The following is a 72,089-nucleotide window of genomic DNA, read 5'->3' as shown; positions in this document are numbered from 1 at the left end:
CGTCGAGCAATTCAACCAATAGAATGCGTTCTCTTTGCGTTGTGATCAATATCGTTTTCGTTAACGCTGCAGTGTGACTCAGCCATTATGTCGCCACATATTAGTTTAATTGTATCTATTAATTTTTTTCTTAAGAGATTAACCTTGGGGGAAATAAATGTTGAATTGAATTGAATTGAATTGAAACATAGCTTGATGTTAAAAAAAAATAAGTTATGTTAAACAAAATCGAAGCGCTGCTTCTTAGCTTGTTATGTGACCATGCCTGACATTATTTTTAACGGCATTGACGTAAAAGGCATGATACGTTTTTGGTAGTTGTCAAAGACCAGTTTGTTCACTTGGTGTATCATCACAACACATGCATTCCAAAGAAACTTTGACAATGTTGGTCATTGAAGTTGCAGATATTTAGGGAAGAAAAACACCTTGTTGCTAAAGAACCCTGTGATGTGTGATTTAAGACACTGAGAAAGGCTTCATGCCTGATGATGACTTTTTGTATACATTTATTGGCATAACAAAATTGTGCAAATAGGTTCAATTGTTATGACCTGATGTTTGTACTAAGCTTTCAAAATAAATTTGTTCAACAGAAAGAGGGAAGAAAATACCGAAGTCTTTTAGACACAGCCGCTCCAACTGAAAAGTCGCCGTCTAAGGCTAAGAGACGATTCAACAATGGTAAGTATATTTTCTGGTGAACATATTCTTCATTCATTAACTTTGCGCAAAAATAAGAAGAAGCAAAATATTGTGGTTGAGCATTTCTGAATTATCCAGTAAGAGAGGTTTTCATTGTAAGTTGTGCAGCAGTTGCTGCAATACTGCATTTGTCATTGTTTGCAGTGACTTAAAACGAACAGGTCATCACAAGCAAAGTATTTTGTGAAGAGTTGTTTTTAAGGGAAGAAATTACCAGTGTCTTTATTTCATGGCTCTCCTTACTACAAAATAATGCACCTCAATGGCATGGAAAAAACTATTACACTAAGTATTCTTTTGAATTTATGAATGGTTTACTTTAAATGGTGTCTGCATTGTTTTGGTTAACTTATAATTAAGCAACGCTTTGATTATCTTTACATAGATCCATTATGGGCTGCGTTCAAAAAGCACCTAACAGGAATCCAAGGGACATCCCACAAAAATGCAAACCAAGTGATTAAGGAAATACAAACATGGATTGATACGAGTGGGATGTCCCTTAGATCGGCTCTAAGGCCACCAAACCTGAATGAGTAAGTAACCTCCATTCACCATACACTTAAATAATAATAATAATAATAATAATAATAATAATAATAATGGACACTTAACAAAGCGCCGGTATGCGCCGCAAGCGGCGTCATTGCGCTACTCCACAAAAGAACAACTATAAGCAATGAGAGTAGCATTAACAAAATAAGAAAATAAACTTGACAAAAAGCTTCTCTATGAAAATGAGTTTTTAAACGATTTTTAAACTGTTCTTAAATATGTTGTGTGACTTAACAAGCATTAACTTTCGTGGTCAGTAGTTTGTCAATTCACCAGTCCACTCTTTCAGTAAGTCCATATTTCAGATGCTTCTTAATAATTTTAGCAAGCAGCATTTCGTTTAGCCCACCTTGTTGGGCTATTAATGGCGCCCTTTTATGACAGTCTCATCTCAGTAGATACTCCCACCTTCTGTATAAGTCTAAAATGCAAAGTTTTCAAAGGTCGCAAAATGTATAGTACATGTACTTTGATTGAAAATTGATCTTACTTATATAAATCCATACATACATTATACATGTTTATATTTACCATGTACACGCACACAAGATCATTGTTTTATACAGCGTAACATGGCGTCCCCTTATGAATATTCATGACTTGATGTCGGGTGCACAATAATCAATGTTTTCTCACTTCACCAAGAACTATTTTGTAGACACATTTCTTGATCATAAGAGTATTAATATTTATTGTTTTCTTCTCCTATAGGACCATGGATAGGCTACGCGCCTCATCCCTGCAGCCGGGGACAATCAAACACTATGGGTCAAGCTTGCTTAAACTCACAGTGTACCTTGACTTAAACCCGGCTGCGAGGAGGGCTCTGGCCATCTCAGAAAAGTATTTAAGCAATGCAAAGAGATGCATTGAATACCTGCTCAAGCATTTGAAAAAACTTGTAAAACGCAGGCAATCAACTGTGAGATCCAAAATAACAGGTAATTTGATTCGATTTGTACTAATGTTATCATCATAGTATTGATAAAAATTGTCTTTTTTTTTAATCATCTGATTACATCAATGCATTGTTTGTGTAACAATTTTACAGTTCTATGCTTCTTTTGTGGATTTTAAATGTATATTGGAGGAGTTAACGGCGAGTTGATGGCTTAATTGAGTTGACGGCGAGTTGACGGCAAGTAGTAGGACCTGGTAAGTATACTGAAAATACAACATTATATTGAAGTGACACAAACAACCGTATTTTTAACTTTCTTTTGTAGAAGAAATTCTCAGCCAAGAAGACCTGGATTTGTATCATGAAGCTTGCAAAGGCAATTTGGAGAACATTCTAGGTAAGGTTAATATATTAACAAACGGAGCAAAACTCCTTTGTGGAAATTTGTATTTCTTTGATAGTTAGTTGAAGTTCGAGGTGACACAATAATTATAACAAAATCTATGTGTTTCCGATTTCTTGTTGTCAAACCAGCCTCCTCAATTCAATTAAATTTGTTTTAGTTTATTATGCCACAGGTCCTTTTGGTTGCTGATCTTCTTTTTCAATAAGATATTAAGTTTCAGTTGGCTTACTCTGTTTCTTTTCAAAACACTGTCATAGAAAACTTAAAAACATTGTTCAAAAGTTAAGTGTGATGCGCCATTTTCGATTTTTTTTTTTAAATTAGAAAGTTGCAAGTGGTTCAATGTTTTGGTTGAATGAAGGTACTGATTACTTTTCTTACAGACCAAGTAAATGCTGGGAAGGTGCTTTCTGAAAAAGATTCAACGTACTTCAGAACGTACTTAATGTTGGCACTACTCCTGTCCAACGCAGGTAGGGCAGGAGTAGTTGCCAACATGGAGTTTCAGGAGTTCGAAGCAGCCAAGGCCGTAAATAATCGGTGGGTGATCATTGTAAGTACATCTCTCTTATTATTATGTAGCTGAACATTGCCTTTCTACATGTGAACAGTTTGATATGTTATCTGTACGATCATATGGTTTAAATGTGTTGAGTTCTTTAATTTTTGTTCTTGGTTTATTTGGTGTAAGCTAATATAATAGCCGTTTGTTTTTGTTATTTTATTTTATTTTTGTTAATTTTGTTCTTTTGTTTTCTTCTGCTTCAGTCTTCTCTTGTCATTGTTAAAGGCAGTGGACAATATTGGTAGTTACTCAAAATAATTATTCGCATGAAACCTTTCTTGGTGACAAGAAATGGGGAGAGGTTGATGGTATAAAATATTGTGAGAAACGGCTCCCTCTGAAGTGACATAGTTTTGGAGAAAGAGGTAACTTTCCACGAATTTGATTTCGAGACCTCAAGTTTAGAACTTGAGGTCTCAAAATCAACTATCTAAACGCACACAACTTTGGTGACAAGGGTATTTTTTCTTTTATTATTATCTCGCAAGTTCGATGACCGATTGAGCTAAAATTTTCACAGGTTTGTTATTTTATGCATATGGTGAGATACACCAACTGTGAAGGCTAGTTTTTGACAATTACCAATAGTGTCCACTGCCTTTAACATGACATGAAGTTTTTGATGTAATGTTGTTCAAATCAATGTTACTTTAAAATACAAGTGTCTGTCTGTTAAGATGTTTTAAGTTTATAATTCGGCAGGACATCAGATTTTTTTACACACGTGTAAGCATAGACAAAATGAGTCAGATGTCACCCAATGCATCATAAAGTTATGGAATGTGGTAAATATAAAAATAAAAAAAATATAAAAAAAATAAAAAAAAAAAAACGTTTATTTTTTAAGATCTTGCATGTTTGCGAATCTTTTAGTTATTGTTTGTTTACTTTACACATTACAATAGGTCAAACAACACAAGACGGCGGACGTGGCTGGCCCAGCACCGGTTGTGGTGAACGCAGAAATGCTGGGCCACCTCCAACTTTATTCAGATAAAATCCGACCGTCTACTCCTGACTCCATCAAGCCAGCCTGCCCGTTCTTCGTCACCAGTAAGGTTAAACCTGTTCGGGTGGCGCAAGATCTGGGCAGGCATTGGTTTCTTGTCACTGGGGTCAGGAGGAAAGTGACGCCCACTGTGATTAGAAAGACAATTGCGACAAAGGTAATATATCTATACAAGAAAGTGTTATACTTATCAATCTTCAATAATTAATTACACTCTACCACTATCGATTTTGAAAAATTCCATCAAACCCAGCCAGCACAATAAAAACGTGAGACTAACAATCATTATTGAAGTCTTATTTTATATAGCACATGTGTCTACCAACAAGGTACTCGTAGGAGATGAGTACATAAAACTTTCAGAAAGATTGTTATTCAAAAAGTGATTTCTGAGACCTAAAGAGCCTTACTCAGAAATACCGAGACTATGATGATAAAATGTAAAAACAAGGCCTGCCCATTACTTGATTATGCAGATGCTATATATGTTCTATTGTTGCCTGTAACACACAGTTAACAATTAAATTAAAAAATCCACTGTACAAGCTCACAATATTTCATTTATACTTTCAGTCATGGGCATCGTTAGGAGATCGCGACAAGGCGATTCTTGCAGGTCATATGCAGCATGAGATGTCAACGAGAGCCACTACTATAAGGCGGCTTCATCTGCGTCGTCATCAGTTGCTGCATATGATCTCATACAGGGAATGGACTTACAGGGTCAAAGTGTGAGTAGATACAAAAAACTGTCAATGCTATTAGTGTTGTGATGCTATACTTTTTAACCCTCCCCCGAGACAGTGCCACTTTATTTCACTGCCCTTACTTGCATTTTGATGCCTAACTTAATTAATAATAATAATTGAAAAATATCAGGCTTCCGTGTAATCCAACTTCATCCCTTGTGAAACAAACTGCCCAAGTTAAATGGCCATGCTAAACCGGTGGTCATGTAGTGATGGATTCCACACATGGTGGCCAGGGCTGTGCCATTGCTTTGTGTACAAAAAGAAGCTATAAACTGCAGTGGACCAAGATTAAACTTTATGCTGGTGTGTTTTTGAAGGAAATTGTTTCAATGCTTCTTTTAGCCTCGCCTGGCTGATCCAAGCAGTCGTTTCCACCCAACCCCTATTTGATTGTAGGTTTTGGGTTTTTATTAGCGTGCGTAAATCAATCATCAAAAGGCAGACTTTTTGGTGCAAAAGAGGTTAAGTCCGAGATTATTAGCAAATAATGTTTTTTTTCTGATTGTTTTTTCCCAACTTATACATAGACCCTTCAAAAGATATTGGGCTCGGTGCAATAAGCTTTATTTACAAAGGCTAATTCAGATTTTCCTGAGCCCAGTAAACTATAGTCTCATGCAAAAAAAGGAATTTTTTGGTCAAACTCATGGTAGGGTTATCTAATAAAATAAACATTGCAATTGCCTTTTTTGTCTGTTAAGATAAATGCTGGTGCCTCGACCTCTGGAGGATCACACAGAGCTGTAAGTTTTCTTGATTGTACCTAAATTAAATATATATCTTTCACCCAGTCTACTCTAAGCTACATGCAATCGGCATTAGGTTAGGGTCAAAACAAGATTTAATTTTATGAATGTATGTGTTGAACTCACTATGTTAAAATTCACTTTCCCTCCAGGCGCAGAGGAGGCTTTTCCCCCAAAGAGTAAGTAAGAGAAAAACGATTAATACTTCTGCACTTCTATCTGTTTATCATCATCATTTTCTGGTTACAATGGAAATGGTGGGAAGGTATAATATAAAAGATGCACAGTACATTGTAGGAAAAGTTAAACGTCATGTCACTGTGAATTATTATTGTCATTATTGATAAATGTTAATCTTCATGGAGTAAATTTTGTTTATCTCTTGAAACTAATGAAAAGAGACAGGACTTCCACCCTACAAATTGTAGGCCCTCTGCATCGGTCCATGGAAACAACATTTCAAAATAGAAGACAAAATAACATGCATGTTACCATTTTTATTACATCTTTGATTACAGGAACAAGGCACCACGACAATGAAATCACCCATGTCCACCAGTCACCCCCCCCCCCCCCCCGAAGCCAGATTGAGTCAATCCAAAGTAAGAGACTTAAGAGCATTGTATTCGAGGAGAGACTGTGCTACTTTGTTTAACAGATGATCTGTGCTATTTTGGGGTGATAATCCTGAAGAAAAACTTTGCAATCCAATTGGACTAACTATTTATTTATAGTTTCTTCTGATTTCTCCACACCATGCAAAGCTTCAAATAATACTTATCATGTGCAAGCTTCCGGGGCATCAACAAACTTTAACAAACGAATTGTTTAGGGTAAAACAGTAACCTATTGTATGTATGCTCTCTTTCTGCGTTAAGTCTTTCTGTAAACAAGTAAAAATTGAATACAAAATAAAATTAAATTTTTTGTGTACTTTTTTTTTTTTCAGGACCGCGCCAGATCAAAACCAAGCGGTGCTCAAAGAATAAAGGGGCAGTCAAAAGTAAGTGAATTTGAAGCAAACTGTTTTTGTGCTAGATAGTGTTTGAAGCTTTGCATGGTGTGGAACTATAAATATAAATACGAATAATAAACTTGCGGTTGTAGCCGAAAGTTCACCATTCATAGTTACATTTATTGTTACTCTTTTCTTTGTGCTGTTTGTGTGGTAATCCTGACAATCTAAATTTTGATCCAGTGAGAAATGTCAGACAAGGAGAGCAAAATGTGTCTAACAGACGAACAAACCGAGCTGTACATGTAAAGAAAGTTTCTAGCCTGTATATATACTCCCAGGGAGCTGAGGTCTAGTTAATGGAACGAATTGATGCCCAATGACCAGGGGTAATTATATTGGAAGTGCTTCGAGACGCTCTTCGGGTGTGAAAAGTGCTATACAAAGACTGTTTATTAATTTTCTAAGTACAAACGCATTTCTTAAAATTTATCTTTCACTTTGCATTTTTCAGAGGAGAGCAACACACAGCAAGTTGGGAAAGGTATCATTATTTTTAATTTCATCACAATATAAAAAGCCTTAATAAGTTCATGGAGTCAATTTCGTTTATCTCTTGAAACTTATGAAAAGAGACAGGAATTCCACCCTAAAAGCTGTAGGCCCTCTGCATCGGTCCATGGAAACAACATTTCAAAATAGAAGACAAAATAACACGCATGTTACCATTTTGATTACATTCTTTTGGCATCTTTAATTACAGGAACAAGGCACCACTACATCATCACCATCCAAATCACCCATGTCCACCAGTCACCGTCCCGAAGCCAGAACGAGTCAATCCGAAGTAAGAGACTTAAGAGCAGTGTATTATAGGAGAGACTGTGCTACTTTGTTTAACGGATGATCTGTGCTATTTTGGGGTGATAATCCTGAAGAACAAGTTTTTGATCAAATGATGTTTGTTTTTTTTTAACACAAAACACAATGTCCACAGATTTACAATAGACTTACACAGCTTTAAGTTAATAATAGTAGAAAGCTTCCCTGAAAATATTACTTACTGAGAAATGCTTTTCAAAGACCAACTCCCCCGATCCAAGGCAACATGTGCCTTTAAAGCCATTGGACACTTGAAATATTATTCAATGAAATGCTTTACTTTTTGAGAAAACATTCAAACATTACTATCAATTCTCAATATCAAGAATAACGGATTTATTTTAAACACATGTCAAGAAACGGCGAACGTGCGGAAACAAGGGTGGATTTTCAATTATTTTATATCGCTCCGATGACCGATTGACCGAATAAATTCTCATGTTTGTTATTTTATATGCGGAGTGGGGGCCTTTGGACAATACTGTTGACCGAAGTTGTGCGATTGCTTTAAACAGCCATTAATAACCGGCAGGGTTGTGGCTTCGCGAGAAAGGCCCGAGCAAAAAAAAAAGGTTGGTGCATATTGAGTTGTGTTTACGTGCATTTACTGTCCGGTATATTTATTTGAATTTATTTTAATGATTTGTATAAATAGGGTGACCTTGAAGTCGAAGACTTAGTAGCAATCTATCTTGAGCAGAAGAAAGGGAGACCGTTCATTGCTATCGTTCGGAGGATGGACACACCTATAGAAGTCCAGTGGATGGAGGGAAGCTACAATAGTGCATGGCGGTTATCTGTTTCTGATACCAACGAACCCTACTTAGACTATTATCACCTCCAACATATGGTTCTTCTTCGTTTTAATCTTGACAATATGAGAAGATTGCATAAAGAAACAATAAAATTACTAAAGGAGGCATATCATGAAACAGATGCATTCATGCACTTTTAGACTTCAATATTTCAATATAGTGTACATGAAAGCTGAATTCAAAGAATTTTAATTTGTGGCCAAGAAAACTCGGAAAATGTACATTCTTCTCACATGTTTATATTAAACTACTTGGGGTCATTAATTATCATGGCCGAACAGTTAATCTGACATTTTACTTTTAACAGTTTTACAGAAGGCGTTCACCACAAATAGCTGCAAAAGAAACCAGCAGAAGGCGCCCTCCCATCAGGAAGGCTGTCCTGCCGAAGCGTCTTGCATGCGGTAGCAAGGCCAAGAGGTCAACTCTGTCGAAGCGCAAACGGACAGTTTTCAAAAAAGCCCACGAACTTTGGCAAACAACGGGGGCTGAAGTCTTGCTTGTTGTGAAAACAAAGAGAAAGAACTTAGCTGTTAAAACCTACTATGGTGGCTCGAAAGAGCTGATGGAGAAATTTGAGACGGATGGAGTCAAGAGATGTAAGAAGTCTTGTGAGCTTTTTCAAAAGTTTGAGGAAGGTTCAAGCAATGATGAGGAGGAAGATGATGACCTGGGTGTTGGACCTCTTGAGTCCGATAAAGCATCACTTTTCCCAAGTTTTATGCAGAGTTCTTTGCCAATAAGAGCTCTAACGTCTACCGAGACTGAAGCCTTAGACAAGGGAACACCTGGTGCTTCCTCAAGCACCAATACTGTTACAATTGAAGTTGCATCCACTTCTAAAGTTCTTCCACCACACCAACCAAATAATGAGCTGAAGAAAAAACAGTTGGTACAAAAGACTGTCCCAAAACCCTGAAATGCGCCAAACAACCCCCCCCCCCCCCAAAAAAAAAAAACCTCTCAGTCATGCCAGTAGTAACAGACAAAACAACTAACGGGACAGAAAAACCTGCTGAGAAAATGGCAGATATCTCCAAGGTAGTATCCGTACCCAACTTGTCTAAAGGTATGTGGATTGCATTTGCATATCACAAATCATTCCACTTGGGCCAAATACTGGTGATCAATTCTGATAATAAAATCAGAGTAAATTTTGTACGGGAAAAGTCTGGAAGGTTTATTTGGCCTGCTAGAGAGGAAGTTGAAGAAGTCCCTTCAATCTATATTTTTGATTGTGATTTTACAATGTTGTTAAACAAGGGTAGAACTTTGAGGTACACATGTATAAATTTGGTAAACCTCAAAAAGAAGTATGTGGAGTTCACTAAAACTCACAGGGATATCCTGTAACTGTTTCTCTCCTTGTCTGGTTCCGCCTAAGCTTGATTGCGTTTATTTAAACTACGCATATCTCCTTTTTCAACTTACATGATCTATAATAAATGTATCTACTTGAATTTATAAGAGCAAAATGTTGAATTCAAAGGAATGCTGTTACTTAAGCTTCTTATCTAACAAAAATGTTAAGAAAAAAAATATTTCTTTTTATAGTATAATATCGGTAAATCGCGATATCGACTAAGTATCGCTATGTATTTCCTAGCCGAGACGTCTTGTCGACAATAAATCTCATAGTGGAGATAATCTTTGTTTAAAAAAAAAAAAATTAACGGAGGTGCCTTGTTCCTTTCCTTCCATTTTGTTTATTCTTGATGTTATCTTCTTGTTGTCACTAATGCTGTTGGATGGTGATGCCACCACAGAGGAGACCGAGGATGATCTGGCAACGCCACTGGAGAGAGCAACCTAGTGTAAATCCCCATGTGGAAGTAAACATATAGAAAGACCAAGCAGATGTGGGACGGGCCTTCCCCTTAAAAATACCAAATCAAACTGCTTTGCCAGTACATGTATTGAATTGACCATCCATCGAAGACTGTTTGAAGGAGCGTCTTAAACAAGGATCGCCTCATAAAGGAGAGCACTCAAGGGTACCATAATACCGAGCAACACACAAGATTATTAGCAGATCATCGCTAAGAAACACTAACCATAGAAACCAATGCCTAGGCCTATGCTTGATTCGCTTGATTCTTATAGACTGTCATTATAGAATGTTGGTTGGTGATGCCACCACAGAAGAGACCGAGGATGATCTGGCAACGCCACTGGAGAGAGCAACCTAGTGATAATTCCCCCTTGTGGAAGAAAATATAAAGAAAGACCAAGCAGATGTGGGACAGGCCTTCTCCTTAAAAGACTTAATCAAGCTGATTTGCCAGTATGGAATTGACCATCCATCAAAGATTGTTTGAAGGAGCGTCCTAAACAAAGATCACCTCATGAAGGAGAGTGTGCAAGGGTACTTGAATAGTGACACCACACACAGCACTATTAGCCGATCTGCCCTTCGAAGTACTAACCCCCGAAACTGAGCCCTATGCCTGGTTTCGTACTGACGTTTTACCACAAGAGAGGAACAACAGATTGGAAAGGTATTCAGCCTTCCTTGATACCGTGACCACATACAAGACTTATAGCCGATTTGCGCTTCAAAGTACTAACCCCCGAAACCGGGCCTTATGCCTGGTCTCGTACTGACGTTTTAGCACTAGAGAGCTAAAACAGATTTAAAATAAGGTATCAAAATTCATGCATGTCCCACTCACTTGTTACAAAATGATGTGTGCAGCAGCATTCTGTTAGTACAATTATAATCTCAACACTGGGAAATTTAATTAATTATGCTGAATACAATTAGTACATTAAAGATTTGTAACAAAAGTTTTATAGCTGGGCAACTTCCACGTTTTGCTTTATGTGCTGTTGTCATAGTGAAAAGTGTGCTGGTAAGTTTTTATTCGTTGAGTTAAATTTATTTTAGATTCTTGGAACTAAATATTAGGCCTAAATAGGCCTTAATATTTTGCTGTACTATATTTTTCTTGTGAATTTTATTTTAATTTTGAATGTAGTGAATTATGTTGAATACTTGAATATGTTGAACATGTATTTTTTTCTGAACAAGATGCCCCGTGGGACTTTCTACAGAAGACAAGTTGACCAACTCACTGCTGTTGCCTGGAAGGACTCCAGAGTGATGACGATGCTCAGCTCTGCTCAACAGGGGTACAGAAAAAGGATTACTGACAAGCTCGCACGGAAAGTCAAGGATGAGAGTGGCGGAGGGTGTCATCCTCTGTTGCAGCCCCAAGCCAGGCAGTAGACTACACCAGGAATATGGGCGGTGTCCACAGGGGAGACCAGCTGAGAGCTTACTACACCTGCTCCAGGAAGCCTCAGTACTGGTGGAGAAAGCTGCTTTACTTCCTTGTGGACATCGCTCAAACCAATGCATGGGTAGCCTACAAGAGCCACCACGCCGCTACAGAGGGTACCACGACAACCACCACATCCGAGGATGATTTAGGCAGAAAGACAGGGAGAATGAGCCATTCTGCATTCGTCATGGAGGTGGGAACTGGGCTAATCAAAGGCTACTCAAAGGGGAGCACTCCTCGTCAGTCCTCCACAAGGCCACTGTCATCTGCCACCATGCCTCTCCATCACAGACAGAAGATGCCGGGGAAATACGCCAAGCAGTGTAGATGGTGCCTGCGAGGCAAGAAGAAGGCGGGGGAGCGAGTAGCTATGAGTAGGCACGGCTGCCTGACTTGCAATGTTCACTTGTGCGAGGGCACCTGCTTCCTCCAGTTTCATGGCGGCCAGCAGTCAAATTGAACAAACATCCGGTACACCAAAGAGGAAAAGAAAAAGAGAGAGAAAAAAAGCCAAACAAAACAAGCCCAAGTGTGAATAATACTCTCCCAAAAAATAAGGGAAAACAAACAAAACAAAACAAGTGTACAGTGTAAATAAAAGTTCCCAAAAAGAAGAAAAAACAAGGCCAAAAAAGCCAAAGTGTACAGTGTAAATAAAAGTTCCCAAAAGAAGAAGAAACAGGGCAAAAAACATAAGTGTATATAGTGTAAATAAAAGTTGGCAAAAAAAAAAAAAAAAAAAAAACATAGGGCAATGATGATTATTTCTTTTGCAGTCAGACACAAATCAGTGCATAAAATGTGTTGAAAACACTATGTTCTGTGATGTTGTATAAAAATATCGGAATATGTAGGAAGAAAAACACAAGACCGTAATCACAAGTCCTCTTTGGGCTCTAAGTCCTGAGAGGAGCTTGGCATCATAGCAAGTGCAGTTTCAGAGTCACGAGATGATGAATCTACAGGTAGACCATAAATTCCAAAAAAGAACCTGGTACGGTATTGGCCAATGAGTGCCTATATATTGATCCACAACTGTTCCTTTCTGGCAGAACGGCAAGAGCTAAAGGGTCACAGTGGAAATTTGTCAGACAAGGTGTCTGCATTGATCAAAGAAGAAAGTGCGCGCATACCTCCAATGACATCTGCCTTCCTAGAGAAAACAATGGAGGACTGCAATGACGAAATTACGGATGCTCTCCCAAGTGGTTCAGCATCCAGGCTCCTGTGGGAACAGCAGAAAGTTGCCTTAAAGAAGGGGAAACAGATGCGATGGCAATCTATACAATCTATACATCATATGAAAGGGCTGGACATACATCACAAAAATGGATATGTCGGTGACCTTCTGTTGACCTTTGACCTGTTAAACTGAAAGTACCTGTAAAATACTTTGGAAAGGTGTTATTTAATGGCTTTTTGGTTTGATTTACACCTTTTGATGCTGTACTATTGAAGAATACAAGTTTTGCAAAGATCGGGAAAAGCTCTCGTTTTAATAAAAATTATGTCACCAAATGTAAGAGCGCCTTGTAGCGGCAGATTAAAAACAATTCAAAATACACTTTTACTTGATGTCTGCGGCAGAGTTTTTGTTTGTGTTTGGTTTTATTAATTGTGGTTTTTTTTATTTGCAGCTCTGAATCACCTTCTCAAGTTTTTCTGATCCTCCTTGCATGGCTCAGAATACATTTGACCGCACTGCCTCCAAGTGAATGGTGTTCACTGTCTATCGTATACGACAACATGTGTCATGTTGATAACATGTGTGTTGCAAGAAAGCGCCTTCCTTTACTTCCCCATGGTGCGACATGTGGTTATCCGTAGACAAGTGCATCGACAGACTGCATATTCGCAACCATGTTGATCCAAATTGTAAGCTTCTGTATAACCCAAATGATCATCTAAAAGAATCCGATAACACCTTGAGTTGTGAGCAGACATTTGTTTGGCTCTCTAGGTTTAAAAAGATAGTATGTGCTATGCCCAAAAACCATCACTTGTTCTACCTACACAGAATGGTTGTAAGAAGAAACTGCTACACAGAACAATGTTATATGCAAGGCTACAACCCAGTGCTCCCAGTCGTGAAAAGTACCAAAACCCCTTGAGGAATTTGCGGTTTGTGAAACTGTTTATTGCTTATTCTATGCTTTGAATCATGGCCAAAGATATTGTTACCTGTAACATTGAATGGTATAGATTACTGTGTAGGGGGAAGGATAAGGTACCCTGCACCTCCCTCCACGCCTACTAATTTAAATTTTTCTTTTTTGGCGCTACCCTTATTACCATTCCATTGTTTGGAGATGTAACTCATGAGTTTTTCAAGAGCCATTTTTGCCATTCCCATTGTGTTACAATTTGACTTCCTATTACATTGATTGTGTTGATATATTTAATATTATAAGTTAACATGTCAGTTAAAGGATTAATGAGATGCAGCAAATGTGACACACATGGCCTGGTTTAACTTTCAGTTCATGGTTTTGTGCTCCGGGAAAATCTTCGGATTTACAGATGTGGGGAGCCTTGCCAACGAAATCAGTTCTTTTGAGAGGAGGTGCAAGGTTGAAGAAGAACCTCCTGTGGCGACGCATGTCCTTGTACTGATGATCAGGGGTATATTCAGTAACCTCCATTCCCCCATTGGGTATTACCCTACCACTGGAGCTTCGAGTAATGATTTGTTCTCATGCATACATGTATGGGAGGCAATTGAGTTTGTGGAAACTGCAGGCTTTAGAGTTCGTGCTCTTGTTTCAGATGATGCATCACACACATCACCCAATAGAAAGTTCTATAGAATGCATTCCCCCATAGCAAGCACAGCAACATCCGTCACATACTGCACCCCTCACAAGTTGGACCCAACAAGGAATTTGTACTTCATCTGTGATGTGCCTCATCTGTTGAAGACTGCACGAAACAACTTTGAGAACAGCCACTACCACAACAAGACTCGCACACTCCACGTAAGTTTTTAAAAGTTGAAAGGGATCTACACCTTTTTAAGAAATTCAAACATGTTTTTAATGATGTACTACTGACGGATGAATTGATGGAAAACAAAAATGCGTTTCAAAATTTGGATGTTTTGTGTATTGTAAAATCCAAACTGTCCTGAACCATTGAAATATTCGTACAAATTTAAATGTTGGTCAAGGGTTTAATTTTTTTTTTCATGCCAAAAAGGGCTTTATACGTAGAACTGGAAAACAAATTTTTGTTGCAAACTGAAAGTGTTAAGTTTGATGTAACCCATAGGCCTATATTAAATGTTATTATTGTTTTGCAATTTACCAACAGTACAACAAACAGGACATCAAATGGACACACTTGTTAGAGTTATACGAGTGGGATGTGGGACTAGACATACGCTCTCCAGGACTCCGACGTCTACATAAGATTTCTTAGAATGCGAGTGTACATGGCGTTACAGGTACGTCTGAAACTTAGGCTAAGTGGTATTTAGGGACTGGATAATAGTAATGACCTTAATGTAAATTCTGGGTTCCCACCTACCAGGTTGCTCATTGTGCGATTAAAACCAAGACAAATTTAAATATTTTTAAAGGACACACAAACGTGTGTTTTGAGGAATGATTTTAATGTACATGTAACTTGTGTTAAGCACAAGCGATTGGCACAAGCTATTGTTACCTCGATAACAAATTGTGCTGTTTTATTAGTCAAGAAAAAATCATGTGAGTATACAAACCGAATGGACCCTTTTTATCTATTTATTTATTTATTTTTTTTTCGGGGGGGGGGGGGGGGTGTGAAAACCCAAAGGTGTCACAGTTTGGGCACAATATGCATGCGCTTTATGTCGCATCAAGTTGTGCCAAGGCCTCAAAGAGGGGCAACTGTAGAGGTAAAGCAGGAGAGAATGTCCCTCTAGATGACACCCCCCTTCCAAAAAAGGAAGAAATAAATCTTAATTGTACATGGTTATTGCCACAGGATCAAAGTTTGAACAGATTGTTTATTTAATTTTTGTATGTGCTTTTATTTATTTATTTTGTGGGGGGAGCCTAATGGTCTTAGAATGCTTATAAAATAGGGTGGATGCCTTGTAAAACCACAGAAGGTATACTGTAATGTGGTTGAACTTTGAACACCATAACATTGTCCTCCATGAGCAAAAATTGAATTGCAAACGACAAACATCCCAAAAGTAGTATCCGCAAAACAAATCTGATTCTCTCTAATGATCAATATTTATTCCAACTTCTTTGCTACATATGTAAAGGAATAAACCACAAAGCAGAGTTCTTTATAAAACCTACGTCAGTTTAGAGAGCAACACACAGCAAGTTGGGAAAGGTATGATTATTTTTAATTTCATCACAATGTAAAAAGCCTTAATAAGTTCATGGAGTCAATTTCGTTTATCTCTTGAAACTTATGAAAAGAGACAGGAATTCTACCCTACAAATTGTAGGCCCTCTGCATCAATCCATGGAAACAACAAAATAAAATGAAATTTTTGGTGTACTTTTTTTTTTCAGGACCGCGTCAGATCAATCCCAAGCGAAGCTCAAAGAATGCAGAGGCAGTCAAAAGTAAGTGATTTTGAAGCAAACCTTTATTTGCTGAATGGTGTTTGAAGCTTTTCATTGTGTGGAACTATAAATATAAATACGAATAGTAAACTTGCAGTTGTAGCCACAAGTTTACCATTCATAGTTAGATTTATTGTTACTTTTTTTCTTTGTGCTATTTGTGTGGTAATCCTGACAATCTAAATTTTGATCCAGTGAGATGATCAAAATGGTATTCAATCTTGTACAACCTTAACCCTATCGGCACCAAATCCATCAAAATCAATCGGTGGAATATGGTTGATTTTGTAAGATTTGGCACACCACAATGTTGTACCATTTGGTTGATTGTGATGGATTTGGTATGCGAGGACACAACATCCTGGTTGATTTTGGCAGAATTGGTCTTTTAGCTATTTCAAACCACTGGTTGATTTTGTTTGACTTGGTCCTTTAGATAGCTCCATGGGAGTGTCAACCCACTGGTTGATTTTGACATAGTTGTACTCCTACTACAGTACACACATTTAATTAGGAGTCTGTAAATAAACAATGCATATTAGCTGAATACAATGACCTGGGCACTGCATGTACATACACTTGCATTGTGTTCTATTGTTTATTTAGTTTGTCTATACCACCTCATGAATATGAATGGAACTGGTGACCCAAGAATGTGTAAGGGTCGCCAGTTCCATTCATATTTACAGGTGGTATAACAAAAACTTCATAAATCAATATTCATATATGTCATGCTGTATTACATAACCTTTTTTATTGAAGAAACATGAATGAGTAGTTTTGTACAATAGGTAAGTGTCATGGTAATATTTCTATAGAAATTTCAACATCATGCCCAGCTATAAATAAGGGTGAAAATGCGAACCCACCACACTTCAATGTGCGTGCTTGTGTCAATATGACTTCAAGAGAAACAAGAGTGCTACAGGAGAGTTTGACTTGCGAAGAGAGCTTAGTGTTCCAAGAAGCTGCAATGGGGAAGAGAGCTGGTAGAGATCGTGAGAGAGGAAAGGAAGAAGAAGGCTGCCGAAAAGCGAAGAAGAAAGACCAGAAGAGCAGTGGTGCGAAAGGGAGTAAGGGAGTTGATTCCAGCTCACTGGGCCATGGAAAGAAACGTCCCCTGCAGCAAAGTTCGGGCTTACAGAAGAAAAGGAGACTTGAGGAGCAGAGAAATTTACGGCAGACGATCCGCAGAAGTGCGGCCGATGCAGGGGTCAGGATGGGTAAGCATTACAGGGCGCTTGCTATGACCGACACAGAGAGTGAGGAAGAATTTTTGGACGAAGCTGCGGGGTGTGACGATGACGATGTAGATGAGCCATCTTCCATCAGTGATGTGCCTGAGCCACCCATGCAGGCTAGAAAAGCCCCCCCTAGAAGGAAGGTAAAACGCAAGAAGACAACAGAGGTGGACTTGGACAACGACCCCGACCCTCCATCATGCTACCAGCCTGACTTCACCCCGGACAGTGAAGGATGGACGAGAACTCTACACAACATCAGAGTTAGAAGCTTCAAGCCGAAGGGTACACTGGGACCTTCATTCAACCGACGCTCTTCGGCTTTGAAGTACTTCCTCAAGTTCTTTCCCATCAGTCTCCTTCTCACCATCGTCAAGTGGACCAATGTAAAACTTGCGGAGAAACAAGTTCGGCTAACGTCACTCGCAGAGATAAGAGCCTGGTTCGGCATACACCTGGTGATGGGTCTGGTCAAGGTGGCCAATTACAAAAATTACTGGTCAACACATCCCGGTTATCGTAACTCCCTCATCTCGTCCACAATGACCCGCAACCGTTTTGACTCCATCAGCCAGTTTCTTGTGTGTAACGATGCCAGCAAGGACCCCTCCCTCATCCAAGACAAGGCTCACCGATACAACGCCAAGCTCAAGCACCCCTTGTTCCATGTGCAGCCGGTATGGGACAAGGTCCGCAAACAGTGCCTGAGCAAGTACGTACCGGATCGGGAGCTGACCATAGACGAGGCGATGATCCGGTACAGGGGATTCAAGGCTAGCGTTCGCAAGTTTTTTATGCCCCTGAAGCCCATTCGTGCCGGCTTCAAAGTTTACGCCATCGCAGAATCGGCTACAGGGTTCATCCTGAACTTCATAATCCACCCTCACGGTCAGAAGCCTGCTAAGATGTTGGACATCGCAATGGACACTGCAAAATTCCATCTCAACTCATACCACCACCTGTACACCGACAAGCTGTACACATCTATCCCCTTGGCGCGACACCTTCTGAGCCAAAAGATGTACTTGACCGGGGCCATCAAAGGCAACAGCAGAGGCCTGCCCAAGGACTTTAACAGCGAGAGGGTCAAGAGGATGAGTAGCAACCCTCGGGGCTCTTTCTCCACACGGCAGAACGGTCAACTGACTGTTGCTGCTTGGAAAGACAGCAGAGTGATGCTTCTTCTTTCCTCAGCGCATCAAGGGTGGAGAGACCCTCACGAGCACTCCGTGCACCGAAAGATTGCAGATGATGGCACTGGACGCCTGGAGAAAAAGACCATATCTGCACCTCCACAGGCAATCTCCTACACCCGCTACATGGGAGGGGTTGATCGTGGGGATCAGCTACGATCATACTATTCTTGCTCGAGGAAGTCCCAGCTGTGGTGGAGAAAAATCCTGTATTTCCTCGTTGACATAGCTCGAGTGAATGCATGGATATGCTACCGGAAACATCACAGCACCGTAGCAACCAACAGTCCAGAAAGCTCAGAGGAAGATGAAGGTGCCCCCACCCACTCCAAGTTCATCATGGATGTAGCAACACAGCTCATCGATGGGTACGCCCAAGGCAGAGCTGAGGTGCAGTTTTATGGATCCAAGAGGGTGAAAGCGAAGAACGCCCTTGGGCACACATCAACTAGGATGCCAGGTCGCTATGCACGTTGGTGTCGGTGGTGCAGACTGCACAACGGAGTAACAAAGTCCGGAAGAACAAAGACAACAAGACGAGGCTGTCAAGCGTGTGGAGTCTACCTGTGTGCTGGACAGTGTTTCATCAACTACCACTCTCTTGTTAGCAGCGAAGAGGCAGGACACACCACCAGCACCACCGAGTAGACGAGAGTAGACATCTTAGGACTCCCCACACAGCAAGATTTTTTTGGTACTCATTTTGTCCCCCTTATTTTGTGTCAAAAGAACAAAACCAAAAAATATCAGTGGATATTCATGCAATGGCAGTGCATTTCGGGAAAAACCCAACAAAAAAAACCCCACAAAAGCATTAAAAAAAAAAAAAAAAAAAAAAAAAAAAGGCAGTGATGCAACAATGATATTCCTGTAACGGCAGTGCGAACAGAATAATTTCATTGAGACTGAGCCACCCAAAAAAAAACAAGTAAATGTACATCGAGTTTGCTCAATCACAATTCTTTCAGTTGGTTGATTGTGATTGATTCAGCTATGTAACAACCAGTAGTGACACTAGAGTTGGATCCTAATAGACCAAGTCAATCAAAATACTCCAAGATGTTAGTGATTGGTTCTGATGGATTCAGTACTTATGTAAACAATGCTTTGGTTGATTATGGTGGATTCAGTACAGTTGCATATTTATTGTCTCTCATTTGATTGATTTTGGCGGATTAGGTATATTTTTAAGCAAAAACAGTCAGGGGGTTAGGGTTATTGATGCCCAATGACCAGGGGGTAATTATATTGGAAGTGCATAGAGATGCTCTTCGGGTGTGAAAAGCGCTATACAAAGACTGTTTATTAATTATCTAAGTACAAACGCATTTCTTTAAATTTATCTTTCACTTTGCATTTTTCAGAGGAGAGCAACAGACAGCAAGGTGGGAAAGGTATGATTATTTTTAATTTCATCACAATATAAAGAGCCTTAATAAGTTCATGGAGTAAATTTCGTTTATCTCTTGAAACTTATGAAAAGAGACAGGAATTCCACCCTACAAATTGTAGGCCCTCTGCATCGGTCCATGGAAACAACATTTCAAAATAGAAGACAAAATAACATGCATGTTACCATTTTTATTACATCTTTGATTACAGGAACAAGGCACCACCACAACTAAATCAAGAATGTCCACCAGTCACCCCCCCGTAGCCCAATTGAGTCAATCCAAAGTAAGAGACTTAAGAGCATTGTATTAGAGGAGAGACTGTGCTACTTTGTTTAACAGATGATCTGAGCTATTTTGGGGTGATAATCCTGAAGAAAAACTTTGCAATCCAATTGGACTAACTATTTATTTATAGTTTCTTCTGATTTCTCCACACCATGCAAAGCTTCAAATAATACTTATCATGTGCAAGCTTCGGGGGCATCAACAAACTTTAACAAACGAATTGTTTAGGATAAAACAGTAACCTATTGTATGTATGCTCTCTTTCTGCGTTAAGTCTTTCTGTAAACAAGTAAAAATTAAATACAAAATAAAATTTAATTTTTTGTGTACTTTTTTTTTTTCAGGACCGCGCCAGATCAAAACCAAGCGGAGCTCAAATAAAGGGGCAGTCAAAAGTAAGTGAATTTGAAGCAAACTGTTTTTGTGCTAGATAGTGTTTGAAGCTTTGCATGGTGTGGAACTATAAATATAAATACGAATAGTAAACTTGCGGTTGTAGCCGAAAGTTCACCATTCATAGTTACATTTATTGTTACTCTTTTTCTTTGTGCTGTTTGTGTGGTAATCCTGACAATCTAAATTTTGATCCAGTGAGAAATGTCAGACAAGGAGAGCAAAATGTGTCTAACAGACGAACAAACCGAGCTGTACATGTAAACAAAGTTTCAAGCCTGTATATTTACTCCCAGGGAGCTGATGTCTAGTTAATGGAACGAAGTGATGCCCAATGACCAGGGGTAATAATATTGGAAGTGCTTCGAGACGCTCTTCGGGTGTGAAAAGCGCTATACAAAGACTGTTTATTAATTATCTAAGTACAAAAGTATTTCTTAAAATTTAGCTTTCACTTTGCATTTTTCAGAGGAGAGCAACAGACAGCAAGGTGGGAAAGGTATGATTATTTTTAATTTCATCACAATATAAAGAGCCTTAATAAGTTCATGGAGTAAATTTCGTTTATCTCTTGAAACTTATGAAAAGAGACAGGAATTCCACCCTACAAATTGTAGGCCCTCTGCATCGGTCCATGGAAACAACATTTCAAAATAGAAGACAAAATAACATGCATGTTACCATTTTTATTACATCTTTGATTACAGGAACAAGGCACCACGACAACTAAATCAACAATGTCCACCAGTCACTCCCCCGTAGCCAAATTGAGTCAATCCAAAGTAAGAGACTTAAGAGCATTGTATTATAGGAGAGACTGTGCTACTTTGTTTAACAGATGATCTGTGCTATTTTGGGGTGATAATCCTGAAGAACAAGTTTTTGATCAAATGATGTTTGTTCGTTTTAAACACAAAACACAATGTCCACAGATTTACAATAGACTTACACAGCTTGAAGTAAATGATAGTAGAAAGCGTCCCTGAAAATATTATTTACTGAGAAATGCTTTTCAAAGACCAAATCCCCCAATCCAAGGCAACATGTGCCTTTAAAGCCATTGGACACTTGAAATATTATTCAATGAAATGCTTTACTTTTTGAGAAAACATACAAACATTACTATCACTTCTCAATATTAAGAATAACAGCTTTATTTTAAACACATGTCAAGAAACTGCGAACGTGCGGAAACAAGGGTGGGTTTTTCAATTATTTTCTATCGCTCCGATGACCGATTGAGCTTAAATTCTCATGTTTGTTATTTTAAATGCGGAGTGGGGGCCTTTGAACAATACTGTTGACCGAAGTTGTGCGATTGCTTTAAACAGCCGTTAATAACCGGCAGGGTTGTGGCTGTGCGAGAAAGGCCCGAGCAAAAAAAAAGGTTGGTGCATATTGGGTTGTGTTTACGTGCATTTATTGTCTGGTATATTTATTTGTATTTATTTTTATGATTTGTATAAATAGGCTGAACTTCAAGTCGGGGACTTGGTTGCTATATATCTCCAGCAAAAGAAAGGGCGACAGGGAAGCTACACGAACGCACCCATTGGTTCAAAAGCAGGTATCAAAGATGGCGGCCGAAATCCAAGATGGCGGCATTTTGTTTGATTGCTAGAAATAAACCCACAATTGGCGCGTTCGTTTAGCTCCCCTGGGTCGACCCCGGTGTGTGGCGCGGTTTTTTTTCCAGGACAAACGTGTGCAGATAATTACCCACGTTCGTCCTGAAAAAAAAAACTCCACACACCGGGGTTGACCCATGGAAGCTAAACGAATGCACCCATTCATAAAGAATAATTGGTGCGTTCGAGATGGTTCGAGTATCTTCCCTGGGTCGACCCCGATGCGGCGTAATTTATTTTACGCCACATCGGGGTCGACCCAGAAAAAGGCTTTTGGAGCTGGGATTGGAGGTGAGGCACAGCAGTCTCTTCCAAGCAACAAGGTTACAGCAATAATAAGTATGAACATTTATTTGTGTGTTTTCCTTTTTGTGTATCATTTTACAGTTTATCATGCAATCTTGGATGAATAAAAAATATAGGAAAAAACATAGAAACATACCAGGACGATGTGCACAAAAATGAGGTTTAGGGTCGGCACCATAATATTTTATTTTATACGGTTTTTTTTAAATAAAAAGATACAGGGTCGGCGTGATTTTCTAGGGACGGTCGGGTAACCGGAAACACAACAATTATTTTGTTCAGCCTTATACATATTTATTAACCATTTGCTTAAATCTCTGTTTAATTTACAGATCAAGTCAGGAAACTCTTTTCTGCAATTGAAACAACTCGAGTTCGCCAACTAATGGCTTACAAACTGAAGGACGTCAGGAAAACATTCTCTACCCTAACACAGACTTCACACTTCAGAACACAGCTAAATCACAGCAACATCAGCCACAATTAAGCAGAGCATGAGGACCAAGTTGACTGGACTTAAGTTCAGAAATAAGTAGACTTTCAATTCTGTTACCAATTAACTAAATGGCTCATGCATTTTACTATCATTAATCACAGATAAGGGTAGGTAGAATAGCATAATTGTTTTGTTCTTAATCTGTATTATTTGTACTGTGCAGGTAAGAATGAGAGAATCCATTACTCAGATCACCTATATGTGATATTAGTCATGATACTACATGAAAAAATATAAAAAAATAAAAAATGTTTTGCAACCAAATATGCCTTTTCGTCCCCTTAATGTATATAAACTGCAATAAGATTGTATTTTAAAAGGGTTGTTGTCGGAATTACAGGTTTATCATTTAAAAAAAAAAAACGCTTTTTGATTCCAAAGTTTAAATTGTATTCACTGTACCTTGCAATGATATGTATTTTTTTTTATCTGTACTAGTCCAATGTATTTTAATTTAAAAGAAAAGTCTCAGGTATAATCTTAAGACTGTTTTTATTTTTGTTTTACACATGTACATATATCTTCTTCTTTTTATTTAAACAACTCCACCCATTATGCTGAATGCCTGACTTTGCCAGAGAAATTTACACATGACATGCATTACTTTTTAAAAACATTTTCGTATAATCATCCATACATTAACAGGGTATCTGCACACTATAAAAAGTCAAATTTAAGACTTTTTAAGACTGTATTTAGTGTTATGAAAACCGTGTATTCAACTGTAAGCCAGGAACCTATACTGGTAAGACATTTTATTTATTTTAAGTTCAAAGAAAAACTGCTTGAAAGAAAACAATTCTGGACTTCTGCAGTGAGTTTAAATAGAATATTCACAGTTTTCTTATTAATATATGTAAGCAATTTGTTTTTAAAGTGTCAAGAGGTTTGATGTTCAAGCTGCTTAAACTGATCAATCAAGAATAGCCATGGTTTAAACAATAAACAAATTTTGCCTCAGAAAAATGTGTAGAAATGTATTTCTTTTCAATTACTTCTCTTTTGATAATCTTTTGTTTTGAATGTGGTTTTTGTTTTGTAAAGAAACTAATACCCTGGTCACACATAGACACCGCTTCTATTACGATGGAAAGTGGCTGAGAGCATGGCCGAGAGCATGGCCAATCGTGGGAGGATCTCTAAGAGCATGGTTTGGTCGGGGTGGGATCTCCTAGGTCGGGAAGCTGCATGCTCTCCACACGCTTATTTTGAACATGCTGAAAATAAGCATAGTGGGGTCGTGGCCAACTAGACTACATTTGCAGTACAGTCGTGATGTGGTCTTTGATGTGCTCCAAAATTGCTGGATTTTGACGGCCATATAGTGCCCTGATTTGATAACTTTTTCAGATCGGGGTGATCGGCATGGTCTTCGTAAGGTCGCAGGGCTGTGTGAACGGGGTATTAGCAAAGTCAATGACCGCGGGCCCACAACAAAATTGAACTGTTTTTAAAAAACAATTAAAAACACTGCAATCTGCATATAAATAAGACAAATTAAAGCCGGTTTTTACAAAAGACCAAATATGTGTTTTTAAAAAACAGTAATTCCTGTTTTTTTAAAACAGTAATTCCTGTTTTTTAAAAACAGCAATACATGTGTAATAACATAGACTATAATTTATAAGGAAACCTGTTTTTAAAAAATAGAAAGACCTGTTTTTACAAAACAGTTCATAACTTTCTGTTTTAATACTGTTTTTGTACCTGTTTTTTTTATGTTTTTCGTCGTTCCAAATTGCATCCTTTCAAACAGGTTTTTAAAAAACATGTTTCGAGCGGGATAAAAGCATGTTTTTTTCCTGTTTAGTTTCGGTAAAGGTTCTCTGCGATTGACATTATGCGCTATACAAGAATGGTTCAATATTGTTGTGTTTTTGTAATTGCAACTTTGTAATGCTTTAATGCAATACTGTTTCTTAATATACTCTGTTCATTCAACCGAGTCTTTGGACCACCTGTTAAAATAATATAGTATACCAGAAATAAGACAAAATGTATTTAAACACTATGTTCTGTGTCGTTGTATAGCAGATGTACCCACGGGAAGATCAACACATGACCGTAATTATAAGTCCTCTTTGGGCTCTAATTCTAATGGCTGATCAACGATCAAGATGAGAGGAGATGGCGTCACAGCAAGTGGCTCATCAGCCACAGCCACTTCTAGCAATAGTGAAAGTTTAGATGCTGAAGATGACCACTGGGAGGCGATACAAGCGGACCCAAGAGATTTACATGATTTGATTGAGGCCGGTTCACATCAAAACAATGAAAACATAGAAGACGGACAACCAATGTGCATTCAAGGAAAACTAAATGCTCTCCTACTTTGGGTTTGCCATTTTATCCTCTTATGGCAGACCACGTACCTCGTGAGTGATAGAGCGTTGGAAAAGCTTCTAGGGTTTTTAAAGATCTTGTCTGAAGTCATAGATCGGCAAGTGTCTGCCCATCAAAAGAATAACACATTTTTATAAATGAACTGAACATGCTGAAGGTTGCTTACCACTGTTGATGTAGACTACTAGAAATTCATCTCCGACTACATACCTCTTCAACTCGAACTTCAAGATAATGCTTTAGTTCTTGTGAATGCGAGAGAATCCACCACGCCATCTCTGATCACCACGCCATCCAATAACAGAACACGCGTCACAGAAACAGGTCAACTCTTGTACCCGGTGTACCCAAGTCATCTCCATGTCGTGTCTTGATCCTTGCGGTGAATTGGCCCATGGACTCGGAGGTAGTTGGACCGATTTATGGGGCTAGTTTCAACCATGGAGGAAGACATGTTTCAACCAACTCAACAACAAGTCGACGTGGTTGACGTTGAAGATAGCTGCAGCCAACTCCCGGTTTTCGTGTTATCGGTACTGAGACAGTTTTGAACTGTAACCAACTTGGGAATACCAACATGTGGGTGATGCACACAACGAATGGGTTCTGCGACTGACTGCTAGCCCAAATCCCGCTTGGACGGCCGCTCCAAAACCACAAACAACTTCCAGGAAGTAGGCGGGCGGACAATGGCCGGGTGTTTATTGGTGCAGTCCAAAACTCACACTTGGCCGGCTGTCATTGTGTTTATTTCCAATGTGCGCATTTTATGGAGCTATAAAACTTGCAACTATTCTTCAAGCCAATCTTTTAGGGTCCAGCTTGGCGTCAACTATTATTCCTTTCGTATCGTGTTAAAATTAAAACACAAGACACCGCGACCCCCTGCTGCGGATGCAGCACACAAGACGTCAAATCCAGGCACGTGTTAAAGCTTTCGGTGGGACAGCTAGAGCGCCCTCTGTAGTTAGAATTTGCGGCAGGCGTAAACAAAGATTGTTCAGCGCTCATACATAGTTTCTCACACAATGTTTCATACAACCAACCTCTACCCATTTCTCGTTACCAAGTAAGGTTTTATGCTAATAAATACTTTGAGTAATTACCAATAGTGTCCACTGCCTTTAAACAAACTGTGGAGGTCAGTCATTTTAACCTTACACAAAAATAATCGCTTTGAAAATACCGGTAGCCGTTAACAAGACTAAGAGGCACTTGGGTCTATTGTTCCATCAATACGAGTTAAATTATAAAAGTGTCAACAAAAATGAGCACAATTAAAATCGTGCCCATTATAATTAACCCTAATATTCAGGATAAAAATGATGCTGGACTAAAAAAAAAAATAAAAAAACTCTCCCCCACCCCTTCTTTATTATTTAAATTTTGTGTTTCTGTTCTGCTCTAATCTGAAGTCAACCCATGCCATTTCGGAAGGACATACCAATGTTGCATCATCAGCTTAAGATTAAAAAAATAAAAACCTTGCCCTTACCAAGGGTACCTTGCCCGTACCAAGGGTAAACTCAAAATTGTTCTGATTTTTCAGTGAGATTAATGTAATTCTTATACTCCAATTTCAGTGAGAGAAAAGGGTAAACTGAAAATTGTTCTGACTTTTCAGTGAGATTAATGTAATTATTATACTCCAATTTCAATGAGAGAAAACCCCACAACCCCCTCTAGTGCCTCCTGCATTTTACAGCATAATCACACATTCAATTCACACCATGTTGATAAAAATGCTCAATATATACCTTTTCAAGTTTGAATCCATGCTTTGAAATGAAGCAAGCATCATTATCTTATGCAATAACTTAAGTCTATGGCATATAATTTTTAATATATATATAATGAATAGGGTAGATGGCCTTAGCTTTCGATCCAATCCGGACCTTCTTCAGAGGCATAAAACAAGTACAAACAAATATATATCCATTTATAGAAAAAGAGAGGGGGAAAGGGATTAAGGAAAGGATCCAGAAAGAAGCGGGAAAATAACAGCCAATCAGAGTTTCTATTTCAGAGACAGTATTGGTGGTTATGAACCAATAGGAGTGAAGTGGCAAGGACAAAGGATGTTTAGAATGAAAGGATGGGTTACTGGACCATAAAAGTGGTAAATGTATTGTTCGACAACAATGCAGGGAGACATGAAAGGGTAGGATTAGAGAGCAAGTTGCATCATGATGCAACTAACAATGGTCAATTAATAAAGGGTTTGACTGTCTTGAGTTGGTGAATCCAGTGTGATTCTCTATTCTTGCGGTGTGTGTCATCACCATTGCAAGCTTCAATCACCAGAAGTTCAACATCAATGACACTATGATTGGGGCTGTTGAAGTGGATAGAGACTGGGTACGATTTCTTAGTCTTTATGGAAGAGACATGATTCGCAAAGCGAAGACTAAGTTTGGTCTTAGTCTCTCCCACATATTGTAGCCCACATCTCTTACATGATATGACACAGACTACATTAGACGTTCTGCATTCAGAGTTGGACTTGATGTTGTATGAAGAGCCAGTGGTGTGACTCTTCACCTTAAGTGAGGGCTTAATGTGCAGACACGTTTTGCATTTGGAACGGGTACATTTGTGACAGCCCAGTATGTCTGTAGGGGGTTGTGTTTGAACTGTACCTGGGGGAAGTTTGGCCCTGACTATGTCACCAAGGTTCTTAGGGCAGCGGAATGCAACCATGGGAACCTCAGTGATTGCTGAGCGTAACCTGCTGGAGGAGTGAAGTATAGGCATGTTATTATTAAGAATTGAGGGAAGTTTGGGGTGGAAGGTGGTGACCAAAGCAACTCTAATGGTAGGAGCTTCTTTAGCTCCTGTGTTAGTCAACAGAGTATATGACGAGGTACGTTGAGAGCCCTGTTGATAGCAAGTTGGACCCTACGTTCGCTGTGTCCCCTTGATACAAGGTGTTTCCTTAGCTATATATATATCTTTAATAAATATATTACATTTTCCAAATAGCTAGAGTCAAATTAAATCCAAAGGTATGAGTAATGTTTACTGCATCATATTCACCGCATAAAGGCACTGGGACACTTTTGGTAATTGTTAAAGACCAGTCTTCTCACTTGGTGTATCCCAACGTATTGTGCATAAAATAACAAACCTGTGAATATTTGAACTCAATTGGACGTTGAGGTTGCGAAATAATAATGGAAGAAAAAACACCCTTCTCACACAGATTATATGCTTTCAGATGTTTGATTTTGGGACCACAAAATCTAATTCTGATGTCTGAAAATCAAACTCGTGGAAAATTACTTCTTTCTCGAAAACTACGTTACTTCCGAGGGAGCCGTTTCTCACAATGTTTGTATACTACATAATATCAACACTCAACAGCTCTCCAATGCTGTTACCAAAGTAAGTTTTTATGCTAACAATTGTTCTGAGTAATTACCAATAGTGTCCATAACACTGCCTTTTAGCACCAGTGTCCAGGGCTGTATGCTTGTTTTTAAAAGGGCAAGGGCACCAAGGCATTTTCTCTTTGGCAAAGGGCACCTTATGAGAAAATTGTAAATTTCTACTGGAGCATTTCAAGGGCACCAAGGCAATGGCAAGGGGCAACTGAGGCAATCGCCACGGTTGCGTCCGTGAAGTATCAGGCCTGAGTGTCACAGAGCAGACCTAGGACCAATCCATTTACACAAATACCAACAGCCCGAACACAAGGATTGAGCGCAGAGACAACAGGTTTGAAATGCCAAACGAACATAAACAATTTAATAGCATTGCACAATAATTATACCTCCAACAATCCATCTGAATATGTTATTATTATCAAATGTACAATATTGGTTTAAAGGCAGTGGACACTATTGGTAATTGTCAAAGACTAGCCTTCACAGTTGGTGTATCTCAACATATGCAGAAAATAATTAACCTGTGAAAATTTGAGCTCAATCGGTCATCAAAGTTGTGAGATAATAATGAAAGAAAAAACACCCTTGTCACATGACATTGTTTGCGTATAGATGGTTGATTTCGAGACCTCAAGTTCGAAATCAAATTCGTGGAAAATTGGTCTTTATCGAAAAACTATGGTACTTCAGAGGGAGCCGTTTCTCACAATGTTTTATACCATCAACCTCTCCCCATTACTTGTCACCAAGTATGGTTTCATGTTAATAATTATTTTGAGTAGTTACCAATAGTGTCCACTGCCTTTAATGTATATTAAAAATATAAACAAATTTATAAACCACAGGAGAAACTAAATTGTTTAGAGACACTGGACACTATTAGTAATTGTCAAAGACTAGTCTTCTCACTTGGCGTACCTCAACATATGCATACAATAACAAACCTGTGAAATATTGAGCTCAATCGGTCGTCGAAGTTGCGAGATAATAATAAAAGAAGAAAAAAAACTTGTCACACAAAGTTGTGTGCTTTCTGATGCTTGATTTCGAGACCTCAAATTCTAAACTTGAGGTCTCGAAATCAAATCCGTGGAAAATTACTTCTTTCTCGAAAACTACGTCACTCCCGAGGGAGCCGTTTCTCCAAATGTTTTATACTATCAACCTCTCCCCATTACTCATAATCAAGAAAGGTTTTATGATGACAATTCTTTTCAGTAATTCCCAATAGTGTCCACTGCCTTTAACACTTTGGGGATGAATAAAATTTAGTATATTTTCTTGGTTCAACCCAGAAGTATTTTTCAAAGACCATTTAATAGTGGGACTTAAACCTGTCACCTCCAAATTATAATGGCTTCTGACTGGCACTGATGAACAAAGATATTGACATAATAAGGCTATCAGCAACAAAGGGCTTAGTAGCTCAGTTGGTAAAGTGCCAAAACCTCAAACCTCAGTGATAAAGTTGTGAAGAACAGTTCTCTGTTCAAATATTGGGGCATAACAACTGATAACCACATTTTTCCTCAACCACATTACATCGAGGTAAAATGTTTCTTAAAATGCTTCAGGCCTATACTATCAAAAGCTACCGTAGGCTTCCATCCAATAGTTTGTAATGGCAATAATTTTAAGAGTGATTACAAAACGTAATACCTTCCCAGTAAACTTAATAACTAATTGCTCTATTATTCACAATATTCAAACGGAAAAACCCACAAAACAGCTAGTCTTGAAGAGAACTTAAAGCTTGAAGAGAACGGAGACCAAGTAAAACAAATTGTTTTTTGAAGGTTATGACATGCATTAAAAAAAATCCGCAAATTTTGGTGCAAATTGCTCAATCACTACTTGCAACACTTTCCATGTAGTGAACGCAAATAGGGGCCAGTTTCATAGCACTGCTTAAGAAAACAAAAATTTCTTGCTTACTTTACCAGAGAATTTTGCTTGAAAAGTGTCAGTATACTGCACAGGTTAGCAAAAAAATTGGGAAAATTTGCATGGCATAAAATACCATTTACAAAAGTGAGCAGTGCTCACCCAATCATGAATTATTTTCAGACTGTTTGGTGTCATATGAAAGTTGAGTCCATAAGCTATCCATACACCTAAACCTTTTCCCCAAAAATCATAAATGTTTATTCAGCAGCCGTTTAAAAATGTATATATTTTTTTGAGATACCCTGTTAAAGCAGTATTGTCGAAAGGCCCACAATTCCTGTATCACAACTTATATATAAAATAACAATTATGTGAAAATTTAGGCTCAATCGGTCATCGGAGTCGGGAGAAAATAACGGGAAAACCCACCCTTGTTTCCGCACGTTTCGCCGTGTCATGACATGTGCTTAAAATAGATCCGTTATTCTCGATATCGAGAATTGATAAGTGTTTTAATGTTTTGTCAAAAAGTGAACAATATTTCAAGGGAAGTCTTTCACCATTACCTTCTGTAAAACCTGAAAGTTATTTGTAAATCTGTGAACTTTTAGTTTTTGTTGTTCAGAAAGTGTCCAATGGCTTTAAAAGGTGCTCTCTTCGAAAACTGCCACATTCTTGAGCTGTGACTGGTCCACTATTGACCCCATTGCACAATGCAGAACACACCTCTACACAATCACGGTGCCTGTCCACCATTTTAGGAGTAGATTCCTTGGTGTACAATTTTGACTCCCAAATGGCTGACAGGATAGGTGTGTTAGTGCCCTGCGCATTGTGCAAGCAAGTGATCAATATACTACCCTTCTAAAAACACTTCAGTAATGACTTAATTTCTCAAGATTTATAATTTAGTACACTCCACTTGGACTAAATCGCATAGCATGACATTTCTGACCTGATAAATACAGGGTTACCAACCAAATTTCCACATGATTTTCAGGATCAGCAAACAACAAGCTGAATACCAGTAACAAGCAATATGCAACAAATGGAAACTTGAATGGTAGTCCAGTTTTTATCAAGGAAGAAATTTCATGCTAAGCAAAAACAAAATTGGGCCCTGGCAGGGTGGTAGTGTCTGCTATCTGGAAGGACCTGCATGATGCGTCAGAAGGTGTAGTAGCTGCTCAAGGTAGTAGGTCTGCTATCAGGCTGGAATAATACATGTATTTCCATTCAGTATCGTCAGCACATTTCAATGCGAAACCCTTTGGGAAAAACTGAAGTAAACACTAAAATTATCAACAAGTACTTAACAAAATGTAGACAATGTCATTTCAAAGCAGTTTTATGGAATCTTGGATTCTGGATCTAATACTTTGTTGCATGGAGGTAGTGACTTCAAACTCCGGTACATACAGCTGCTTTCAGCAAATATTGAAAAAAAAACCAACAATTTTCCGCTTAGCATAAATGAGCAGGAAACCAGTCACAAATTAGACATGTATATTGGTAATTTGGCTGTTTTCCTTATTCTGGTAAGCATAATTTTGTTGTGCTTAGCTAGATCGTGTGCTTAAGCAGTTCCATGAAAATTGGCCTAGATGCTATATCCATCCTAACGGATATGACATCCAGCATGTCATTGACCAGGTAGCTGAAGTTGACTTGCTTAAAAGGGCCATTTCTGGGTATAACCCTCAACACAAAAAATGATGGAATGTTCTATTCAACGAGGCAAGCCGAGTTGAATGGAACATTCCAACTTTCACCGAATGAATATATTTGCAATATTGCACGAATGAAAAACATTCATTACTTGTTTTATATAACATCCTAGTAGATCTTTGTCATTTTGATTGGAGGATACAACTTTCAAAATAAACAAAGCGTTGGCCTACAATTTTAATTGTGAAATTACACCTGTTTTGTTTTGGGTCGGCCTGTTTGACAATGTGCGTTCTGTACAGCTATTTTGAGACACGCAGTTGCCGAATGCTAGTATGTGCCTTGCAGAAACGCTGCTGAGTGACCAAAGACACGCGCACGCAGTGATGTTTTTTGCTCAGCATGCAATAGTACTTTTCGGATGGAACGAAAAATGCACGCTGAAAGACGTAGCGTGCAATAGTACTTTTATTTGTTAACACGTGACGGACAATCCTCCAATCAAATGGCAAGGATCTGCTTGGGTGTTATATAAAACACTTTATTACACTTGATGGGGGTCTTATAAAGGCATATTGAGTATTACTCAAAATAATTGTTAGCAAAAAAACTTCCTTGGTAACAAGCATTGGAGAGCTGTCGATAGTATACAACATGGTAAGAAATGGTACCCTCTTAAGTGCCAAAGTTTTCCAGAATGAAGTATTTTCCACAAATTTGATTTCGATACCTCAGAATTTAAGGTTTTAGGACAGCACACAACTTCGTGTGACAAGGGTTTTCTTTCTTTCATACATATAGTTATCTTGCAACTCCGATGACCAATCGAGCTCAAATTTTCACAGTTTTGTTATTTTATGCATAAATGTTGAGATACACGAATTGGGAAGACTGGTCTTTGACAATTGCCAATAGTGTCCAGTGCCTTTAAAGCACCCAGTATCTTTCTTGCACTGTAAGAGCTGTATAAGTTTCGAAGTATGGGACCTATTCCTTTACCAGCCAATCACAAGCAGGACTCGAACCAAGGTTCTGCTGACCAAAAACACCAGACCTCAAGTCTGATGCAGTTATTCACTCGGCTTCGAGATGTGGCTTTGAAAACATAAAATACAGTAATTACTCACCAACATTGATAAGAGTTGACCGCATCCAGTGTAGGTCATCTTACTCTCCAGTTTTCATCTCAGTTTGATTCATCTCCAGGACACTCATCAACATGAAACAAGATAGAATAACAAATTAGAGCAAGCTAGTCAAAATGTTGAGACCAATTTAAAATTTGACTTCGCGACAGTGCATTAATTTAGCATATTCTAGCGTTAGCATATTTGTTATCATTTAAACAAATTTGTTTTCAATATATTTGTATACAGTAAAAACATAGGGAAGTCATGTCAGTATGGTCAGTTTTGTGTCGAGTTCCAGTTATTTCAGGGAATCTCTGTTTCAACTTTTGACATCGTCAAAATGGACAAACTAACGTTACAAGTCGCTCGTCATGGGCATTGTGGCAAGGGGGCCAAGGGCAAGTTATGGTCGGAGGACGAGCTCGCCACATTCGACAACATCTTGGCGAACGAGGAAATTCTTGCGAAGCTCGACGGCACTGACAGCAACACGGCAGTGTTCCAGGCCACTTCTGCAAAATTGACGCACATGGGGTACAAGAGGACAGCTAAGGAGATAAAAAAACAAAATGAAAAACATGAAATGTGACTAAAAAAAAGCCATCGACCACAACAAGCGTAGTGGAGTCGCCAGAAAAGAGATCCGGCATAAAGCCAAGCTGGACATCATTCTAGGAGAGGGACCGTTCTGCCTCACCTTACACCTAAGTGTTGTTATTCTGCCGATTACTATTGAATTATTGTGCACCAAATATATTTATTATCTCATGCTACTGTGTTACTTGGGTAAGGTCAACAAATGTGCTTTTTTGTAATGAGTCACAACATTGAAATAAATGTTACTGATTCGAAGAGTCCTATCCCCAACACATGCGCACTACGTCGGCGTCCTCTTTTTCTCTTTTTTACATCTCGTAAACTCTGTACTTGTGGCTACTGGATTGCTTGAGAAAGCAAGATTAGCACCTATCTGGTAAGATAAGGATAGTTTTGTCGAGTAGTGTTGTTGAAGTGATTTACTATGAGTTCTAGTAAGAAGTTGGGGAGGGCAGGGCTTGTCGCGTCGTCAAGGACCTACATCTCTCTGGGACAGCCTGAGTCCTCTGAGGATTGCACCGGTGACACTTTTTACATCGCTGCGTTAGCATTCCCCCAGCCAGGCCCCTTGGACACTGTCGGCTGCTTGGGATGACGGACCTAGTACCAGCCGGGCGGGGGGGACCCTATGGTCTTTGTTAAAGTTGAATTTATATTGATAGGGAAATTTGGAATTAAATGTTGTCGAATTGGATTCGTACATATGAAAAGAAAGGCAAAAGTGCAATACTGGGGTTTTTTATTTCTGGAGATGGTGTTAGGGGCGAATTCAAAATTAAACAATCGGTAACTCGGGGTAAATCTTCATTTCCCCCTGGGGTATTACAAGGCAAGAGGAAGTCATGCCATAATGAGCTCATTATCTACAGGTCAATGAACATCACTCTTGGGGCCGCAATAGAGCCCATAGTTTACTTCTTTGATATCGCCGCCGGCCGCACTGCGGTTTGGCAGAGGCTTGGTTAATCCGTAATTGATACTGTTCAACAATAGATAAGTGGAGTTTGCGTTCCATTCGTTTCTTTAGAAACATTGAACACCTCAAGGAGGCCAAAACTTGCACTAACATTTACATCAATAATCGTCTATCTAATCTGTCTTTTGTAATTTGTACGTCCTTACTTAAAACAGTAGTACCGTCAAAATTTGACTTTTTCATAATGTTTGCGGAGAAGAAAAAAGGCATCAAACCCCGCACAAACGATGATGCTTCCTCTCTCGGTTACTTCGAAAGGTAAACCTTGACTTCATCTGTATGACCAAGTATGCGCCGAAAAACTCTGCGCTAAATCCGATCGAGCATGGATGGTCCCCGCTAAGCAAGATGCTTACATCTGTCAAACTGAAGAGCACCCTTGAGGGAGAAAACCTGCCTCCACGTTCGCAAAACATTCTAACAGCGCATGAGAAGAGGACCAAAGAAGCGACCTTGTTTGACAACGCCATGGTAGACCTCAAGGCATTCTGGGACGGTCAGACATTTGATGGTTTTCGCATCTCCTCTTCCCACCACCCCTGCAATCACCAACCCGAGCCATTCAATGACTATGAAACAGTCCACCCAATAGTGTCATCCAATAGTGTCATCGAAAGCCAAATTCTTGGAAAACGCGGATATTTATGAGGAGATGTCATTTGCTCTCAAGCATGTTTACAAGCGACCCAGAGAACTCTCCCTTGTAAAGTGCTTGGATGTGAACCTGTTTTTGTTCCACACACCCAGTGAGAGCTGTCAAATCGGTTGGAGAAATTCGGAAGAATCGCGGGATAATGCTGCTGCCAAAGGAATCGCCAACACAACCTCAGCACTACATGACATACCTTGAACTCACTGCTTTGTCCAACGACATGGTAAACCTAGAGACAATGCCATCATACGTGGAAAAAGATCTTGGGAAATGCCCTGACTGCCCTTGCTATTTTTTTCCCCTCAAAGACAGACAAGAGAAGACATTCTTCTATCTTTGGAATTTCAGATTGTCATTTCTTTGTATCTGATGACAAGAAACTAAAGTATGATTCCTTTACTGGGCCAAAGAATTTCTTTATGAAACTGCCCTTTACAGAAAATTGCCTAAACACTATTGCCGCATCAAAAACAAATCACAAACCCCAACGACCGCTACTACAGCGCCCGGGTGAACTGTTGTGTGTGCTGCAAAATTCCCAAAGAGTTGCGCTGTTATGTCGTTGGACAATAAGAACAAAATTAAAGTAGGTTCGAAAACTGTTGCTGTAGATCGACATCTCAATATCAACAAGTTCTTTCCAACAGGGGATGCTCCAAATTACTTTGATCATGACTTCCCAACCCAAAGCTACCTCATCACCCCTTGTGGTTACCTTCGTAAGGAGCCTCTGAACCCACCACAGCTGACTAAAGACAAGCTCGGAAGAGAACACTTCAGAAAGTGTTTCTTACAAATGTCACAAGAAGTCTGTTCAGCACTAACTTTTCAGTGTGCCACCTTGTGAAACAATGTTAACATTCTCAGAGCAAATTAAGAAGGAAATGCTCAAGCCCTCAAAGCAAAGGGATTTACAATATCCAGGGATGTATCAGCAAGCTTTGCCTCAACACTTGAGTTTCTTTCGGATGTCACAAGAAGTCTGTTCAACAACTTCTCAGTGTGCCACCTTGTGAAACAATGTTAACATTCTCAGAGCAAATTAAGAAGGAAATGCTCAAGCCCTCAGCGCAAAAAGGGTTTACAACATCCAGGGATGTACCAGCAAGCTTTGTGTCAACACTTGAGTTTCTTTCAAATATCACAAGAAGTCTGTTCAAAACCAACTTTTCAGTGTGCCACCTTGTGAAACAATGTGCACATCCTCAGAGCAAATTAAGAAGGAAATGCTCAAGCCCTCAAAGCAAAGGGATTTACAATATCCAGGGATGTACCAGCAAGCTTTGCCTCAACACTTGAGTTTCTTTCGGATGTCACAAGAAGTCTGTTCAGCGCAAACTTTTCAGTGTGCCACCTTGTGAAACAATGTTAATATTCTCAGAGCAAATTAAGAAGGAAATGCTCAAGCCCTCAGAGCAAAGGGAATTACAATATCCAGGGATGTACCAGCAAGCTTTGCCTCAACACTTGAGTTTCTTTCAAATATCACAAGAAGTCTGTTCACCACGAATTTCTCAGTGTGCCACCTTGTGAAACAATGTTAACATTCTCAGAGCAAATTAAGAAGGAAATGTTGAAGCCCTCAGAGCAAAAAGGATTTACAAACATCCAGGATGTACCAGCAAGCTTTGCCTCAACACTTGAGTTTCTTTCAAATGTCACAAGAAGTCTGTTCACCACGAATTTCTCAGTGTGCCACCTTGTGAATCAATGTGCACATTCTCAGAGCAAAGTCAATGGAAATGCTCGGAGTAACAGGCAGATGGTGTTTTGCAAAAGAGATTGCCAAGATTGGTTCCATGTGTAAATGAAGGAGGAAAACTGCCAAAGCACTTCTTGTGTGACACACAGAGGTTGCCTGACAAAGGAAATGTGCATAGAACTTAAAAGGGAATATTCAGAGTCTGATATTTCCCATATTTGGTATGACGAGGACACTCCGCAGAAAACTGCGACTGCGGAAAGACAGAACAACTTTTGAAGAGAAATGGGGGAAGTTGCTGCAATGGTTACTGGAAAGAGGGTGAGCTCTAAGAACAAAGTTGTTGACTTTCTTGACAATCTGCAAGTAGAAAAAAGACAAAAGCTGATTGAGGTAGCAATAACATTAGGGAGAAAACACAGACAGAAAAACCCAAGCAGGGATTTTCAAACGACTGGCAAACAAACTCCAGAAAAAGGAAACAAAAGACAGACACAAGCTGGATCGGCTACTCAGATCTTGTGACACAGGGTCATTGGATATAAGTAAGCAGAATGAATTTGGGGATTTGGAAGTGAGTATACTTCAGACAGTAAAGGATATCCATGCTGGGAAGACTGTGGGTCACCAAATTTCCCATATTTGGTATGACGAGGACACTCCGCAGAAGACTTCGACTTTTGAAGAGAAATGGGGGAAGTTACTGTAGTGTTCATGCATCGTATTACTTTATCACAGGCGCTCCATACTTTATGTTAAGGTCAAGTAAATAAACAAACAGTTCTATCATGCAACCAAAGTACTGGTGTCTGTCACTGCATTGATACTTATTAAAAGTTCATCGATCATCATCCAAGCTTAAACATTACAATTGGCGACGAGGATGGGATCATCGTAAAGTTAAAACATCAAACTTTATTTCCATCGTCATCAGGACAAGTTTTCGTGGGAAATTGGTGTCAAAACTGAGTAAGTTTTACGCTTCATGAGAACTCTGAAGAAAACTTATCGCACATCCATCGCTGACTGCAAACCATGGAAACAATCTATGTACCAATTCTTACGCAACCACCGCGCCACACCTCATGCTACGACTGGTATCCCACCGGCTACTCTTCTCTTCGGTCGACCAATCCGGACACGCCTTCCTCAGACTACACAATCTGCTAACAATGCCAAATTGCACCGCAAAGACAAAACACGGAAAGCTGCAATGAAAGCGTACGCTGACAAACGCGAACATGCCAAGCAGCCAAACATAAAGGAGGGTGATTGTGTGCTCATCCGCCGCGATGGTATGATCACCAAAGGCCAGACCCCATACCACATGAAACCCTACACAGTGATAAAAACTAAAGGATCAATGATCACAGCACAACGCAAACAACACCGGATCACTCGCAACGTCTCGCGCTTCAAACGCATTAACAAACAGCCTCGCATTGAATCACACGAGTCAGATGAGTCTGACCTTGAGGAATTGCCAGACACACCTACACAGCCGCACGCACCACCAGCGCCACGTAGAAACCCACCCAGAGAACGCAACCCACCCACCCGCTTCAAGGACTATGCATGTACAGTGAAATAACTCAAAAGGACATGACTCTAACCAATCAACTGTCGTTGAACACTCTTTTTCATCAGTTGTGTTTTTGCATTTAAAAGTTAAAAGTTGTCGTTGAACACTCTTTTTCATCAGTTGTGTTTTTGCATTTAAAAGTTAAAAGTTGTCGTTGAACACTCTTTTTCATCAGTTGTGTTTTTGCATTTAAAAGTTATAAGTTAAAAGTTGTAAGTTAAAATTGTTTCAAAGTGTTTAAACAAAATGCATATTTGGAGTGACCTCAAGCAAAATGTATCTTCTCATGTGACTGTGCTAGCTTATACATTTTTGAAGTTCAAAAGAAATGTTTAAGAGAAAAACTCACTTGTCAAATCACAAGACACATACCAAGTAAATTTCCTTCATTTATTGTTTAATGTCATGGGCTCAATTCAAGGTGAAGAGGGATGTAGTGTTCATGCATCGTATTACTTTATCACAGGCGCTCCATACTTTATGTTAAGGTCAGAGGTCAAGTAAATAAACAAACAGTTCTATCATGCAACCAAAGTACTGGTGTCTGTCACTGCATTGATACTTAAGTTCATCGATCATCATCCAAGCTTAAACATTACAGTTACCGCAATGGTTACTGACAAGAAGGTGAGCTGTAAGAACATAGTTGTTGATTTTCTTGACAATCTGCAAGTAGAAAAAAAGACAAAAGCTGACTGAAGTAGTACCAACATTCAGGCAAACACAGACAGAGAAATCCAAGCAGAGATTTACAAACGACTGGCAAACAAACTCCAGAAAAAGGAAACAAAAGACAGACACAAGCTGGATCGGCTACTCAGATCTTGTGACACAGGGTCATTGGATATAAGTAAGCAGAATAAATTTGGGGATTTGGAAGTGAGTATACTTCAGACAGTAAAGGATATCATTGCTGGGAAGACTGTGGGTCACCAAATTTCCCATATTTGGTATGACGAGGACACTCCGCAGAAGACTACGACTTTTGAAGAGAAATGGGGGAAGTTACCGCAATGGTTACTGACAAGAGTGTGAGCTGTAAGAACAAAGTTGTTGATTTTCTTGACAATTTGCAAGTAGAAAAAAGACAAAAGCTGATTGAAGTAGTACCGACATTCAGGCAAACACGGACAGAGAAATACAAGCAGAGATTTACAAACGACTGGCAAACAAACTCCAGAAAAAGAAAACACAAGACAGACACAAGCTGGATCAGGTCACCAAATTTCCCATATTGTGTACTTTGGAAAGAGTTAGAACAACCTGTCAAAAGAAACGGGGAAAGTTACTGCAGTGGTTTCTGGAAAGAGGGTATCAGACGATGATCCAGAGGACTTTGACGTTTCAAAGTAGACTTCATCTGTGAAGAGTTCATACTTTCTTAAATATAACTCAATTGTAAGTGGATAAAATGTATTTCAAAAACAAAAGCTGAAGTTGCATTGAATTTTGTTTTTCTTCTTTACATGGTGTCAAAAAGTACAGGATCATGACAATAACTCAGTCTCTTTCACGCAAAGCGCGTTGCATGTCGATCACAACCGGCCCGAAACTGTTGCACACAACGTATACAAGGTCAAACTTTACCGGCAGTTGGCGAAGTAGATGTACATTTTAAATTTTTTGCTACTTCATAATCTGTTGAAGGCGTAATTAGTCAATCATTTAATGGTATTTTATTGTTCATTTCGTGGTATTTTGATGTTCATATCTTGAAAGAATCCACCCGCTGTAATCAAATTTCATGGAATGGAAAGGAATATTATCGCTCGGTAAAATTTGGACTGTTCCATTTCACAAGGCGAAGACGAGGCGAAGCCGAGTGAAATGGAACAGTCCAAATTTTACCTTGCGATAATATTCCTCCCATTCCACTATGAGCCACTCAATATTTGTATACTAATCTTCAACACTTCTTTTTCAATTCAAAGGTAATTCTTCACCATGGCTCCAAAATGGAAAAGAAGATGGTAACATCTATTTGGCTGTGAGCTGCAGTTTCTGCTATCACTGACAATAACAAGGAGCATTTAATAGAAGCAGTTATGAAGCTAAAGGGTGCGAAGGAACTTTTATTAAGGTAGTGAAGGAAGAATGCGAACAAGATATGTGCACCAGCTACAAAATCATGCTTCAGGAATTCATCACTCCAAGGTCTGACCAACTTCAGTTTCACAAATCAAATAGATGAATTGGAATTCCATGCACCTACTTTGCTTCTGCAAACCTTAGCAAAAAGTAAATTCTTGTCCAAAGTCACTGAGAAGAAGGAACAGACAATTATGCGTGTCTCACAAGCCATCAATTCCACTGCTGAGGCCTCTGCAGAAGCACATTACATTTGCTGGTCATGGCTTCAAAATGAATTCAGTGTTACTTTGACCTGTTCAATAATTTGCCGAACATGCAAACAAAGCGTAAATTTGAAAGAAATAACTCTCCTCAAACAATCATTCCTAGATATACTACAAAGAGCTGCTTGATTTATGATTATATTTTTTGATTTGATGATATTATAAAGGAGTATTACAAAAAGGCATAAAATAGTTCTCCATAAGAAAGAGCCGGTGATGATTTCTCTACATGCAGGCTGTTCGTAAGTTATTCTCACAAGATGACATCACCAGAATCATTGCTAGTGCCCAGGTCACTTCCGTCGTCCATAAAACAATTCACCGAGCTCCGACGGCGGAAGACATTGATCTCTTCTTGACTGGTTCCATGGACAGCGACCTCATTAACTCCAGCAACAGCGGGCAGATTTCAACCCTCTGGTCCCGGGGCCGTGCAGCAGCAAGGCGGCTCAAGATCAACGTCACTGGGTCTCTCTCTGGTTCAGTGATTACAAAGACAGCAGCTGGATCTGAGATTGGCCCCACAGTCATCACCACCGCCTTGCGTGCTGCATCCCGCTAAGTATAACAAACAGAGGTTAACGAACTGAGGTTCACATCCAAATGTTATCATTTAACTTGATTCATGATTCTATTTTTTGATTTCATTATTTCCCCATAAATGGGGAGTGGGCCGAATCCTGGAGGTAGTGCAATACCAGGCCAACCCGTGGCCAGGACGAGGCAAGCCCCTATTCCATGGCCCAGATCCAAAAATCAGTTTAATATACTGGCTGCTCAATGAGCAGCGTTTCAGATATTAAGCTGAAAAGAACAGATACTACACATGATCTTAGCCAAAAGGCCGAGAAGCGATAATGCATGAAAAGTTACGAAGGTAGTGGTCTTTTGTCAGTGGCTGGGACTCCATGGTTGTCACTTGTTTTAACATAAAAAACACCCCCAAAAATAGCTTGCCATTCAACATGCAACGCTCTTCAATATCTAGGGGAAAAAAGGGTATTTTACTCTCCATTCTCCACAAAAACTTGTCCATAAAAATGCTCCTTATTCCTAAAAACGGCAACATAAATCAATAAAACTTGTGAGAAATCAGTCAAGTTGCACAGCACTACACAGATTTCAGTAAAACACTCCCCTTTAAATCAATATTTTGTATTAATATTCATGAATCTACAGCAGCAGTGTACACAAATCCTGCACACAGAGCAGATTAAGGTCAAATTATTCACACATAGTGTGCATTTTGTACAAAGTACTGCAAAGTATTGATTGTGCGCATGTAATACAGTGTATCACACTTATCCTTTACACAGAGTGCAGTGTAGCTCCACCCACACACAAGGTCATTGATCCAGATCACACACACACAGCCAACAGGGGGCAGTTGTAAATTTTCCCTTGTAAGTTTGTTCAGGACTAGACTATAGGCCCCTATAGAAAATTAAAACACACCAGAAAGGGCAGCTTCAGTAGTAGCTAGCTGTGGCCATCCTTGTAGAGCAGGGGGAAGGGGGGGGGGAGGGGTGAATTAAAAACCAGATCCCCAAAAGCTCTGAATGGGACTCGGTGTGAATTGAAGAGTACTTCCTTAGTTGATAATGGTGGGGGTGGGGGGTGGGGGGGGGGATTCCATGGGACCCAATGATAGATCCCTCGGGGCCTCAGATTGAGTAGAAACACTAGGCTAAGTACTCTACCACTACTAAAAAGGTTCTAGTGTGAAATTAAAGGTACTATTCTTATAAAAAACAACTGAAACTAAAATAGTTAAATACATGCAGAGACGGATGTGTTCAAGAACACCAGCCTTCTTTTGAGACTTGGGTTTGCTTCAATGACAATAGTTGTATCAGTACAAGCATTTCTTACGACAAATTGTTTAACTCTGAGGAGGCAGCCTTTGAAGAACTCAAAAGCCAAGTCCAAGATGATCAGGGACCATCCAGAGCCACATCACACTCTACTAATATCTCAAAAAAGATATGATCTAGCCAAGCTGGTCGCAGCTGCAACAAGCATTGAGCCTACAGTAACAACTCGATCTTACCAAAGAAAAAAAAAACCTTAGCTAATTATCTTGTAAAACAGCAGCAGCATCATTTACAGAGCTAAAGATTCCTTTTTCCCTGTGCACAATTGGTGCTTATTTAAATAATTGGAAATGCAACAAAATGATTTTTTTAAAATCCTGCAATCTTGTGTGTGTGAAATAATAGATTAAGTGAGTTCTGCCAGATGTTACTGAAGGTGGAGGCTAAGGCAGGACCAGAGCTTCAGTGAGATTGTTCACAAGGGGAAGAGGAACACGTCCGGCTTCCACATAAACGGGACAGTTGATGATGCCGGCTACAACATGCTTGTCGAGCTAGACAGCTCCTTCCCAGGCTTCCATCTTGGAATCCTCGACATGCCAATGGTAAAGTTTAACAATTAAATATTGAGATGTAACTTCTGGGTAGTGAAAGACGTGTTCTTGGTGTGGCCTTAAAAAAAACTTACAAGAAAATCTGGATGAATCGTTTTCTTTCAATATCGTTTAGTATACATAAATAAGCAATTGTATTGAAGCAGCTACAAAAGTAAACTGAAATCACGGGCGGATCCAAAATTATTTTTTATGGGAGCTGAGAATCAAGATCAACTTTCGTGCAGTATTAAGTATACTGTGGGTAAGATAATGTGTTTTTACCCCCATTCGGGTACTTTTTGTAATACAAAACACAATGTCTACAGATTCAGATTTACATTAAACTTACACCGTTTGATGATAATGATAGTTGAAAGCAAAATTTTAGTTGCTGAGGTGCTGTAGTTTTTGAGAAATGAGTAAAACCATGTCATGGAAATACGTTTTTTTTTTTCATACTAAAATCATTTTCATCTCATGATCACCGAGGCGAAAATTATTTTCATGACATTGTTTAAATCAAAAACTGTTTTTTGTCCTCCAAAAAGTAAATAGACCCTTTAGCGATTTCTTTCGGAGGGTTATTCCAACTAAACCTCCCCCACATCCACTGATGGAAATACAAAATGAAAAGTTTACCATAATACGCAACAAATACATTGTATGTCATGTATAAGCTTTTGCCTTATAAAACCAAGTTGAAATGTCACTCAGAATGTATCCCGGTTTATTTGCACATAAAAAACATAGACCTACCAGGATTCATATAGGGAAAATGAAAGAAGAAAGGCGTCCACGAAGGTGTAACTGACTCGTTCCATGGAGTGATCAACACACTTTTTTCCCACACTGTAAGCCCCAAAAACTAAAAAGGACTTAAAAATTATTATTTTTCAACAGGAGTGGGAAGAGGCTCGTCTGGAAGCGTTTGTGGTGAACTTCACGTCGACAAATGTATCTGCAAAGCTCACCGGATACACATTGGTGATATTGTGCCAAGTACCCCAGCCACCCTTAGTCAACCGCATCTTAACAAATTGTCAGCAATTTAGTTTTGTTGCAAATTGCTTCTATCACATCAAAGGTCTAAAATCTGGTAAGTAACCATCCATTTTGTTCAAATGAAAACGGTTTTTGTTAAGGCACTGGGCACTGCTACAACGACCAATTTCAGCGTCCATATCTGCACCATATTCCATTGTTTGAGAGACTGGCTTATTACAGTAAATGCCGCATAGACTTTTTGCAGACATCCCCGATGATCTTTGCTTTATACCTTTTGATTGTTAATACATGTTCCATTTTCATTTGATGTAGATGAACCAGTTACAGACACTGTGTTTGGAATGGTGATTGCAAAGCATCAGCCGAATTCTAAAAAGATGGAGTGGGAACTGAACTCTGCAAGCTCGGGCAGTTTGATTATCTGTGATGGGGACGTCAAGTACAGAGGGGAAGATGGGTCGGTTGCAGATCCTCTTCAGAAGCCGCTGGATCTTTACAGAGAGATAATTTTGTCCTGCTCATCCCCTCAACAATGGGTGTTGGATGCATGCTGTGGAACAGGTATATAAGCACACAATGTAGTAGAATAGCTTTGCAAGACATTCTTGGTTTACAGAGCAAGGAACAGCAGAGCTTCAGGATAGGACCGAAAAGGCATGCTTGAAATTCGAAATGGTCACCGTAATTCACAATTCACAAGTATTATTTTGCTATTGAATGAGGCTTTAATGATGTTTGGCAGTACACTCAGTAAACCTCAAAATGGCAGATAAAACATGCAGTGGATGTGTTTAGTGCCATCTATATTAATAAAAGGAAGTAAAAACTTTTACTGGAAAGTATTTACTAAAACACTAAAAGTATCTACTTTTAATGAAAAGTAAATTCTTTTCTTTTTAGCACTTGCCTCCATGTGAAAAAAAAAAATGAGAAAATACTACGAAGTGATAGTAAGTACTGGTCCAAGGTAGCCCCAGAGCTACCTTGGACTCAGAATCAGAACTAAAAGGCTTATCTGAAGAAAAAACTGCGTTTATTAATGTTCCTCACAGGATAAATGTTTACGACCCAGCGAAAGACATCACTGAAATTATTAAAAAGACACATGCACAGTGTTTCACAATAGAAACAGTTCACAAAAACGCAAACGGCTTTTAAACAAATGTGATTATATGCTGATGATAAAATAAAACCGTTTTGTATCAGTTAAATAAAACAATTTTTTTCTTTCAATATACAGCTCTTCTTTTTCTCAGAAATGAATGCCTCGAAGTAATTTTAAAACAATTTAATGCATTTCAATAGAACGTTGTTCATACTATTATTAAACTTTTAAGTTTAAATTATACATGTTCATACTCATCTCTGATCTTCTCTAATAGCACTTTCCAGCCCCACTTTAATTTTCGATTATTATTGTGCTTTGGTCACTATGAAGTTTCAGAAGCTTAACAAAAACATGTTGGTTCTGGGGGTCCAGATGGGTCGTTTTCTCGGTGCAGGTTCTGGTGGATGTTCCATTCAAATGAGTTTACAAACCATTTAATAGGTCACAACTCCGAATGAATATTATTATTACTATCTATCCCTAAGAATGAAACCAATGATGCCTCGTAAGTGAACTTAATCACTGTAGCTCGCAAGCCTATGGAAACCTTAGAAAGGGTGCATGCTATGTGAACCACACGTTTATAGCAACAAAAACATTCAAATTTATTGAGGATTTTTTTATTGATTTTAAATGAACCACAGGTACAGGACTGATAGCAGCCTTGAAGGAGGCACGGAACTGTGTAGCAGTGGAAGAGGACTCTGCAAAACTGTTTCACTTGCCTGCAAGCTTTAACCAGCTTGTGCCATCTGCTGTTGGGAGGAAAAACGATGAGAGCAGTCCTGCACCTGGGCCTACAGATGTGTATGATTACGAATCAGACAGTAACCAAACCCTTCAATCAGACAGCAGTAACTAAGTCCTTTGTTATTCATGTATTGGTTCCTGCTAATTATTCCCTATTCCCCTGTTGGGGCAAAGTTGAAAAAGGAATGCCTAGTTGGGACGGGGTACATTTTTCACTTAGTCAGTAAGCCCGTACAAACATTACTGTGGACTTTCCATAATCTCCCCCACTCTTCCCTCTTAAATGAAGAGGGGTGCCAATTGGCACCCCTTATAGCCAAAGTGACTTTATGGTATGCCTTTTTGTATTCATTTTACTCTCTGTACATAGGAGTATAGACTCTTCATGAAGGGTGCCAATTGGCACCCCTCATAGCCAAACTGACTTTATGGTTTGCCTTATTCTATTCATTTTACTCTTTGTACATAGGAGTATAGACTCTTCATGAAGGGTGCCAATTGGCACCCCTCATGGCCAAACGGACTTAATGGTTTGCCTTCTGTATTCATTTTACTCTCTGTACATGGGAGTATAGACTCTTCATGAAGGGTGCCAATTGGAACCCCTCATAGCCAAAATGACTTTATTGTATGCCTTATTCTATTCATTTTACTCTCTGTACATGGGAGTATAGACTCTTCATGAAGGGTGCCAATTGGCACCCCTCATAGCAAAACTGACTACGGTATGCCTTTTTGTATTCATTTTACTCTCTGTACATAGGAGTATAGACTCTTCATGAAGGGTGCCAATTGGCACCCCTCATAGCCAAACTGACTACGGTATGCCTTTTTGTATTCATTTTACTCTCTGTACATAGGAGTATAGACTCTTCATGAAGGGTGCCAATTGGCACCCCTCTTGGCACCCCTCATAGCCAAACTGACATTATGGTATGCCTTTTTGTATTCATTTTACTCTTTGTACATAGGAGTATAGACTCTTCATGAAGGGTGCCAATTGGCACCACTCATAGCCAAACTGACTACGGTATGCCTTTTTGTATTCATTTTACTCTTTGTACATAGGAGTATAGACTCTTCATGAAGGGTGCCAATTGGCACCCCTCTTGGCACCCCTCATAACCAAACTGAATTTATGGTTTGCCTTTTTGTATTCATTTTACTCTCTGTACATAGGAGTATAGACTCTTCATGAAGGGTGCCGACTGGCAACCCTCATAGCCAAACTGACTTTATGGTTTGCCTTATTCTATTCATTTTACTCTTTGTACATAGGAGTATAGACTCTTCATGAAGGGTGCCGACTGGCAACCCTCATAGCCAAACTGACTTTATGGTTTGCCTTATTCTATTCATTTTACTCTTTGTACATAGGAGTATAGACTCTTCATGAAGGGTGCCGATTGGAACCCCTCATAGCCAAAATGACTTTATTGTATGCCTTATTCTATTCATTTTACTCTCTGTACATGGGAGTATAGACTCTTCATGAAGGGTGCCAATTGGCACCCCTCATAGCAAAACTGACTACGGTATGCCTTTTTGTATTCATTTTACTCTTTGTACATAGGAGTATAGACTCTTCATGAAGGGTGCCAATTGGCACCCCTCTTGGCACCCCTCATAACCAAACTGAATTTATGGTTTGCCTTTTTGTATTCATTTTACTCTCTGTACATAGGAGTATAGACTCTTCATGAAGGGTGCCGACTGGCAACCCTCATAGCCAAACTGACTTTATGGTTTGCCTTATTCTATTCAATTTACTCTTTGTACATAGGAGTATAGACTGTTCATGAAGGGTGCCGACTGGCAACCCTCATAGCCAAACTGACTTTATGGTTTGCCTTATTCTATTCATTTTACTCTTTGTACATAGGAGTATAGACTCTTCATGAAGGGTGCCGATTGGAACCCCTCATAGCCAAAATGACTTTATTGTATGCCTTATTCTATTCATTTTACTCTCTGTACATGGGAGTATAGACTCTTCATGAAGGGTGCCAATTGGCACCCCTCATAGCAAAACTGACTACGGTATGCCTTTTTGTATTCATTTTACTCTTTGTACATAGGAGTATAGACTCTTCATGAAGGGTGCCGATTGGCACCCATCATAGCCAAACTGACTTTATGGTTTGCCTTTTTGTATTCATTTTACTCTTTGTACATAGGAGTTAAGGGTGCCAATGGCCACCCTTCATAGCCAAACTGACTTTATGGTTTGCCTTTTTGTATTCACTTTACTCTCTGTACATAGGAGTTAAGGGTGCCAATTGCCACCCCTCGTAGACACTGTGCCTTGAATTGTTAATTCTTTGATTTTTATTACTTTGTACATAATCATATGAAAACATGTATTCTGAATGAACCCACTTCATTTTTGTTGAAACATTTTGTACTTCGCATCTAAAAAATACAAAAGATCGTTCAAGTGAAATTTTGGTGGATAATAAAGTGCAATATGAAACATTATTAATACTTTTGCCATTTTGTCTCTCCTTATTTCAAAAAAATATAGTGTTATGTGGTTAATCTATCGCAAAACTTATTTTGGAGCTCCAAGAATGAGTTTCAGTAAAAATGTAATACAAATGTTGCTTTGTTGAATTATAACTTGGGAAAATTTACTGAGATAGAGAAGCACAGACCTTAGTTACATATTTTCATGTTTCAATTTTGAAGGAAAAGTAGAAGTTTTTGACAAAGTTACATTTTAGTAATGCAAAATCTGTGCTTGAAGAGCTACACCGAGTTTGTGATTGATCAAAAATAAGAATCATTAAACCATTTCTTCAAAGTGTGATATTTTTCTGCGAAAATGTTAAAAATAATTATTTTTGTGCAAAACAGTATATTTTTCGTACAAACTACAAACAACTGTAAATCCAATAAAGACAAAGTGTTTCCTATTGTGTTATGTGTGCATGGGGCTGATTTCGAGCATCTTTTATATGTACTCAAGTATAAACACTTATTCCAGCTTTGGTATTGCTTCCAACCTTTGGAAGGTGACTGCATGTTTACTTTTATTTATTGTATAATTAATTGCCTAGTGTGGAAAAATTTTAATAGAACTGACCAGAACCGAAGTGATTAAATATCAAGTAAAGTTAAGTTTTGTTTCTCATTTGGCCGGGACACAATCGCCATAGATGAATAAACCAAGCAAATGCTGAAGTCGCCAAAAGTAAACGCGGCAAAGAAACAGCTACCATCAGTAGACTTCCGATTTTGTCAAATCCCTAGCTGCAACCGCGGCATCCCTCACGACAGCAAAGGCTCACATTGACAAGCAAATCACTTCTTCTCAGTCAAGACCATCTCACCGTCTACGTACCTACGAGGAAACTTTCGAGGAAAACTTGGAAATCCCGAGAAGCACAGGTTGGTCTTGCTTTTGCGGAGTTGACACTTGACCAGTACCTGAAGTTCAGATTAGACATTAAGAAACGACGAGCAGAGTCCAAGGAAAGTTCCACTGTCAAGCTAAAAACACATTTCAAGACCAAGGAAGAACTAACCACAGCGAAGAAGCCGTTTAGTTTCTTCTCAAAAGACCAAAGAAGAGAATGGAATCAGATGCATGGCTGCCAAAGCAAAGTTGAGCACCATCAAGAGTGACTTGGACGAGCTGAAAGATGCCCAAACAGAGTTGAAGAAAGAGTGTGAGACACTGCAAGAAACCATCCTAGAGCTCAAGGCCAATCACGAGAAGCAGAAACCTCAGATGCAGAGAACTAGGGGAAACAACCGTGTCCGCTCGATTAAAATAATAAAAAAAAGTAAAATAAATGGAAATTTATTATAGTGATAGATTCTTGGGGAAATTGCAGCGTATATCAATTGGAAATTAAACGTGAAACCTAAAGAAATACCTTGGGTCAATTTCACAAAGCACTAAGATTTATCTTAAAGGATTTGGGTGACTGCGTGTTTACTTTAATTTATTGTATAATTTGTCTAGTATGGAAAAATATTAATAGAACTGACCAAAACCGAAGTGATTAAATATCATAAATTGTCTTCTTTCAGTGTGTTTATGTGGACAAATTATTAATGAACTGACCAGAACCGAATTGATTAAATATCAAGTAAAGTTAGGCACAGGTTCTAATACCAAGCACTGATGTTGTTTGTATACAACCGTTCACCAAACAGAGTCCAACCAACTAGACTTCCCGACAGCTCAATCATACTTCACACAGTTTCACTTGCTTACCAGAATTAGGTTACCAATACAATTTGACATGTAAAAAATGTAACTGGTATCCTGCTTAGTTTCGCTAAGCAGAAAAATGTTAAGCCATACTTGTTTTGCTACATGTATGCTACATGGATCTACATGTATGAAATTGGATCAATCTGGGCCCAATTTCATAAAGCCTGCTAGCCAAAAATTTGCTAAGCATGAAATGTCTTCCTTGATAAAAACAGGATTACCAACCAAATGTCCATTTGTTGCATGTTGATGTTGCTTGACACTGGTATTCAGCTGCTGTCTGCTTATCCTGAAAATCATGTGGCAATTTGGTTGGTAATCCTGTTTTTATCAAGGAAGAAATGTCATGCTAAGCAAAATTTTGTGCTTAAAGGCTTTGTAAAATTGGGCCCTGGTGTTTATTTCCCCTTGCCTGATTAATCAAACTTCAGCAGGGTCGAAATTAAGTATATTTTCATGGTAGTTAGCAGGGCTAGTAACCAAGAACTTTTGTAGCCCTGATGAATTTGTGGTAGCCTGGAAAAACCCATTATGTCACGGCACAAACTTCAGCACAGTTTATTGCTGTTTGTGATATTGATTTGTTCATTACTTTCCCACTAGCCCGCCAGGCTATCAAACTGGAAAAATGAGTAGCCCGGCTGTAAATCTGGTAGTCCAAGGGTAGCGGCAATTTCGACCCCTGTTCAGTTAAACATGTTTGGATTTGAAACAGAATCGATCCAGTGATTCTTTATATTTTTTTGTTTAAAGATACTACATTTCTTTTCAAGTCTCAAAAAAAAGTCCTCCGTACAATTTTTGAGGAATTCAGGTACATACATGAGCAATCACCATAACTCTTTCTGCGATATATATGCAAGTCCAACTAAGCCTAGATATGAAGATATGAAAATCATGTGGCAATTTGGTATATGGTATAATCCTGTTTTTATCATAAAAGAAATTTCATGCTAAGCAAATTGTTGTGCTTAGAAGGCTTTGTGAAATTGGTCCCTGGTGTTTATCTCCCCTTGCCTGATTAATAAAACTTCAGCAGAGGTCGAAATTAAGCATATTTTCATTTAAGCCTAGATACATGTGTATGAAGTTAATTTCATGTGCATTGCAGATTACAAGGATAAACAACATTTGCCATGCAGAAAAACTGGATAAAATCATTCCCTGAAAATTAAATATCCCCAAAAAGCTCTAGGTATTTATTGTGCATTTTTGTCCAGAAAATTCAAGTGGCTGCAATATTAAAATGTCTCTGCTCGTCATTCAAACTCTAGATGGATGCATCCGTGTATAAAAGAGTAATACAATTCTACTCCAGTCTGACAACTTGGTGTGTAGCTTGTACACTCAAAAGGAATTCAGGTACATTTATAGTACCATTACTCCTTCTATCACATAAGTCATTATAAAGGAACAGGTTGCCTTGGATCAGACGAGTTGGTCTATTTGAAGCGTTTGTAACCATTTAAAAAAAAAAAATCATATGGTTGGAAAGATGTTTTAAAAGTAGAATGTAATGATCCACACAAGATGTCCTCGAAATTGCGTGGTTTTCCTTTTACTGTACAAACTAACACGGTCGGCCATTTATGGGAGTCTAAAATTTGACTCCCATAAATGGCCGACCCTGTTAGTCGACGAGGTAAAAGGAAAACCGTGTGATTTTGAGCCATGTTTGTGTGGATCATTGTATTCTACTTTAACAACATCTTTCTACCTATATGCATTTTATAACAAACGGTTACAAACGCTTTTCAAAGACCAACTCGACCGATCCAAGGCAATGTGTTCCTTTAAGGCTGGAAGTAAAATGCTCCAAGCCGCTTGATTATGTTAAATGTGCATTTAGACGTCTGGGAAGATGGCTGCATTTGTTTGTTCCTCTCCTTGCCATTCAATCTCCTGATGGATAAATTTGTGTTTCTCATATGAACTTATTTCTTCTCAAGTTTTTAACTTTGTGTCTTTATGTGCAGTCAAAGGAATTCAGGTACACGCACAATGCACCATAACTCCTTCTACAGCACAAGTCTTGCTGTGAAATGTTTGATAAGTACAATGTCCATTTACATGTTCACGAAAGTATATGCATTTTGCATCTCTTTCCTTGCTATGCAATTTCTAGACGGCAGCGTTTGTGTTTCTCAGATGTTTCCAACTTAGTGTCCATTGCACTCAGAGGAATTCAGGTACACGTATAATGTACCATAACTCCTTCTACTGCACAAGTTCCATTTAGTCTTGGTGTGAAATGTTCCAAATAGTTTGATGAGTTCAACATCTATTTACATATCCACGAAAATGACTGCTTTGTTTAATATCATTCCTACTCAATCGGCTAGATTCTGCTTTTGTGTTTCTCAGATGTTTTAACTTTTTGTCTTTTTATGCACTCGTAGGAATTCAGGTACAGGTATCATGCACCATAACTCCTTCTACTGCACAAGTCCCATTTATTCTATATGCAGTTAAATATTCCGAGTAGTTTGATGAGTTCACTGTCTATTTACATATCCGCGAAAGTGACTACATCATTCAAATTTCTTGCCACTCAATCTCTAGATCCTACTTTTGTGTTTCTCAGATGTTTTTAACTTGGTGTCTTTTTATGCACTCGGAGGAATTCAGGTACACGTACAATGCACCATAACTCCTTCTACAGCAATTCTGAATCAATTCTTATCCACAAATAATCCATCTAGAGCTCCACATTGAATTTTCCTTGCACTTTTTTTAATTATATATCTGATGGTATATTTATTTCTCAATGAGATGAGATTTCCGAGTTTCATAGCTTCCAGGGAGTATTTCCTTCAACAATTATTATCCACAGATGATCCATCTAGATCACCACATTTAACTTTTCTTACACATATTTAAGTTCTCAGTGAGATGAGATTTCTAAATTTCTAGCTCCAATGGATTATTTTCTGAAGCGATTCTTAATCTACAGATAACCCCTCCAGGCTCCACACTGAATTGTCTTTAAACATTTTTTTGAATAGGGCTTGTGGAATATTAAGTTCTCAGTGATGAAATGAGAATACAAAATTCTTAAGGAGTCCAACATGGATGAATTGTTCCAGAGTATCTACTGCATTCGAAGCCTGATTATTCATGGAGGCAACGAAGGCGATTGCCTCCATGCAACTGGTCATTGCCTTGGTGCCCAATGAAATGCTCCTGAAGAAATTTACAAAATCCTCATATAGGGAGCACTTAACCAAGGAGAAAATGCCTTGGTGCCCCCGCCCTTTCAAGAACGAAGCATACAGGGCTGAGATTAACCCACAGTGATGCCACAAACCTCACATAATTATCAAAGCTGACATCTGCCCAGAAACATATCACCAAACAGGTTACGGTTTTTCCGACAAGGCAATCTAAACTCCCCCCTGCCTTACCTAAAAAATACAGTGAAGCCTCCACACCATCCTTTACGGAAAGCTGGGGCATATTAGGAAAGAAGGCTTGCACTATGGCGTGTCAAACATTGCAATATTCGATATGTACAATGTATGTGCGATGTTTCTCATATGTATGCGATGACTATGTGCAATATTCGTTTTTTTGTATGCAATGCACTAATTTGTAATATATGTGCGATAACTTGCAATATAAGGGTTGATAATTTTATAATATATATTATATGCGAACACGCGATTATTGTTTAATATATGCGCTACTTTATAAACATTTGAATTTTTTTAAATACATATTATATGCAATCATTTGTATCGATGTTTTGTGATATACATACATATGCGATAATTTAATATTATGTGCGATGTTCGTTCTTATGTGCAAAAACGGAACTGTGGGATATAGTATGGCTTCCTGTCCACTTGATCCCTGTATCCGTAATGTTTTAGATAGGGCCAGACTATACTGTGGACGTATGGTTTCTATGATTCAATGAGATGGTCTGGGAAGGAACGAGACTGGCTACGGTCACTCCATGCCATGCTGACCATGATGCCGTAGCTAGCTCCATGCTGACACTGACAGTGTGACACTGACTACCCCCCACCAGAGAGGTCACCTCAAGCCAGCTGGCCTTCCTTAACTACTGCGATAAGCAGTTGCAGAAGGCGGTGTTTGCTGTCGGGTACGAGCTGACTGGTGCTCGACTGAAAACTCATATTGGACAAGGGAAGCTGTATGTCCAGATCAAAGACTACAAGCAGGTAAATTGTGGTTTACCCAGGCAACTTAAAAAAATTACTACCATGCAAAGATGTTTTTGTCAGCCTACAGTGTACTATTACGGTGTTCCTGTTTCATCGGTTTTGGTTTGTTTTGCTTCTTCTTCATAGTACTTGTTTGCTTCTTCATTAATTAATTTATCGAGTTTGTATTTTATTTTATTAATTTATTTCGTTGGTTGACATATTTTCATTTATTTTGTTACTTTATTTGACAGAGAGAGCCAAAAGTTTTGGGACCCTGTGGAATTGCCCGAGACCCCAAAGAAATTTACAATGAGTTAAACCTAACAATTTGATATCACTGGACTTCTGTAAGGACGCACCATCGTTACAAGACACTTAAAATTTCCGAATGGTCCAGGGTGCTGAAGGGCTCGATCCAGGCATCAATGACGACCCAGCTGCGGGAGGTCCAGGAGGAAGGTCTACAGGAGGTCTACAGCCACATTAGCAACCAAAAAAAGTAAAAGTTCATTGCGATAGTTAAGTTGGTACTGTTTTGATTTATTTTTTATACAAAAACCCACTTTTTAAACCCAAAATTCAGTGCTGCTTTTATGATTAACACAGTTTGTATAAGAAGATACACGGTTCCCAACACAGTCTTGATGCAAATCCGTTTCCATCATTAATTTCCCCAATAGATGCCCTTTTGTGCAGTTGCGATTTTTTTTCACATTATGCAAATTAGTTGAAACTGTCAAAAAAACCTTTTTTTTACCTCCAAAGTATTTGAAAAACATTCCCAAGTCAACTTGTTAATTTTCAAAGTGATAGGACAACAGAAACATGTCTGTTGCTAGGGTTTCTGAATGCAAGACATTGAAGCTGATTTCCCACTTAGAGCCAAGCATTATAAAGCATGTTTTCTCAGTTATTAAAATCGAGCTCCAAAGAAATAAGTATTATGCAAAATCATCATATCTCCAGAATGGAAGGGGCGACATACGTGTATGTAACCTTTTTCCAGAGTGGGTCACATATAGTTCTGCACTGAAAGAGCAGAAGTTTGAGGAACGCTTGCTCGATGACAGATGTTGATAGTGATAAGATCAGATGTGTTCAGCGTAAAACATGTGGAGATGAGGAAGATGAATGTGGGTGGTTCCACCAAGATTGCATCAGAGTAAAGGACATGGATAAGACACAACAATGGTCTGCATACACTTGTCGACAATCGTCAAACTGGCTGCAGATATGACGATAATTTATGATGTAGTCTTGGGAGCGACCAACCAGACACTTATATGTAGCTAGTATGGAGGAGGAAAGGACGGGTTAAAGATCCAACAAGGGGGTAAGAATGGAGGACAACAAAACACTCTTTGAAACGTACAAACTCACGACTTGGTCCGTACATGTACTTTGCAATTGTGTTTACTCTACGCATTACAGGCAAAGTCTGCCTCAATCATAGAGCTATATATATTGACTAGAGCGCTAACACCCCGTTATACACGCACTAAGGTTTTGAAGCCGTGTGGGCGCATCCATGTTTATGTACAAACCAATACAAAAGCTTGAAATTTTGTACGGCAATTGTACGGCTATTAGCATGACAGTGCGTTTGTTCTTTTCTATGTGTCATCGAAGCAGAAAAATGCAGCAAATGTGAACGCACAATCTGCTGAAGAGCGTACAAAACTGCGAGCGCCATGTGCGTCATGTTTAAAAGGCGCGTATACTTTTTTTAGTACATCAATTCAAGTCGAACATACGGTTTTCTGCTCACACTTCACGCCAGAATGCTTCGAGGGTGGACTCCACCAAGAATTTGGTCTAAAAAGGAAACGCTTTTTGAAGCCAGAGGCCATCCCCACCATATTCAGAGCAACCGAGAAGTCTCCAGCCAAAAGGAAGCATCGGAAAGGGATCCAGAAACGGGAGAAAGTTAAGGTAAATTTGTGTGTGAAACGTAGACAGTACCACCATACTACTATATTATAATGAACAGAGTTTCGCGCTCCAACGTGCAGGTACCGCGCGAGAGTGGTGGGTGGTTTTTTTGTGGTATTTTTAGTATAACTTTTGTCACTTGCTCGGGGTTTTACGTGAGATTTAGTCGCACACAATTCGCTTAGTTTGTTGGAAATGCCAACCAGACCCTGAAACTAATGATTGAAAACTAATTGATTTGATGAAACTGTTATTTTTTTTTAAATTGATTGGTGGTAAATTTATAGGATGCAAGAAATAAAAAAAAAAAAAACGCACCAACCATAGTGGTTTTTATTTCCAACCTGTTAATTAAATAGTACAAATAAAATACATCTAGAAGGTTGAAGTAACTTATTTGTAATGATATAACATAATCTTGTTGTTTTAACTGAAGGTACACTAGCGACCGAAAAGTTGACGAGTATCCTGACCAAGACGATGCTTCTTAACGATATCACGATGATGTCAACAACAAGGCAGACATCATCGCTGGAATCCTTCCACAGCGTTCTAAACTACTTTGCACCCAAGATGAATGCGTACACATATCATGGGATGACCTGCAGGTTAGTTTGGCGACAAACAGTTCATGTGTAGGGTAAAACAAGATTAAAAAAGCCCCAAATGTCTTCATGTATTGTTGCATTGTTGGTTGCAAAACAGTATGTGAATGTCGATCTGGCCCGTTTTTATACATGTCATTTTAACCTTTTTCGCTCTCTGTTTTCACCTATTTTCAATGAAACTTGTCACCCCTTGAATAATGCCTATTGTTGGTAAACATAATATTATAATTTCTAACCTTTTAAAATTGTATTTGTTTTTGAAAGGTTACAGATGACTGCTCTTCATTATAATGAGATTAGTGACAGCGCACAGGCAAAAACAAGGGCAGGTAATCTAAGATACCAACTCAACAAACCGAAGTACAAGAAAGGGAGTGCGACTGTGAAGGCAGTGAAAGAACCCTGTAAATATGGTAAGAAAAAGGCTCTTGTTTGACTCAGGAATATTTTGGCTATGAGGAACCCTGAGAACGAGTTGTTTCACTGTAAAAAATTAAACATTTGTAATAAATCAAAACTATTCTTGTTCGATTTATGTGCAGGCTATGTAGACGAGTTGATGGCCATTGCAGCTACTGATAGGACTCTGTATAAATCAACCATTGCAGCTACTGTTAGGACTCTGTATAAATCAACCATTGCAGCTACTGATAGGACTCTTTGTATAAATCAACCATTGCAGCTACTGATAGGACTCTTTTGAAGGCAATCAGTGAGATGCAGCTCCTTCAGAAGGCAATTCAGGAGGAGCTGGCAGGGATCAGGAAGGTCCAGCAGGCCATCCTGGCAAAACTTAACCACACAGTAGAGGTAGAGGAGCTACCAGAAGATATTCATCTGCCTCTGACATCAAATGAAGAGGTAGACCCGTTAGAGGAAAGTTTGAAGACAAAGATTGTGGTATATATAATGGTTTTAACAGTGTGAGAAACTGCTCCCTCTGAATTAACGGGTTTTTGAGAAAGAAGTATTTTTGCACGAATTTGATTTTGAGACCACAGATTTAGACCTTGAGGTCTCGAAATCAATCATCTGAAAGCACGCAACTTCGTGTGACAAAGGTGTTTTTTCTTTCATTTTAATCTTGCAACTTCAATGACCGTATGAGCTAACATTTTTACAGGTTTGTTATTTTATGCATATTTTGAGATATATACATATATGTTTCTAAGAGACATCTATCACATTACTGTGTCAGTCAGTGTTCTGAAAAATGTATATTCTAAACTTGTGCAAGTTCTGTTTGACTGGCCAATATTTGTGCGTTTGCATACGAGTATTGATATCACAAGTACCACGCTTTTAGCGCTAACGCACATTAGGTATGTATAGACAAAAAGATTAAGTATCATAATCTAGCAAATTCCATCATGCATATTGAGTGTAATTGAGTGTTCTTTTTGATGCAGATGAACCACCTGATGCTCATTGGAGACTCAACAGTCAAAGATGCGGTGAGAAGAATCATGACGAGCGTAATGGAGCACAAAGTAACCCTGGGTTACAATTGGGCCGGGAAGGCTGGCTGGAAGAGGACAGACGGGGTTGCCAAGAGACCATGTGGCAACCTGGTTCTTTGCACAGTGATAGCAAGTATGTCAGAATTAAACCTTGCTCTTTTCCCTTACTAAGCATTGTTTTTAAGGACCTCGTTTCCTTGGATTGGACAAGTTGGTGTTTGAAAAGCGTTTGTAACGTCTGTAGCGTTAGTGCGTCTGCAGAACGCCAGGGTCACTGCATGCTCACTGCACCATCACTGCATGCTCACTGCACCACCACGTGTGTGCTGCACCCCCACGTGTGTGCAAGTAGCACTAGCGCGAACTTATTAGTCATGCAAACAATAGAGCAGTCTGTCATGCGCAGACGTTAACATCTTAAACGCATGTAAGTAATGTCCCCTAGTTTTACACCCCATTGGATTGGAGTAAAACCAGAAGAATAGGTCATTACAACACCTCTCTTATGCTGCAACTGTCTCTTTTACAACTTTCACTGTATGAAGACTGATGATGTTAAATTTAATTAACCGCGATTATATCGAATATCACGATATATTGTTGGCGATATATCGTAAATAATTAGCCAATGGTGTAATGTTTGCAGGGGAAATACAATTTGTAGATCTAGTTAAATTTTACATTTAAGTTCATTATTTAAACAGAAAGGAAACACTTTTGGATTAAGTTTATTTAAACAAGACCACCATCTTGCTTTTTCATATGGATTAATCTTGGCCCAAGATGTAAATGATTGGTACTTTTTTTATCAACACAAAGTCGTTTTTGTGAATGAATTTGTACCGAAAACCATGAGAAATATGTAGTTTAGCTCAGACTTAACACTTCCGTGCCCCGTTTATAAATTTTCAAGTAAATGTAATGAGTTGACGGCACGAAAATGATTTGCGGGCGAGTTGACGGCAAGTCGGCGAGTTGACGGCAAGTAGTAGGACCGCCCCCTTACTCACTAAGTAAATCGTAATTAAGGAAAAGTTTCTGTATGGCGCCACCACTTTTTCATTCGATATGAAATAATATACTAATAATATAGTATCTAATTTACCTCAATGAGATATCCCTTTTTCTTTTTTGTAAAAATGAGGGAAAAGATGGTGGTGCCATACGGAAAGTTATCCGGGAAAAACTCACATCAGTGAGGTAGGGACTGGAAAACCAAATCGATTTTTGGCAAGACTCCAGCCAGCCAGCTCAGGCTCAAACTAAACCAGGGGGCCAGAACAACTTCTTTATTCCGCCACCAATTGTTCAGTTCTGCCTATGGATAACTTTCCGTATGGCGCCACCACTTTTTCACTCATTTTTACAAAAAGGGATATATCAATCAGGTAAATTAGATACTATATTATTTTATTTCGAATGAAAAAGTGGTGGCGCAATACGGAAACTTTTCCTAAACTGGTGGCGTTGTGCGGAAAATTTGACCTCGCGGCCACTTGTTGAATCATGAATGTAGTAGAAGAAGTACAAAATGAGTCCCAAACAAATTGGAGACTTACCTCCTTTTCAACACTTTTCATCGAGCTCCCGGCAGTAAAACCTCAGTCCCGTGAAGTATGACATAATGTGGATTATTACAAACTACTCCAGGGGTTTTACTACTTGACGACAAACCCAAGCATTAGCTCGAAATATGCAGGCAACCCGAACCGAATTCAACATTCCGCCATTACTGCCCTGTTTGAGTGCGGTGAATGTACTGCTGCTGTGTGTACATGCGGCATCATCCGTGCGTGTTTTGACTGGTTTTGCCAATTTTACGCACGTGTTGTTTACTCGACCGTAGTAGTGTCACGCAGAAGAATAGAGCTTTCTTTTGCAACGTCACAGCCCGAGTTTTTGCCAACCCAGACTGGAAAACTATGGAAAGCCGTAAGTGCAAATTAAGAAAAGATCGCTATTTTTTTGTAACAATGTAACCAAATTTGTTGATTTTGTTAAAAACAAAACAAATAATTATGAGAGGTATTTTATTTAATTTAAAGTTTGCAGAGAATGCTGAATTTGGTTAAAACATCTGTTTTTAAGATTTAGTGTTTTACTAACATTCGGCCGACCATGCCAACCAAGGCGGTTTGTTTATCAACAAAAGAAAGGTCGATAAAGGACATTTTGGAAGAAGGCGTGGTTGCAATAGTAGGCGTGGCTTCAATAGTTTTTTTCATAGGCTTCAAAGTTTTTATAAATGGAGCGTGTAGCCTTTACAAAAACCTGACATTTTGAAAAAATGCACACACTGACAACACAACAAACATGTACATCAGTGTAAGAACGAATTAATCAGTCGTGTGAAAACATGAAAACCTCGATGACTAGAGTGAACAAAACAAAAAAACAGAGTTAAAGCGAGGGGGTAATCAACTAATGGGGAGACAAAAGGAGGGGGGAGCTAATGGGGAGGGAAGGCCTGGGGATGGTTTGAGAGTTGACCATCCGATCATAAATGGACTTTGTGCGTGGGTAAGCTGGAGTGACAAAGGGGGGATCCATAAACCACACATTCATTCATGGATTGATACATTCAAATAGTCCAATTAAATAGTCGGGGGGCACCTCCACTCCATAAAGGTTGTTGGTTTTTTGTTGTGGAACAGGGAATTAAAAGGGAGGAGTATAGGGCACATATGCAACAATGTCCGCAGGACGGTTTTGCATATGCAATCGTGTCCACCCGGACGCTGCTGCAAAAATGCAATTGTGTCCGCCCGGATACATTTGCATATGCAGTTGTGTCATCCCCGTGCAAAACCGTCCTTGCAGCAAATTAAACGCCCTTGGTCGACGGAACACGTTCGCCATTTGTTTTACAAGCTAGCATGCATGTCATGAATGACATGGGAAAGGTTGAGCCGTTGGGTATTCGCTGCAATCATAAAATACGTGGCTATTCATGCTGCATATACGTACATACATGTACATCAAGTGCTTGCGTGCACGATCGCTTACTCGCGCACATACATGTACATGTCCATGTCCGCCGCGACGGACAACGGGACGGACAGTATTGGATGACAGACACAATTGCATCTGCCACGCACCGGCCTGATAGTCTCTCAGAACTTAATTCCTCTACCTTTCATGAAATTTAACAGATCCAATATTGTTATATATTTGTTTATTTTTCTTGCATTTTAATGCACACGGACAACATATAGTGTCAAGTTGTATCAGCACTTTTGATAACTCCCAACCCTTTGCATGGCAGACATTTTCAGAAAAGAAAGTACAGACGATAAGCTGTTTTTGCCATAAAAACGGGATGAAAGTGAAAAAATTAGGCGGAGGTAGGACATGTTATATTTACCACACCATTGAAACTTTAAAATGGAAAACAAAAAACCGCCCTCAGTTTACCCCGAAAAAAATCTGATATATTAGAAACCAAACTTTTTGAGTTGGGCATGTTTTTTTGTTTTTGTTTACCTTGGAAGGGCAGCCAATCCCAAATGATGATTTCAATCATCAGGGTCGAAGGATCCAAACTAAATGTTAGTAGAGCTGTAAAAACTGTCACAAACAGCCGCGATCATGGATCAACAATCCTATCAGAATGTTTGACTTCCAGGCACTGGACACTATTGGTAATTGTCAAAGACAAGTCTTCTCACTTGGTCTATCTCAACACATGCATAAAATAACAAACCTGCGAAAACTTAAGCTCAATTGGTGGTCGAAGTTGCGAGATAACTACATAAAAACACCCTTGTAACACGAAGTTGTGTGCTTTCAGATGCTTGATTTCGAGACCTCAAATTCTAAACTTGAGGTCTCGAAATCAAATTCGTGGAAAATTACTTCTTTCTCAAAAACAACGTCACTTCAGAGGGAGCTGTTTCTCACAATGTTTTATACTATCAACCTCTCCCCATTATACTCGTTACCAGTTGAGGTTTTACGCTGATAATTATTTTGAGTAACTACCAATAGTGTGTGCAAGTCAGGAGAAATTAGCAATAGTAATCACCTGTGTCTTTTTAGGGTTTTAAACATCTGAAATACGACTTCAACACATGGCTCTATTATGAACTTTGTGATGAGATTTCGGATTAAATCAAACACCATTTTTTTGTTGAATCCTTAGCAATAACTACAACATTTCAAGCAAACATTGAGAGAATTGTTTTCCACCATGACCATATTGATACAGTTTTAAGTAAATGTGCAAATCTATCTTTAATCTGTAAATATGTTTACTCTTGTGCCTATACATTTTAACATGTTTCTTGTAATTTCTTGACTTCTATGACTTATAAAATAACAAATTTTACAAATTACACTGAGTTTATAATGTACTTTATAATATCAAGTTATAGTTATGGACGGATGTTGAAAGGGAAGTCACATAAAGCTTTTTCTTTCTAATTTTAATAATAACAAGATACAGAAATTACAATGACCACAAAGTAAAACTTGCTGCCCAATGTGTCATGGCCATAAAGAGATCATGAGTGCTTGCCTAAATTTCTAAAATCTGCTAAGTGTAAAAGAAAAAAAATGCTTGACCTAAAAAGGTTACCAGGCAAAACCACAATGTAATTTATGTCTCTTTAAAGGAACACGTTGCCTTGGATCGGTCGAGTTGGTCTTTGAAAAGCGTTCTGTATTACCGTTTGTTGTAAAATGTATATGGTTAGAAAGATATTGTAAAAAGTAGAATACAATGATCTACACAAATATGCCTCGAAATTGCGTGGTTTTCTTTTTACCCTGTCGACTAACACGGTCGGCCATTTATGGGAGTCAACATAAATGGCCGACCGTGATAGTTCGCGACGTAAAAGGACAATCGTGCAATTTCGAGTGATACTTGTGTGGATCATTATATTCTACTTTTACATCTTTCTAACCATTATGCATTTCATAACAAACTGTTTCAAACGCTTTTAATAGACCAACTCGTCCGATCCAAGGCAACGTGTTCCTTTAAGCTTGGATGTGGCCTTGATGTGATATCAGGTTGGTTCAGTGGTTTCTTTCCCTCTGTGGACCCGGTTCGAATCCCACCAGGGCCCAATTTCATAGAGCTGCTTAAACACAAAATTTTGCTTAAGCAAAAAAATCCTTGCTTAGTAAAATCAGATTACCGGCCAAGACTCCACTCAATTATTATGCTAAGTGAACAATAGCTAAATACCAGTCACAAGCAATGTATATGTCATGAAATTTTGGCCAGTAACATGTGTAAAATAAGCAAGCTATTTTCGTGCTTAAGCAAATTTTGTGCTTAAGCAGCTCTATGAAATTGGCCCCTGGTACTAAAACCTTGCACATGGATTGTGTTTGCAGTCCCTATTGATTGAATGGGTTTTTCCCCATTTGGGGGTTTTCCTCCCACACCTAAACCTGAACACTTCTTCTCGCTTCCTACACATCCCGTTATTGCTGCAAATTGCGCTGTTGGTGGGTAATAAATAAACTAATTTAAGTAGGACAAACAGAAAATGGGTATAATAAAGTATCACCATAAATATCAATAGACTATTCTACCATATTGCAATTTAAGAAGTAAATATTTCTGTTAAAACTTACGTCTCGCAAAACCAGCTACATTTCAACTAAAACTGCAAAACTACATCTTAACATATTTTTTCAAGGCACATTTTAGTAACTGCCAACAACACTCGATTATATAGAAACAAATACAGCATTTGGATTCACTTCTAATCAATGTGCTAGGTTTTTTTTAAGCTCAATATTTAAGGCAATAGACTGTGCAAGTGTTGTGAGTATTTGGACTTCTTGGGACCAAGTTGGTCCCAAACATATTGAGTTTTAGATGTGCACAATTCTGTTACTTCAAATACTTTTAAGAAATAAATAAAGCTTTAAAAAAAAAAAAAAATGTATATCATACTATAGGGCAAGTAAAGTTTATCCATAGAAACATTAATTTAATTTAAAGAACACAAAAATAAAATAAAAATTAGAATAAGATTTGACCGCTGTTTTATAGTCGCTTGAGAAAAATTAAGAAATTGCCCAAGTGACATTAAAAAACGCAGAAGTTTTTATCTTAATTGTTTTCTTGTTTCTGATGTGAGTGAGACTTGCACAATCTAAATAAATAGGAATGTCTGGTAGCTTAGTGAAATCATTAGCAGTTATATTTTGTTTCAAGAACAATACAGCATCACTTTAAAATTGAGGCTTTTCAGAACTAAACATCCATGTAAAGGAGATTTTACTACAAACTTCAATTACTCTAAATATTGTTTTACTTTCACATGGAGAGACTATCTGTCCTTATTCTACAGCATGATTTGCTTATTTGCAGTAAGGCTGGATAATTTTAATAATTTACTTTTTAAAATTTCAAAGTCAAACTTTGAAGACAAATGTATCTGGCAAACTTTGCATTGTCATCTTATATATAGTGTACTACTTTTTTAACTCATCTTGTTTTCCATATTATTTTAATAAGGTATTTTACACACAAAATAGTTCTTTTAATTTACACTTTCAATATAAACTATATCTTTTTTGTACAATTTTCTAAACATTGTCACCACATACTGCTAACACTTTCAATTATTTAAGCAATTACAAATTTAAACCCCAAAATAAATAATGCATAAACCTTCTGTACACTCTACAGCAGGCATGCGGTGGAACCAAAAACTGAAGAAGAAAAAAATATATGCAACAACTTTAACATTTCAATCACATATTGCTTTTAACCTTCAAACAAAGACAACCAGAGTGTCCATATTGAAACGCGGAGACGTAGTAAGGCCACTGGCTACTCTATTCAGAGTGAAAAATGAAGAAGAATTAAAAACAGCCAACTTTGACTCAGAAAAGATTTATAGTGTAACAAAGACATTTCAAGTCTTTAAAAAGTAATTAAAAAAAATAATGAGAACATTTAATAGAAAAGAAGGAGTCATCTTTTATTAAACCACAAAATAAACAAAACTCAATTTGAGAACTCTCCTTCAGTTTCAAAATAAAAACACTAATCATCACAAACACGCTCGTTCAAATCAATAAAAAGTTGAATAAAATTAAATTATGTCAAAGCACACTTAACAGTTTAAATAAAGTTGTTCCAAAGCGCTATTGGTTTCTCGTCAACTTCTTGCTGATTTTTCGTTCAGCTCTCACAGAACCAGCACTTCCTAAAATAAGTCTGACGTTGAAGCGACCTTTAAACTTTTACGCAATGTTACTCCCGTCCATCTTGATGTTGATATCCTTTGATAGGATGGTTGTCATGGCAACCTTAGCGCCCTCTACCAACCCCTTCTCTTCGTCATTCACTTTCTCGCTGACAAAACAAAATAAAAATTAAGGGGAATCAAACTGATGATAGATGGGATGGCAAAGTAAATTCATTCAATGGATATTATTTTGGTTTGCGGTAGCACCATGTGTGTATTTACTTGCCAGGTAGATTAAGTTTCGCTGAGAATTTGTCTTATTTTATATTATACAAAACAAACCAAATTTATATATGTGTGATAGGTCACCATGCAATGCCTCAAATCACAAATTAATTCAAATGATCAATTTTAATATTGAAATTAAGAAAGATCAAAGAGGGCTTCAAGCTCAAATTAAGTTATGTGATTCACTCCTTTTCCGATAGATAGAGTCTTGCTGAAGGTGGGAGAAAAAACTTATGCAAAAAAAAAACAATTGAAAAAATCCCTCTTCGAAATGCACAGACACATTTATTTGTTTTGTTCGATGACGTCATTTTTCAAATTTCACTCTATTTTAACACAGGGTTTGAGACTTCTAGTCGTCATATCAATCCGTCAACTGTGTGGTTTATTTACCTGTTCTTGACGAGGCACTGAATGTCATTCACTTTGACCGCACCAGGTGCCTGAAAGAAATCATACAATAAAAAATATTAGGTCCAATCAAAAGACAGCGTGCCTTTCTACTGGTAAGCAGCGATACTGATACACGAGACAGCACCCGACAACCAATGGTCTTCAACATAAACATAACATAACAATTAAAACTTATAAGGCGCTATTCCATCAAGATCATAGCGCACTAGAAAGAAATTAACATGGAAAAAGGCGAGTCTTAAGGACTTTACGAAAAGCAGATAGAGTATTAGAGTTTGCTTGAGTATTGTGTATTGTACCTAAAAAAAACCAGTACACTTATTGTTAAGAGAAGGGGATCACCTCGATTTTTTCTGGTTTAGTTGATTGCAAATTAGACCACAGCACCTTGTAAATAATAACAGGCATTTATTGGGTACTTTTTTTATCAGAGGACCTAAAACTATAGATTAAAAAACCCAGTTATACTAAAGTTTCAAGCAATGGCTGCATGGGTATGCCAAGTGCACTGCAGCACCTTGTAAAAAATGTATGAGGTGCTACATAAAATGGTCGAACAATTTTTTAAGAACTCAATACCTGTCTTAAAAAATTTTCTCTTTGTTCAAGCACTTTGAGTACCTTACTGGTGGATATGTGCGTTTTATAGGACTACATTATTATCATTATGACTGCTACTTATCAATTCTGCAAGTAAGCTTATTTTGTGGCCGAGATTGATTTCATTGATTTAATACTTACAGTCTTCTTAGAATCAGTCCCAATGACCTCAGAGGTGTTATTCATGGTACCGTCCTTGGTCTTGCTAGAGTCTTTACTTGGGGAGACGTCCAGAGCCGGATTGTCACAACCAACTCCCTACAAAAATAAAATAAAAATCACAAGAACACATTCTGATGTAAATAAGGGCTTCACACCGTTTGCTTAGCGGCTGTTTACAATTATCAACAACTTCACAAGCATACAACCTGTGTGATGGGAGGGAGGGGTTAATGCTTGCCTTACACTTTAACTTCTGGGAAAAATAAAAATATAACTCTATGTCCCCGATTGCAGTTAGATAAGACGTATTGTTTTGTTTTTTTGTTTTGTTTTTACCTTTTGAAAGTCAGATAAGCTGCATTAAGTTGATTCTGAATACTCTGGTTTTAGATTCGGGCATGATAAAGGTCCTAGGAAAAAAATAGGAATTCTTTTCTCCAGTACACATGGTGTAGGCTGTAATAGATATTTCAGGCCATACTAATAAAGCAAATTAAGATTTTTCCAATGACAAACAAAAATATTATCGGAAAACAGACTACAGTAGGACGAATATCATGCATGTAGATTTTGAACTGATCAAGTCAACACTTTTTCCTCCAGCTTACGTCACAAATTAAAAGACTTACAGTCACTGCGGTGGTGGTAGAGTTGCGTTTGGTCAGTTCAGTGGTGTCGCTACTCGGCTTGCGCATAGACTTGGACGTAGCTGAGGATATCCCGGAGCGGCTGGACATTGGTGCTGTGGAGCTGGTCGCCATGGAGTGGAGAGCCCTCTTGCGTCCGTAGCGACGCTCGTACGCCTTCTTCACCTTCAATGCAAATTCAAATAAAGTGAAAATAGTTGTTACAGGAGTGCAGATTTTTTGAGCAGGCGCCATGAGCGCCTGTTGTTAGCGATACCTGCGCTATTTACAAGACTTTGATTATTATTATACTGGCGGTAATCACAAACAGGATCTGGAAATGCTAGAAATGACTAGATGTAATAATTTGCTCTGGGGATAAAGAAGAACACAATAATTGGCTACTTGCTCTCTGCCCTCCAAACTGGTGGCTGGAGACTTGACCTGACGTTTGACTTGAGCAACTTTAAAAAGACAGACATGATACTTAGCTGTCCAAACTTCAACTCAGAAAGAGATAAAAACATAAACTTAGAAAGGGATAAAACTTCAACTCAGAAAGAGCGAGAAAGTGCAAACTTACCTCAATATTCATCACGCAGTGAGCAATGAAGAAGAACAGTCCCTACAAAAAGAAAAACAAGGGAAATTTTCTTTAAATGTGTGTTTTTTTTTTTTTTTGGGGGGGGGGGGTCTCTTTTTTTTCATTCTCAATACAGTTTCTTTAATCCCACCAAAGAGTAGTTACCAAAAGACAAAATGTTTTCGGGAAACAGAGTAGTAGGAGGGGTATCATACCTGTTGCATAAAATAAGTAAACATATAACCTAGATTGTTATTAATTAATAACAGCAAATCTCAACATTTCAGCTTTTCTGACAACCAAGCAAAATTTTGTGACATATCTGCTACATTCATGGTTTAATAGGATAACGCTTTATACCAACCTGTAGAGAGTTACAGATAGCAAAGAGATAAGTGAAGACCAAGGTGTATGCACTGACAGAGAGGTATCCAAAGACCCAGGTTAGACCCAGTAGGGGCAGGAGGACCATTGCAGCCTTCAGTCCAGTCCTGGTGGATAATACGAGAGAGAATATTGTGTTAGTATGAAGTTTGGTAAACACTCTTAAGATTACTGGCTATAAAAACCTTTGATTAGAAGCTTAAAGGCACTGGACACCTTTGGTAATTGTTTAAGACCAGTCTTCTCACTTGGTGTATCTCAACATATGCATAAAACAACAAACCTGTGAAAGGTTTAACTCTATTGGTCTTCGAAGGTGCGAGAGAATTATGAAGAAGAAAAAAAAACCTTGTCGTGTCGCACAAGTTGAGTGTTTTCCGATGCTTGAAGTCGACACCTCAGCTGAGGTCTCGAATTCAAATCAAATACTTTTAGTGCGAAATTACTTCTTTCTCAAAAACTACGTTACTTCAGATGGAACCGTTTCTCACAATGCTTTATACTATTACCAACAGTGTCCAGTGCCTTTAAACCTTGATGGAGAGGAGCCGGGGTGGGGTGTTGATAGGCCTAGTCTCTTCTCAATCCTAAAGAAAACTTTCTTTCAAGGGGTGGGGACTTCGGGGACAAAGTCTACCATTGCACTGAATTTGTCTTACTTGATTTGTGAGGTGTCGCTGTCCTTGCTCTTCTCTCTAGCAGTCAACGATGTCATCATCACCTTCAGCACAATCACCAGCACAGCGGTGTTCAGCTAAACAAGACAAAAAGTGCACATTATGTTTCACCCCTTCAAATTATTTTCCAGTAACACTCGTATGTCATGAAATATTTCCATGGAAAGAAAAATCCCAGAACTTGGTAACAAGGGGACATTTTGCTCTAAAGGAACTCATTAGAGCACAGTGTCATCTTGTCAGCTGCATCTTGTGAACACCCGACATAAGCAACAGATCTTTTCACACGAAGGAGTGCACATGGTTCCTTGTGAAAAATTCCGGTAGTGTAAGTTTTGAACATTGCTGTCCTTTTACATGAAGCTCATTTTGTAACATTTTAAAAACATTGAGAAATTTTCCTTGTGAACAAATTCTGACGGTGTATGTTTTTGTAGCAGGTCATCTTCACAATGTTTGAGAAAATTTCACAACAAATGTAGAGCATGTACAAATTTATAGTTATTTGCTGTCCTTTTTACATGAAGCTCATTTTGTACTTTAATTTGAAAAACATTGATAATCTTTTGCAAGTAGCATTGTTTTTTTTCCGTCAAGTAAAAAGGGTTTAAATCTGATGAACTTACGATGATTAAGATAGAGACGGTTGGCACGAAGATTATGAGAATCATCTTTTGAGTCATCCAGCAACTGAAAAGAAAACAATCAACAAATCTTTAAGTCAGTGTTGCAAAAACGACTATTTGGCCCCAAAAATTCTCCATGAATTAAAGGTTGTATTTTGGCGCTTACATGTACTTGCATCCAAGATATAATGTTTCAAGTCTTAAGAAATTTTGTGGAAAACCACTTACAGTTTTCAGCATGTTAAAACTTTGTCCTTAATTAAAACAATGAGGGTTTAACAATAGACTTTTAATATTTCCTATGGTCCTCTAAAGTCCCTTTTTTTCTCAACCCATTCTTTTTCTTGATTTATTTTATCACGGCCAAGTTTTGTAGAGCTGCCTACCCCCAACTAAAAAAAAACAAAAAAAAACAAACAACCAGGGAACCAGTCAAAACCAGCATGCATGTCATGATATTTGGCTGGTAACCTTATTCTGGTAATCAAAATCATTTCGCTGCTTACAGAAAATGACTTTACTTACAAACCATCAGGCGGTGCGTACTCCTCATAGAAAACGCCGACTGAGATTCCAACAATGAACAGTGGAGCACCTGAAACAAATTGAAAAAATAAGGCTCAGTGGGTTGAAACGCCTGTAATTTCTGGTACAAACGCTCACTTGTGATAAATAACAATAATAATAACATATTTGATTTATATAGCGCCTAATATAAAGTTACCTCTAAGCGCTTTACAAATAACTCAAATAAATAACAAGTTAAATTATGTACAATAGACTGAAAGATTCACACACAAGTAAGGTATTTAATGTTGTATATAAAAAAGTGGGTTTTTAGGGCACTTATGTATGATTTAAAGGAGGTATAGACTGATTGTAATGGGGGAGATTGGTTCAGTAGGTACGTTGCGGCATGTGGAATTTGTTAGTTTATGTCAGTCTAATTTTTTAAAATGATTTTTAACTGGTATTAATAAGAGAAATAAGTAACTTTATAAACCTAGGCAATGAACACCCCTAAAACCCCCAAAACACACTTAAGTGTTGAAAATATCCTTATAGTCTAGGCGGATTTCTGGAAAAAGGGACTGATTGAGGCATTTTGGGGTAAAAGTGCGGAACCAGACTTTTTAACACATTTTGGTGTGCTGAATCCGAAAAAAGTGGTTCCCAAGCGAATTTTTGAGTTTTTGACCATCTAATTTGCATAATCATATTTTTGACCTTTTTGAACCATTTTAAGCAAACCTCTGTAACCAGGCAAGCAAAAATGACAAGCGATGAGTCTGTACCTAGATGTTGAAGGTCACAGAATAGGATTAAAACATTTCCAAAGTAATAAATGGTAATTAATAATCATAAATATGCAAATTAGTGCCGCCATTACAGAAAAATCATTTTTCTTCAATATCTCGGTAACTAGGAAAGCAAAGATGACAATTGAAGTGCTATACCCATGTTTCGAAGATCTCATGAAATGATTAAACAAAAAAATGAAGTTGTTATTAGTTTTCTCAACATCTCTGAAAAAAGGCAAATA

At 38.6% G+C, this 72,089-nt stretch overlaps 2 protein-coding genes and 1 non-coding gene across 5 annotated transcripts; 1 reads left to right on the top strand and 2 right to left on the bottom strand.

Annotated features, from left to right (window-relative positions):
- The first annotated feature begins 39,243 nt into the window (after positions 1-39,243).
- LOC117293845 lies at positions 39,244-48,332 on the top strand. 3 transcript variants are annotated; one of them, XM_033776304.1, is made up of 6 exons: positions 39,244-40,040; positions 40,934-42,759; positions 43,576-43,775; positions 44,667-44,862; positions 45,084-45,332; positions 46,524-48,332. In XM_033776304.1, exons 3-6 carry the CDS (start codon positions 43,713-43,715, stop codon positions 46,739-46,741), a joined length of 726 nt encoding a protein of 241 aa, XP_033632195.1. In that variant the 5' UTR covers positions 39,244-40,040; positions 40,934-42,759; positions 43,576-43,712; the 3' UTR covers positions 46,742-48,332. The 3 variants fall into 3 exon arrangements, with proteins under 3 accessions (XP_033632195.1, XP_033632194.1, XP_033632196.1); XM_033776303.1 differs by having other exon boundaries at positions 39,244-40,400; XM_033776305.1 differs by lacking the exon at positions 40,934-42,759.
- Positions 42,020-42,212, bottom strand: LOC117294080. The gene has a single exon (XR_004519502.1). It is a non-coding gene; the product is annotated as a U2 spliceosomal RNA (small nuclear RNA).
- A 16,245-nt stretch (positions 48,333-64,577) lies between the features above and the next one.
- On the bottom strand, positions 64,578-71,144 carry LOC117293683 (adhesion G-protein coupled receptor D1-like). Its single transcript, XM_033776085.1, has 9 exons — positions 71,072-71,144; positions 70,547-70,610; positions 69,903-69,997; positions 69,224-69,350; positions 68,860-68,901; positions 68,280-68,462; positions 67,630-67,746; positions 66,868-66,917; positions 64,578-66,353 (listed from the first exon to the last, which is right to left on the bottom strand). The coding sequence occupies exons 2-9, from the start codon at positions 70,601-70,603 to the stop codon at positions 66,242-66,244; spliced, it is 783 nt and encodes a 260-aa protein (XP_033631976.1). The 5' UTR covers positions 70,604-70,610; positions 71,072-71,144; the 3' UTR covers positions 64,578-66,241.
- Positions 71,145-72,089: the final 945 nt, after the last annotated feature.

This window comes from Asterias rubens, chromosome 8 (genome assembly GCF_902459465.1).
Source record: "Asterias rubens chromosome 8, eAstRub1.3, whole genome shotgun sequence".
Taxonomy (NCBI): domain Eukaryota; kingdom Metazoa; phylum Echinodermata; class Asteroidea; order Forcipulatida; family Asteriidae; genus Asterias; species Asterias rubens.
This window is presented reverse-complemented; position numbering and strand designations above follow the sequence as displayed.

Coding starts and splice junctions, on each gene's coding strand:
- LOC117293845 (XM_033776305.1), top strand. CDS start 43,713: ATGCTTGTCGAGCTAGACAGCTCCTTCCCAGGCTTCCATCTTGGAATC. Junction 43,776..44,666: donor GAATCCTCGACATGCCAATG/GTAAAGTTTAAC, acceptor ATTTTTCAACAG/GAGTGGGAAGAGGCTCGTCT. Junction 44,863..45,083: donor CATCAAAGGTCTAAAATCTG/GTAAGTAACCAT, acceptor CATTTGATGTAG/ATGAACCAGTTACAGACACT.
- LOC117293683 (XM_033776085.1), bottom strand. CDS start 70,603: ATGACTCAAAAGATGATTCTCATAATCTTCGTGCCAACCGTCTCTATC. Junction 69,998..70,546: donor CCGTCTCTATCTTAATCATC/GTAAGTTCATCA, acceptor TGTCTTGTTTAG/CTGAACACCGCTGTGCTGGT. Junction 66,354..66,867: donor CAGTGCCTCGTCAAGAACAG/GTAAATAAACCA, acceptor TTGTTTTGTCAG/CGAGAAAGTGAATGACGAAG.